This window comes from Leiobunum rupestre, chromosome 3, assembly GCF_980474605.1.
Source record: "Leiobunum rupestre chromosome 3, qqLeiRupe1.1.hap1, whole genome shotgun sequence".
In the NCBI taxonomy this organism is placed as follows: Eukaryota; Metazoa; Arthropoda; class Arachnida; order Opiliones; family Sclerosomatidae; genus Leiobunum; species Leiobunum rupestre.
This window is the reverse complement of record NC_143386.1, coordinates 23,987,917-24,060,005: the sequence shown is the minus strand read 5'-3', so window position 1 is coordinate 24,060,005 and position 72,089 is coordinate 23,987,917. Positions and strand designations below refer to the sequence as shown.

The 72,089-nt window shown below is 35.2% G+C and overlaps 2 protein-coding genes across 2 annotated transcripts; both read right to left on the bottom strand.

The window, feature by feature from the left end:
• Positions 1–16,966: 16,966 nt before the first annotated feature.
• On the bottom strand, positions 16,967–32,446 carry LOC149949851 (ABC transporter G family member 20-like). Its single transcript, XM_090169529.1, has 6 exons — positions 32,327–32,446; positions 29,007–29,184; positions 19,755–19,873; positions 19,128–19,464; positions 18,978–19,064; positions 16,967–17,178 (listed from the first exon to the last, which is right to left on the bottom strand). The coding sequence occupies exons 1-6, from the start codon at positions 32,444–32,446 to the stop codon at positions 16,967–16,969; spliced, it is 1,053 nt and encodes a 350-aa protein (XP_090025655.1).
• Positions 32,447–35,628: 3,182 nt separating this feature from the next.
• On the bottom strand, positions 35,629–51,755 carry LOC149949850 (ABC transporter G family member 23-like). The gene is made up of 6 exons (XM_090169528.1): positions 51,675–51,755; positions 42,437–42,561; positions 39,405–39,555; positions 39,187–39,341; positions 36,639–36,840; positions 35,629–35,838 (listed from the first exon to the last, which is right to left on the bottom strand). The coding sequence occupies exons 1-6, from the start codon at positions 51,753–51,755 to the stop codon at positions 35,629–35,631; spliced, it is 924 nt and encodes a 307-aa protein (XP_090025654.1).
• Between the last annotated feature and the right edge of the window lie 20,334 nt (positions 51,756–72,089).

The following is a 72,089-nucleotide window of genomic DNA, read 5'->3' as shown; positions in this document are numbered from 1 at the left end:
ACCCTTAAAGATATATCTCCGCAATTTAGAGTTATTTGTTAAAAATATTAACCCATTTCTATCCCGCCCGGTATAAAATTTTAATTATAATTAAAATAATTGAGACGAAACGACCAATTTTAATTTATTCAGAATATCATAAGTTAAGTAGTTACAACAGTAAGTTAGACGTACTATAACAATGCACAATTGAATTAAACCCTTTTACAGAACAAGTTTATCAGTTAAATATAATACGAAGCAAATTTTAATGAAAGAAATATCTACAGAGGCTTTTTGGAATTACTCGCTTACGAAATACTTGCCGCATCTTTAACGCTCATTTTATTTCAACACTCGCCCTTGATGAAGATACCGTAGATATCTGGTAGTGGACGACGCGTTCACTTCCTGTTGACGTTGTGACGCATACCACATGAAAAAGACCAATGCCGTCCAATTTCCAATATCATATAATGACTCGCACACCCAAGAAATCATTGACTGCGTTAGAAATCGTAGATATCCAAATATCCACACCAAATGTATTTACAAGAAGCAAAAACCTTACCATCAACAAAGCACAGAGAGCCACTTGACTAACCGCCACCTCTTAAAGCAATTAACGTTAAATTATCTCCTTTGAATTAACAGAACTATATATAGGTCGTTAAGAAAGTGGACCACCCACAGGGTCTACCCTTTAACCCTCTTATCTCGGCTGACTGCGCTAAAACAAGATTTAACCTTTAAAAAAAACCAGATTAGGCCTTCATAAATTCATTAATAAAAAAAGACTTTATTACCTATTATGCTTACGATGCCTGTCTTAATTTCAGTGAATCTAAGCAGCTATCGGTGGTTCTGTGGTAGAGCGCTCGACTGCCAAGCCGAATGGTCTGGGTTCGAAACTTGGGTGGCGCATTTGTTTTTAATCAATAGAGAAACGCTAAATTAGAATTTCTTCGATGCAATAATTTCAATTTCAATTCTATTTCAATTAAACCAAAATTTCGTACTCTATTAAATACGCTTCCGATAAAGCTGAAGGTCTAATTTTCAATAAGGCGTAACAAGTGTCGGTGGTTCTGTGGTAGAACGTCCGCCTGTCAATCAGGAGGTCTCGGGTTCAAATCCCGCCCGATGCGATAGCAAATTGATACTAAGACGAATACCGTGTACAACTGGTAGAAACCCTGCCATTGGACGTTGAGAGGTAGCATTACACTCAGCACTCGGTCCGTCCCAAAGTCATTAAGAAGAAGTTGGAGAGAAAACGCCCATATAAACACAACAGACTCAACATGCACATCCATCAGAACACAAACACAACAAATTCAACACTCACAACCTACGCATAAACATTACAAAAACCGTAATACACCAAACCGTCACGACGGTGAGCGAAAAAATACCATCCAAACCAAACCGCAAATGCATCCGTTAACGCTCACCGTCACACGGTGGTTTTGCCAACCCTTTGAGAAACTGCGTACGCAGTGATTACACTTTGCACCGAAAATGCGAACGCGTTCGCAGTCCTGACAGACAGACACACCCACAGACCCACCCACAGACCCACCCACAGACCCACAGACAGACCCACAGACAGACACGGTCGTTGTATAACCCCTCCTAGGGGACTTTGTCCCCTCGGAGAGGTAAAAACCAGTCACTCTGTTTAAGGGTAATATCCCGCCGTTCCTTTCGTTTTTAGACAATCGCAATGGAGGAGATTTGTGCAGTTATGACACATGCCGTGTAGCTGCTGCCACCGTTCATGACGTAACTCTAACAGCGTTGGGAATTTAGTCAGGATAGAATAGAGTTCAAAAAAGGCTAAATGTTTATTGGGATTTTGGGACCCATGCATCTGGAGGAGCGACACGTAATTTCACCAAAATTTATAATATATCGTTTAAAATATATTTGTACCAACGCACTTATTAAGGGGAACCTAATCTAACCGTTCGCTTAGCATCGCCTGACTTCTTACGATTTGGTTTTATTTTAATTGCTAGTGTTCATTGACTACTCTTATATAATATTGCATTATATATTTTACTGAACCTCCAAGATAATAACACGCGTTCTCTCTTCGTATCTAGCTCGTTGCCGGGCCAAGATTCGCGCGTCACTGATGAGGGTACTAAAGAATGCAATCGTCCCCGATGCAACACTTTCGCGTCACTGATGAGGGTACTAAAGAATGCAATCGTCCCCGATGCAACACTTTCGCGTCACTGATGAGGGTACTAAAGAATGCAATCGGTCCCGATGCAACACTTGCGCGTTTGTGTCGTCTGACCTTACCATCCGTGGTCCTAGGCGTGATTTCACCATCAAGGGGTCTTTCAGCTGCACGACTGCCAATCTAATTTACGCTCTCAGCTGCAAGGTTTGCGATATTTTTTTACATTGGTAAGACCCAGAGGCAGCTCGCTGATCGATTCAGAGAACATCTCAACGACATTAGAAAGTCTGCAACTAAGAACTACATCACTGATCACTTTAACAACACGCATATCATCAAAAACATCTCCATTCGCGTCTTGCGTACAGCTAATTTATCCACCAAGCAGAGGCGTACTGAAGAAAATCGTCCAATTTTTAATATGGGTACTGAGTTTCCCTCCGGTTTAAATGATAAGTTGGTTTTAAGGTAGTTCGTTTTTCCTGTTTGGTGTTTCACGTACGGTCATCCCGGTGGCGGGTTTTTCCCGCTATAGCGTTCGGCATTGTTACGTTTTTGTCTCTTTCGATCGGCAGTGGTTTTTTGGTCGCTGGTTTGGAGTTTTGTTTGCGAGCATTTGATGTTTTTTTTTGCATCCCCCTTTTTCTATTTGCCTTCCCCCTTCAGTTTTACGCCGTTCCCCTTTCTTTTGCTTCCCCCTTTTTGGAATTTGCCTTCCCCTTTTTGGTATTTGCCATTCCCCTTCAGTTTTACGCCGTTCCCCTTTGTTTTGCTTCCCCTTTTTGGAATTTGCCTTCCCCTTTTCGGTATTTTTCATCCCCCTTCAGTTTGACGCCGTTCCCCTTTCTTTTGCTTCCCCCTTTTTGGAATTTGCCTTCCCCTTTTTGGTATTTGCCATCCCCCTTCAGTTTTACGCCGTTCCCCTTTCTTTTGCTTCCCCCTTTTTGCAATTTGCCTTCCCCTTTTCGGTATTTGTCATCTACCTTCAGTTTTACGCCGTTCCCCTTTCTTTTGCTTCCTACTTTTTGGAATTTGTATTCCCCCTATTGGTATTTGCCATCCCCCTTCAGTTTTTCGCCGTTCACCTTTCTTTTGCTTCCCCCTTTTTGGAATTTGCCTTCCCCTTTTTGGTTTTTGCCATTCCCCTTCAGTTTTACCCCGTTCCCCCTTTTTTACATCAAACTTATTATGAACATCCTCCTTTTTGATAGTCCTTTTTAGTAGGTTTATTTTATCGCGTCGCGTGTTTTTATTTTTAAAACATTCCGTTAGTTAGTCTTAACTTGTACCTTCGCCTTGAAGGCCTATCAGCCGAAGTATATCGTATCGCGTTAGCTTAATAAATAAATATATTTTAGTTTCCCCAAACGTTGTTGGTCTTTTTACCTCTTATTTGGCTATTTAGTGAGAAACTAGACAAATAATGTGAAGCACGTTTAAAATTTTCTGAAATATTTACTCAAGGAACAAATCGGTTTTTCTCCCATTTATTGGTTATATTTTACCGGCAGGCGCCCGTTTATTTTAAATAGATCTTAAAAAAAATTATTGAAAATATTTTAACGGATCATTGTACAAATTGTTGCGTGCTGGTTCGGGATGGATAGTCTTATTAACTAAGACAAATGCAGATCAATATTGCTAAGCCCAGGTGATTTGATTTTATGATCAGAATGAAATAATGCGCGATATTACGAAATTCACGCATTTTGAATTTACCGTATTAATTTTCACGTGAATAATTTCTTTTAGCGTCTATTCGTTATGAATATCGTGATTTCTTTTAATAAAACCATAAACGTATATGCAGTCTACTTTCGAAGTATTTTAATTTTTCAAATTGACATCAAACACTAACAATTGTAAGCCGAAGCTACAAAATCAAGTTAGAGTGAGATTTTTGCTTGAAATCATATTAACTAATTTTAGTGTTTCTTGCGATTTCGGTGTGGCAATCTCCATACATTTGAATGAAAATTATATTTTTGTTAGGCCATAGGCTATTTTTCCTAGGTTTAAGCTGTTTCATAAAATTGAAAATTAAATTTAACCCGCGTACGCACTACGCTGATAATTCAATGAATTACCGATTGAGCACGAAAACACAAGCGCCATCTATTTCTACATATTTGAGCTCCGATTTTTAAAGGCACTACACGTCAGTCTGGGTATAATGATTTTGTGTGGTTAATAATGACTCTTTGTTTACTAATGTTAACACCTCTTCTCTGCTGGACAGGGTGATTGAATTATTGTATATAACGGACAGGGTGGTTGATACAACGTTGTAAATAATTTGTTGCGGATAAGTTATTCTTAGAGTATTAAGGTTTAGTGCACTTGGAATAGGGTGTTTGTGATTTTTTTGGACAGGGTGATTGTGATATTTTTTTGGAAAGAGTGATAATGATATTTTGGACACATTGGTGATTATGATATTTTTGGACAGGGTGATTGTGATATTTTTGGACAGGGTGATTGTGATATTTTTTTGGAAAGAGTGATAATGATATTTTGGACACATTGGTGATTATGATATTTTTGGACAGGGTGTTTGTGATTTTTTGGACAGGGTGATTGTGATATTTTTTTGGAAAGAGTGATAATGATATTTTGGACACATTGGTGATTATGCTATTTTTGGACAGGGTGATTGTGATATTTTTGGACAGGGTGATTGTGATATTTTTGGACAGGGTGATTGTGATATTTTTGGACAGGGTGATTGTGATATTTTTGGACCGTGATTGTGATATTTTTGGACCGTGATTATGATATTTTTGGACAGGGTAATTGTGATATTTATGGATAGAGTGATTATGATATTTCTGGACACATTAATTGGAAATTATGATATTTTTGGATAGGGTGATTGTGATATATTTGGACAAAGTGGTTGTGATCATTTTGGAAAGGGTGATTTTTATATTATTGGACCGGGTGATTACGAATTGTTTACATGGTGATTGTGGAATTTGTCAACAGGGTGATTGTGATATTTCTGGGTGAAGGTGGTTTTGACATTGTTGGACAGGGTGATTAAGATAGCATTCTTATGGTTTATCTTTATGGTAAGGGTAACCTTTCGTTGTAGATGATAAAAAATTTCTTTAGTTGAGAAATCGCTCTTATCGGTAAAAATTGTGATAAGATCTACATAGCTCGATCAGTAAATTATTTTCTTTGTGTTTAAGTAACTCTTAGGATGTTAATGCTTAGTGCGTTTATTATGATAAAATACAGGGTGTTTTTCCTCCATTTATTTTTAATTAGTCTCTTCTAAATTATAGTTTTATGTGAAATATATACTTTACTCACCAGGGAGATTGTGTGTACTCAAGTGATTGTGAAATCTTGATAATTTCATTCAAACAGCCAAATTTTATCTCGGAATGTCACATTGAATTTCCCTCTTTTTTTATTTAAATATTCGCGGCTTATCATCGGCTTATCAAATTTGGCAGCCAGTAGCTGGTTCTGACAACTAAATTTGGGTTATATCATGTTCAGAATTGCTAAGTTGTAATTTCAAAGGGATTATATAGTGTTTAGAACTGTTTAGTATGAATGTCAAATCGATAATACAAAGGTCATAATTTATACTGTAGGTATAGGACTGGATAATTGGCCTGAGATCAAGCTCGGTTGATTGGTTTATTTCGACGTCGATCAGCGTTGCTGAACACCCCAAGACTTACAGATTGAGCCCATATTACAGGTGGGGTGGCTGAGTGATTAGCGCTTTCGCCTCGCAGCAAGGGGAGGTGGGTTCGATCCCAGCTTATGGCACTGGGCGGAAACTTGGAACTACTCCTTCTGCGTTGAGTTTGCGAGTTTTTAGGTTTCCCCTTCCATAAAAACTTGTGGAGGTTAACGCCAGCTCCCTACATGAACTATTACCGCGGTAATAGTTCATGTAGGGAGCTGTTGGCTCGCGTGGCATGAAGGGCTTGACACCACCCTCCTACGCATTGTAACCCAGCCACCTGAATTAAAGGCTTTAAAAGTCGCTTGATGACTCGGGCGTAAGGTGGGGCTTTGGGTATTAGCCTAGCTGGTTATTATTATCATCGGAGAAGAATTGAGGACCCCAGTAAAAAAAAGATACTTCGGCTTTCCCAAAGGTTGAAGATGTGTTCACTTAAGACAGTCGCTTTAAAGCTGGTAGTGGCGTGTTGAATAGAAATGGCTGTGGTATAATGATTGTAATAACTAGAAACACATGTTTTATTCCTTTGGAATTTGGAGAAAACGGCCGTTGTAGGGCAAAGTCAACCATTTACATGTTGTTGTGATCGATTTCAAACGGACAAGTGCGGAAAAATTGCTAACGTCGTGTTTCATTTTATACTGAAAGAAATCACGTCGAGTTTTGCGAATACCGAAGTGACCTCAAACTACTGCGAGGCGGGCTGGGAACGACTGCTCAAAAACTTTCAGGAAATTTATGGTCGATAAAGAATCGAGTCTAGAAGAATGATATAATTGTTGACAGCGTTGGGATGACTTTTAGGCTCGAGAAATTCGACTGGCTTTTAATACGACAGGACCATTGCTTGTGCTATTCTAAAAAAAACAATCGACGTCAGCTTCGTTACCCCCAGGCGTGGTCGGCTGGATGGATTTGGCAAGGGTTTCAAAATCTTACAGTGTGATGACGGCAGAGCGAGAAAGTCCATCTGCGATCCCGTTAAGCTGTCATAATTTATGTTAATTCCATTTAGGTTCCATGGCCATCCAAATTTATTAGGCATCTTAGTAGTCACGACATTTTCGACTTCTTAATCAACAGCGACGCACTCGAATTCTGTAACGGTATAAAGTCTCTCTAGAGCTGAAACTTTCCCACCTTAAAAAAAAGCCAACTTGAGGCGAGTCAAATCTATCAACGAATGGAAGACCAAAATCTCAATGTCAAGACTTGATAAGTGCGCATTTCAAGATTTTCGAGGCGTCTTGACAAGCCTTTTACCCCATCCATGTGTCTTGTCAGCCAGTAAAACATAAGAGACTCTTGATATTTGAAACGCGGAGTATTTTTTATATTATATGGAAAATGTATTTCAATTAAGGTTTTTTGAAAGCAAAATTTTCTTAGTTGACCGTAAGAGGAGGTATTGAAGGGTTTGCCAGAGGTCACCTGGATGATTCGACGATTAAAAATTCTACCTTGTTGGTTCTTTTAGTTCCCGAGTGATCGGCTAAATCCAAAAGGGATAACCTTATAAACAACGATTAAGACGTAGTTAGACTTCAACCTTGTTGGTTCTTTTAGATCCCGAGGGATCGGCCAAATCCAAAAGGGATAACCTTAAATTCAAAGATGACAGTCACGTTTGGTCAAGGGAATTTTCCAGATTCCGGTTTTTATGACAAACGTTCAGAAAACAGTGACGCCTTTTAATTTTGAGAACGTAACTCAGGCTTTTCATGAGGAAAACGAATTGCGTCTTGCGTTTTCCTTTTTAGAACGTAGAAGTCGAAGCACTCCAGGAATAATTTGAGGGTCAGCGTCAGACATTTCATTATTTTTTCCCGGAACAACACCGGCACGAATTTTAGAGACTACAAATTGTTGTATTTATATACCCCGTGCACCGCCAAAGCATTACAGGGGTTACTCATCATCTGTCCTGGCCGAGCCGTCGACCTGTATACAAAAATAGGAAACGCTTCCTAAAACACGTACACAAAACAGTATACACCCGTATACCTGTACCACCTACTCACGACTCACTCGTGAGTTCGTCCAAATTCACAACGATATAACGCATTACTCGTTCAAGATCGTTGATCGTTTCGTTATCCAGATTATGAAGCCCATTCTCGTGGATTGGTCTCCTTAACAGATGGTTCGTTTTCGGACAATTACGAACATAGTGCTCTGAGTCTGCTTCCAGAGCACCGCATATGCATTTGGGCGATGCAATATGACCCAAGTTGAACAGGTAAAGTGGGAACTTACCGTTTCCACTTAGAATTTGCGTCAAATGGTAGTTCGTGTTGAAGCTATCATTGACCTTAGGAAAGTACTTCTTAGTTACCTTTCCTTTCTCACTCTCATCCCACGACTCCTGCCACCTTTGAGTCGTCACCTCATTGAGCCACCTTTTTATCACTAACTTAGTTGGTTTCATCTCCTTCTCCTCTGGAAGATCGGTTGCTGATTTTGCAAGAAAGTCAGCTCTTTCATTCCCTGCACACCCAGTGTGCGACTTTTCCAAGTAAAGTTGACTTGAGTCTCCATCCGTTTTAACACCTTACGGATATCATGGCATAAACCATGTTTGTTTTTATGATTGCTTATTGCGTGTATAGCAAAAAGACAATCTGTAAAAACCATTGCACCATCACCAGGACGTTGACCATGCGTCCTTAACCAGCAAATACCCTCATGTATTGCTAAGAGCTCAAGAGAAAACGCATCCACCTTACTATTAATGCGAGTGACCTCGTTGTACACTTCCACACCATCTCTGTACACAGCAAATGCCACTCCGGCACCCCGACCGGACAACGAACCGTCAGTAAACACCTCCATCCCATTGCCATTGGGTAGTTGCTCTGTGATGTTTATACTGCTTCTGACCGCTGGGTGGTCCTCCCATGGGTCCTGACTCACCACCAGGTCCAACGGTTGAATACCAGCAAGGACCCACAGCGCATCACTCGAGACAGTCCGGTAAGCACAAGTAATACGAAGGGCCGCAATTCTCTGAATTGAGCTCAACTTCCTCACAATCACACTATTTTGCGTGCTCTTCCACCAAGCACCGCAAGCGTAAGCCACTACTCTCACAATACACCCATTGTAGATAGTCCTTAACGCTTTATGGTCAAGGCCCCACTCAACCTTTGCAAAACAAGCAATGCTTTGCACCAGCTTCGTCACCCGGACACTTACTTCCTCGAGATGAGGAAGAAAGGAAAGCTTGCTGTCGATGGTGACACCGACAACTTTCAACTTATCAACATTTGCAATGTTGACGGCTCCCATCTTATAGATTGGGAGCCTTTTCATTATGGACTTTGCGGCGAAGGTGATAGCCGCCGACTTTTTAATGGAAAAACTCAGCTTATAGACTTGGCTCCACTTAGTCAATTTATCCACGATCACCTTACCCGTGGTTTCGAGAGCACGCCTGGACGTGCCCCAAAATAATGACTGCAAGTCATCCGCGAAGGCTTGGATTAGAGAATCCTCTGGATACTCAATCCTCAGTGCGCTATCCATAACCACATTGAACAGCAGAGGTCCACTGCATGAACCCTGAGGGCAGCCGCGGGTCAGTACTCTCCGTACACAGGTACTACCTGCCCTCACCACTGCAACTCTATCCTTCAGATAGTTAACATATGTCTCATATATGTTCTTCGGACACTTAAAGTTCCTTAAACCGTGTAGGATTCCTGGAATCCACACATTGTCAAAAGCACCCTCGATATCAAAGATATCAGACTGGTGTGACAATTATTTGCTTTGTTATCCCTGATTTGGTTCACCATATTGGTTAGACAGTGAGTCGTGGATCGACTATGTCTAAACCCAAATTGCTTATCGCTAAGCAATTTGTTGCTGTTAAGAAAGTAATACAACCTTCTTGACAACAGCTTTTAGAGACATAAAGTTATGTATTTGTACCCCGCCGTTCCGCTAGGCACTACGGCGGCCCACAACACTCAACCAGGTCCGGACAAAAATGCGCTTTGCGAAACAAACGTTCGGCCAGTGAGACAGCTTTAAAAACCGGCTCACATATGGCAAACAAACGCCCTCATCACGGCCCAACAAAAGGCGACACCATGGGCCTGCCCGAGAACCCATCCTCGCACAGCTGAGGGCTAGAGAGACTTTCTCATTCAATTACCATCCCCGATAAGGTTATCAAATGACAGGTATGGAGCGAACCATCGCGCGAACCCAAAGTCCGAGCCCAGCAACCACGAACACATCCGTCACCCCTCCGGCTGGCGGCGAAGGGGGCGATGCGAACTTGCGCGCAAGCCCAGAAATCAGGCCCGGCAGCCGCGAACGACACCAGTGACCCCATTAAGGACAATCCGGATAGGGACAGTGATACCTGTGCAAATCAGCCGCAGGTTATTAGCCATACGTTGCCCGGCTCTCGCCACGAGGAGGCTTTGCAATCAGGGTTTTCAAGAGAGCCAGCTTTTAGAGACATGTTGTCAGAATTTATAGCCCGGTGTACCGGTAAGAAAAGAACCACACCACCGGAGGCCTATCATCAGAATGCCCTACGCCAGCGTCCACAAGCCCGGACAGGTGACAAAACCAGCATGGGTAGCAGAACCCCACTACCGATGGTCGCACCCTCGACGCAAGCCGCTCAACCCAGCAGAAGGTGCAACAATGGGACGACCAGCCCGCCACTTCGCACACAGCAGTGGGATAGAGAACGGATGCTCTAGCAACGCCGGCCGACACCCCACCTACAAAGGCAGGGAGCCAAGCCCTTTGGAGAGAGCTCCTAAAGGGGAACGGCGGGCACACAGCGGCCCGCATAACCCGGCACAGCTGGCACCGGAGATCCCGGTGGGAGCCCAAAAGGCCGGGAGATGGGTCCGCCGTGCCCTCATACGGAGGCCCGCAGCACCACAGCAGGCTACTCAATCCGCCGAGGCGGCCAGTTTGCCCAGCCCCTCTCCATTAGCCTGGGCCGAAGCCCAGTATCCAGCCCACACCTGACCGAAGTCGGGTTACAAGAGCCGGACCCCGACTCCCCGGTACAGCCGCCAGTTATTGCACACTCCGACCCCTTGAGGGCCAGCTTTTAGAGACATAAAGTTATGTATTTGTACCCCGCCGTTCCGCTAGGCACAACGGCGACCCACAACACTCAACCAGGTCCAGACAAAAATGCGCTTTGCGAAACAAACGTTCGGCCAGTGAGACAGCTATAAAAACCGGCTCACATATGGCAAACAAACGCCCTCATCACGGCCCAACAAAAGGGCGACACCATGGGCCTGCCCGAGAACCCATCCTCGCACAGCTGAGGGCTAGAGAGACTTTCTCATTCACTGCAATTACCATCCCCGATAAGGTTATCAAATGACAGGTATGGAGCGAACCATCGCGCGAACCCAAAGTCCGAGCCCAGCAACCACGAACACACCCGTCCCCCCTCCGGCTGGCGGCGAAGGGGGCGATGCGAACTGGCGCGCAAGCCCAGAAATCAGGCCCGGCAGCCGCGAACGACACCAGTGACCCCATTAAGGACAATCCGGATAGGGACAGTGATACCTGTGCAAATCAGCCGCAGGTTATTAGCCATACGTTGCCCGGCTCTCGCCACGAGGAGGCTTTGCAATCAGGGTTTTCAAGAGAGCCATCAGGGTTTTCAAGAGAGACAAGCGATATGAGCAGGAGCGTACTTTAATGCGAGTTGTGCGATTGGTGAAAATTCTTAACACGTCTTGATAGTTAAGTAATGCTACGCCAATTTTATCCGCAAGAGGTGTTATTGTTGAGACTAGTGTGACGGTCGATAGTACCGGTAGGAACGTCAATGCCAAAGGTAACACGGTCATAGTAGGAGAACCGAGGTCTAGGGAAGCGTTGGTTCTTTAATTGTAAACCATGAAGAAAAGAAGAGAACGGGCTCACCCGGACGTGGTGAGTCGCGGCTTGTGAGTGTCCGTGCCAGGAGAAATCGCGAACAAATGCCATTGCGTGGAAAGTTTATCGTCAGGAGTGCAGAAATCGAAATTGTTGAAATGGGAAGAAAGAACAATGCGATGTTTACGGATTAAATAAGCACCAAATATAATAGAGACATACAATTTAGGAACAATATACGGAAATACTATTGAAGGGTACGTTTTAGTAAAGTTAATCTTTTATTCGTAATGTGTAAATAATATTATGGTATAAAGGCGTTGTCATTAAAAAAAACACTCTTTTAAAAATATAAAAATTCAGTGCAAATAAAATGTTAATCTGAACTGATTATTGTAATTTTATCTCATTAAGCATGTTAACGCGGATAAAACAAAATATTAAATCTCTTGGTAAACATTAAAAGTTTTATTTTATACTCTTAATCCATCTTTGAATCTAATTATCCTAAACCCAGAGCTATAATTAGTTGGAGGAATCACTGAGAACACACGGGTAAAACAACCCGGTGCACCATTACGAATCCCCGGACCCAAAGAACGAGTCCAAACATGGCCAAAATAATATAGTGGGGCTAGCCAACTGTAATGATTTATGTGTGAAAGCGGGAATGGATATGTCAGGAAGATGCGTTTCCCTCTATGCGCGTGTTATTCCATTCCGTTTTACGAAGTTGTGAAAATTGGAAAGAGATGGGTTGATAGCACCACGGTTAATTGCAATGGAGCGCTTCTACGTGAGCGACCTCAATATTGCTCGTCGATTTCACTGTATGTAGACGGCAACTGCCATACTACTCTTATGTACTAAATGAGCTTCAAAACTGTTGTGTACTATACTACCTTCAAGTAATGTACTTTTGGTGGATATTTGAATTCAAAGCAGGATTCAAGAGCCTAAGGAGATTAATTTGCGAATACTAATTTGTTGGTTATCTGTTTGGGGTTTATTGATATCATTTCTTTTACGATTTTTATGTATTTGCTCTTAAATTTATTTGACATTTTGGTCCATATATGTTTCCATTAAAATTATTTCAATTACCTTTTCTTTATCTATTTTTTTAAGCTTTGAATACTTTCCCGATTGATTAAGAAACTGTATTTCCACCAAGACCACAGCTGGTGAATGAGAATCGATGCGGTTGAGAAATCTTTACAAATTAGTTGGTCAGGAAGACGTAGTTAATTTCCTAAATCGTACGTGTTGTTCGGTTGAAGTTACAAAAGCCCCAGTGCATTAAAGTTGATTTAACCTTTTTGAGATGACTTCGTCAGAAACATGAAATAATTTTAATGATGCAGTTAAGTTGCATATCCTAGTTATCGCTTCTTTCCGAGTGAATAAAATGTTTGGCAATTTATCTCAAATACCAAAACACTGGCAACAAGTTTCCATTTCAACCACCAGCAGCGCATTCCTGCATAGAACCGGTTAGGAAAGTGTAGTAAAATTTAATTCTCCATTTTATCTTAAATGGGGCCATTATAATTTATCTCCTGCTCTTCATCAAATCCCCACCTTTTTAGTTGCATACATTGTTTGGTTGTTTTGAAATTTAGCACTTATCGCTCTCAAGTATGCGTGACCAGTGAGCAGGTGAACAGCTGTAAATTAAGAGTAAAACCAATTGCTTCACAGTATGAAAACCTCCGGAACTTCAAACAATGACGCAGATGTTGCTTTTCACTAAAAGATTTAGCGTAACTGAAGGCGGTTTATGTCGTGTTCCCTGGATTTAATTTATTTGCTGTAAGATTAAGTAAACTAGTAACATAAATTTTGGAAGTGAGAACCCCTGTGCTCATGTAATCGACTTTGTTCAATAATTGATGAGATAAAATATATCAAACCATCGATGGTGGGAAAATAAGAAATAAAACACAAAATAGTTCGAAAGAAAAAACTTTTATTATAACTGAATTAAGATTTCAGAATAAATAATTAAGCCTTAAATGAAATATTTTGTTCATACATATTTTAGTATAAGCAGTACATAGACGTCACGGAGCTTTATAGCCTTCCACCAATATTTCTAAGAATAATCCAAATAATTTCCAAGAATAATCTAAATAATTTCCAAGAATAATCTTAATAATTTCTAAGAATAATCTTAATAATTTCTAAAAATAATCTTAATAATTTCTAAGAATAATCTAAATAATTTCTAAGAATAATCTAAATAATTTCTAAGAATAATCTAAATAATTTCTAAGAATGATCCTAATAATTTCTAAGAATAATCTTAATAATTTCTAAGAATAATCTTTATAATTTCTAAAAATAATCTTAAAAAATTCTAAGAATAATCTTAAAAATTTCTAAAAATAAACCTAATAATTTCTAATAATAATCTTAATAATTTCTAAGAATAATAAAATAATTTTTAAAAATAATCTTTTTAATTTCTAAGAATATTAATCTAAATAATATCTAAGAGGAAACTTAAAAATTTCTAAAAATAATCTATAATTTCTAAGAATAATCTAAATAATTTCTAAGAATAATCTAAATAATTTCTAAGAATAATCTAAATAATTTCTAAGAATAATCTAAATAATTTCTAAGAATAATCTAAATAATTTCTAAGAATAATCTAAATAATTTCTAAGAATAATCTAAATAATTTCTAAGAATAATCTAAATAATTTCTAAGAATAATCTAAATAATTTCTAAGAATAATCTAAATAATTTCTAAGAATAATCTAAATAATTTCTAAGAATAATCTAAATAATTTCTAAGAATAATCTAAATAATTTCTAAGAATAATCTAAATAATTTCTAAGAATAATCTAAATAATTTCTAAGAATAATCTAAATAATTTCTAAGAATAATCTAAATAATTTCTAAGAATAATCTAAATAATTTCTAAGAATAATCTAAATAATTTCTAAGAATAATCTAAATAATTTCTAAGAATAATCTAAATAATTTCTAAGAATAATCTAAATAATTTCTAAGAATAATCTAAATAATTTCTAAGAATAATCTTAAAATTTTTTAAAAAATAATCTTTATAAATTCTAAGAATAATCTAAATAATATCTAAGAGGAAACTTAAATATTTCTAAAAATAATCTAAATAATTTCTAAGAATAATCTAAATAATTTCTAAGAATAATATTAATAATTTCTAATAATAATCTTAATAATTTTTAAGAATAATATTAATAATTTCTAAGAATAATCTAAATAATTTCTAAGAATAATCTAAATAATTTCTAAGAATAATCTAAATAATTTCTAAGAATAATCTTAAAATTTTTTAAAAAATAATCTTTATAAATTCTAAGTATAATCTAAATAATATCTAAGAGGAAACTTAAATATTTCTAAAAATAATCTAAATAATTTCTAAGAATAATCTAAATAATTTCTAAGAATAATCTAAATAATTTCTAAGAATAATCTAAATAATTTCTAAGAATAATATTAATAATTTCTAATAATAATCTTAATAATTTTCAAGAATAATATTAATAATTTCTAAAAATAATCTTAATAATTTTTAAGAATAATATTAATAGTTTCTAAAAATAATCTTAATAATTTCTAAGAATAATCGTAATATTTTCTAAGAATAATCTTAATAATTTCTAAAAATAATCTAAATAATATCTAAGAGGTAACTTAAAAAATTCTAAAAATAATCTAAATAATTTCTAAGAATAATCTAAATAATTTCTAAGAATAATCTTAAACAAATCCTTAAAATTCATCTTAATAATTTCGAAGAATGATTTAAGTTAATTCTTAGAACGGTCTTAGTTAATTCTAAGGAAGATCGAAATTTTTTAAGAACAATATAAATAATGCGTAAACATTATTTTTTAGTCAATATATAGGAGGGCATACAATTGAGCTAGGAACCGGGGCGACAATTGGGAAAAATCTCCTGGCGCCGCCCCTGAAAAAGACCCTAAAGAAATTTTATTAAATGAAAATACACAAATTTTAATTTATAATAGTTTAATTATCTTATTAGAATCAGTACAAAAAATTCTAAAATGACCAAAAACTAGGATTTTCTTATCAATGACCGAAATGGGAGAAGCCATGGAAATGGCAACTCATATATAATCATAATTAACTTTATTTAGTTTCACAAATGCTATACATTTCAGATTAATGGGGAAGTTATCATGTGTAGCGTGGATTTTAATGTTTTAAAGAATCCCCTTTAAAGTTGATTCTATAGGAGCTGTCTAGAGATTTGCCATAGAATTCCTCTAGAATTGCTTTAGAATCTTCTTTAGAGTTGCCATAGAATCCCATTTAGAGTTACGAATTCCTTTTAGAGTTTCTATAGAATCCCCCTTAGAGTTGCTGTAGAATCGTATTTAGATTTTCTATAGAATATCATATAGATTTGCTATAGAATCCCCTTTAGAGTTCCTATAGAATCCACTTCAGAATTCCTATATAATCTCTTTAAATTTGCTGTAGAATTATTTTTAGAGTTGCAGCTAAAGAATCCCTCTTAGATTTGCTATACATTCCCCTTTAGAGTAGCCAAAGAAATTACGTTAGAAAAGATATTACACTAAAATACCTTTTGAATTATCCTCCGAAAATTGACCCACAGTTCTAGAGATAAATAAAAAAAATCTACACGTTTATATAAATTAGATTCGAAGACACTTCGTTACAGCCTTTCTAAAGGTTTTCTATAGAAAAGTTTCGTAAGTGATATTTATGTATACCCGTATACGAACTGTATAATAAGTCCTTATGATGATTTCTACTAGATGGTACCCGACTATGGTTTAGTAATATCTCTTGAATTAACTACTTTTATAATACTGCGAAAATAACAGTAAGAATAACAATTTTTTTAATAGGAATCACTGCAATTAAAAAATAAGAAACAATGGTTGTGAATTTAACAGCCATTACTATATGTCAAATTTACAGCATGTTATTTACAACAAATTTTTTAGGGGTAGTTTAACCCTAGCAAGAACCTTTCAAAACGTTTAAATTTCTTCGAAAGTCTAAATATCATCTCATTCTTTAAATATCCTAAATTACATAGAATGTTTTTGTCACTTTATGGCATAAAAATTAACGCGAACTGATTATTAAAACCCAATTTTTGTTCCGATTTAAAAATGCCAAATAATCCTAGCAATTAAGTTTCGATAGAACGATCATTTTTGATATCGGAAGAAAAGTAGCGCGACTACCAAGAAAAAGGTCGACCAAAGAACGACGCTCAGAAGTCCCATCTGAACTTGGAAATGGCCGAGTCCCCAGCCTCGAAGAAGGACGGAGCGCAGGCCTTCGTTGGTTTGAGTGATCGGTACCAAACGGGCGAACAGCCTCAAGGCCGTCGGCATTCCTTCTATCGGCCACATGAATCCTGAAATATATTAATACCAGAAATAAATGAACCGAAGTTATCGAAATTGCACTCAGAATCGGAGGGCGTTGTCCCTATGAAAATGATGAGAAAATCGAGTTAAATAAAAGCTAATTTCCATCCCCGTCTTTTGACGCGATAAATTGCGTTTGGGAATTAAGGGTATGGCTTTTTCTATGTGTAAAAAACGGTTTCATTAAAACAAAAACTTTTTTTCGGCCTAGGAGCGCGCAAAATTTTAAATTCGAGATTAAAATGTAACTTCATAAGGATAACGCCTCCAACATGGGGAGTATAGCAGTCTGATAGCTTCGGTTCATTTGCTTTTGTTAATACCCAATAGGCGCTTCAATAAATACCTCTAACTCCCCCTCCCGCTACATAAATAAAATGGTCACTTGTTTATGTTAGTTTTATTTTTAAGGCTAAAGTTGATGGCGCACGTATTTTTTTTTCAGGAGACCAGTGCGAAATCGCACGAGCACTTCTATAAATATTAAGCTTTCAAATACATAACGCTTTCACAAGTATGTATCTGTATTACTATTTCTAGGCAAATAGTTGAACAGGTTTATTTAAGCTTCTATTAAACTCACATTAATTGTTATTTGGGTGAAGTATTCCCTCATTTAGATGTAAGCATTCTTTAAATGAAAAACATATTATATCTGGTTATATTCGAAATCTAGCTCAAAATCACTCCACCGACAAATACATTAGAAGTTTCATTTAAACCAAGGAATACCTCTGCGTGTGTTGCCATACCAGAGTGATTGAGAAAAATCATATCACCTCGGGTAGGAATCGAACCTACGACCTTTGGGTTACCGTCCCAACGCCACTACCATTGGACTACGTAATAACAAAAATTAATCTTCATTATACAAATACATCCCTGTGATAAAACAAAAATAACCCCAGCTCAGCCTAGTTTTGTTTTGTTATTTATTTTAAGATCACCATCATCTATTTAGCTCATTAATAAGTGTTATTGATATTATTCTTTTATCATATTAATTCAATTAATTTTAAATTATTGCATTGTTACAATTTCCCGGTGAACATTCCTCGGGTTTGTTGCTTTAAATAGTTTTGGTGATTAAAAAACGAATATTTAATGATTGATAATCCAGTTTCTTTATTTTTGGGATTTGCTTTAATACGTTATAACTAATTAAATATTAAATAAAAGAATAAAAAATATTCTAGATACTTTGCAAAAATAAGAGGCCTCTACTGTAACAATAACTTAAAATGCAATAGTTTTTCTACGACACAAACATAAATATCAAGAATGTTTTTAGTTTAACATAATAAAAGGGGTGAAGTGAAAACGCCACTCTCGTGTATTTCAATCGCGTTAAAAGTAAGCAATGAGATTTGATTGGCGTTTAAAGGAAGGATCAATTGAAAAAAAACCGCCCAAAATCTTCTCAAGAGTTAAAATCAAGTACGCAAAATTTGTTAAGTTTCGACCACTCGATTTGCCCTCATGAAAATAAATCTTATAGTTGTAACTAATAACCCTATAAGATACGCACTGACTTGCAAACCATCTGTTCGCAGAAACCTTCTTAATTTTAAAATAAATCATTGTTTATTTTTATTATACATTATATTATAATATACATTTGTATTTTATGCAACATTTATGAATCGTAAATTAAAGGGTCATTAATTAAACACCACTCTCTCCTCATCCACCTTTAAACATTACATTATATGCATTCTTCGTTAGTGGACGTAACGCGAAATTAAATTGGCTAGTGGAACCCTTAAATACGGCTTTTATCACTCACCACTGAGAATTAAAGTTGGGAGGAACGCCCCTATTCCAGCGAGAATCCCGCCATTCGTAGTTGTAGCAATAGCCGATATGAAAAGCCCTGTAAAACAGATACATCAGCAAATTATACCGCGAATACAAGGCCTTCACCTCGAGTGCTGACCGAACATGATTCCGCAGAAGCCTTGAAGAAACAAATGCGTCACGACTAAGATCAGGCTTCCTTTGAGAACTGTGTCGAATAGGGAAAACTGAGTCCCCAGCATGATGACCACTTGAATGGCGACGACGATCAGGTTGGTCAGCAGTTGAGCTACGAATACTTGAGTCTTGCTAACTTGGCACACTTGGAATCTGTCCAATACCCCGCCGTGTTTCTCCATCAGTAACGTGATCCCTGTTAAGGCCATGGACAAAAAGTGTACAAAAACCAGCAAGACCGAAGAAGTCATGTAATCTATGAATTCACTGTCTTCACTTCCGTAGATCGTCTCCCGAAACTGATTTAAGTGTAAGATTTAAAACAATTCGTTAAGTTTGATATCAGCTCGATAGGATAAGGAACGTAGGATTCTAAATAGAAAGATAAGTAACGAGTCGTAAATGTAGTTTTTGAAAAATATTCCGCAGAACTATGGCGAACCTCTAAAACGGATCTGTTTTGTTTCCAATACCGCCAGCGATGGAATTCGTACTTTACAGAATCAAAATATTATTTGTCTCCCTCGCTACTAATCCTGTTATAAAGGATCCTTGTTTAAGAGATAAATAGTAGTTTATGTTATCGTACCGAAAGAGGCGCAGTAGCGATCAAAGGTGAAGCATCATAATAGTTCTTAATGAACTCCATTTGAAAGTTTTGATATGACTTCAAAGTCATGTAGAACAATTGCAAAGTGATTATCTGATCTGAAAAAAGACAAACACGTCAGAAATATATATTACATTGTAAATAAAACTTCCAATTGAGGCCCGGAAAGAAGTATATTTTTCAGTTTATAATAGTGCAACTGTATTGAAAATTGACAGAAAGGTTTCTAGTACATAGCAAAGTTCATATACAGGCGGTTTTGCTTTGCTCCATAAGTCAATATAATTGCTAGAATATTGAAATTTCTATCGTTTTGATCTATTTCTAAAAATTTAAAAAAAATTATATTTCACCACTCAATTTGCCAAAGACAAAGTTGTAGAGCGTCATCGAGAAACTACTTATAACGTTAGATCGATGAAAGAAAACCAATTTTTAACTGAAAAAATCTTTAATTTCTATGCGGTGGCATACTTTTAATAAGAATTTATCAGAGTAGGGTGTCTTAACCCATATTTTAAACGTTGCCCTGTATTAGGGAGAGGGCAGATGAAATCTAACCAGGGTTTGAGATATTTTTGCAAAACAGCATGCAAATATGAGACCATCAGTAAGTACATTATTGCGACCGGTTAATGATTTCGAGCGTTATAGTATTGCGCAACCTAGGTGTCGTGTTTTTGGGAAAACGTGATTTTGACTTTCAGAACATTGTACTTGCAACTTTTGGTCACCGACGAATTTTCAATTTCAATCATCAAAATAATCATCAGGATAGGAAAACCCTCACTGGGCAATTTCAGACCGTCCCCAAGTGCAGTTTGACTCTTTGGAAATCGCCTTATTCGTACAGTGTTTTTACCTCGAATTCCAGGGCTGTGCGAGTACTGGAACATCATCGATTATTTTTTTGAGGTTGAGTACTTGAACTCGACCACGAATGAGGAATTGGAAAATACTCGTCAATTATCGAGTATCAAAACATTGCATAGTTAGGTACTTGATAACTCGAATAAGTTGATCTAAGTACAAAGAGGAGTTTTTGCATCTATTTGGGGTGGCGACAATAAACGGTACCTACAAGACAAACAACAAATGCTTTGAAGGACCTTGGAGATGGATCACTGTTTTTCTCCAACAAATGTTATTAAGTTTTGATTTTGGTTTGGAGTGTCACTTTGATGTCTCTTCACAACTTTTGATGTCGGGCGGCGTTAGGACTCAGGAGTCTTAACTTCCGTAGCAATATACGGACAGATGTTTATTGTATTGTTATTTTACTATAAATTACTATTTATTTAAAAATATATATATAAAAGGACTGCTACTTCAGGGATTTAAAAAGCATTTTAATATCGTATACTGGCTGACGAAGGCCCACGGTCCGAAAGCTCACAATTTATTTTAAATTTTGATATTAAAATTCCTTGTAAAATCCATGAAGTAGCAGTCCTTTTATATATATTTTTAAATAAATTGTAAATTACCACGGATATAAAGATTAACATTTATAATTAAGGATCTAAAGATTAACATTTATAATTAAGGATCTAAAGATTAACATTTATAATTAAGGATCTAAAGATTAACATTTATAATTAAGGATCTAAAGATTAACATTTATAATTAAGGATCTAAAGATTAACATTTATAATTAAGGATCTAAAGATTAACATTTATAATTAAGGATCTAAAGATTAACATTTATAATTAAGGATCTAAAGATTAACATTTATAATTAAGGATCTAAAGATTAACATTTATAATTAAGGATATAAAGATTAACATTTATAATTAAGGATCTAAAGATTAACATTTATAATTAAGGATCTAAAGATTAACATTTATAATTAAGGATCTAAAGATTAACATTTATAATTAAGGATCTAAAGATTAACATTTATAATTAAGGATCTAAAGATTAACATTTATAATTAAGGATCTAAAGATTAACATTTATAATTAAGGATATAAAGATTAACATTTATAATTAAGGATCTAAAGATTAACATTTATAATTAAGGATCTAAAGATTAACATTTATAATTAAGGATCTAAAGATTAACATTTATAATTAAGGATCTAAAGATTAACATTTATAATTAAGGATCTAAAGATTAACATTTATAATTAAGGATCTAAAGATTAACATTTATAATTAATTACTATAATTAGGTCAGTAGCCTAGTATACAAGTCCTTTATATCCAACTAGCCATTATAAGGATACCAAAGTTGTGGAAACTGTGGTTCATTTAAATTAATGGAATATTTTTCAACATTCAAAGTTAGTTTATACTTATTTTTAATTTAATTTCCTAATTGCTTGATTAAAACCAGCTCCTTATCAAGTACTCGATAACACAACTCGTTAAAAATATTACTCGAGGGTTTTTCTCAATTACTTCACTCGAATAAGAGAAAATGCCCCCTTAATCAAGGATTCAATTACTCGACTCGACTTTAATATTACTCGACTCGAATACTCGATGAAAAAAATTTCGTAATGGATACCTGACTCGATTGCCTAAACCACTACTCGCACAGCCCAAACGAATTCTCAACAGTCAGAACTACTTGCAATTCTTACTGAACAAATTTGTAGAAGAAAGCGATGACGTTCATTTCAACAAGACGGTACCCCGCCTCATTATCAATGAGGCCCGAACAATTCCCTAAATCGCGAGTTGCCTGAGCGTTGATAAATTTATTAACTTCTGATAAATGTAAATGTTGATAAATTTATTAACTTCTGATAAATGTAAATGTTGATAAATTTATTAACTTCTGACAAATGTAAATGTTGATAAATTTATTAACTTCTGATAAATGTAAATGTTGATAAATTTATTAATTTCTGACAAATGTAAATGTTGATAAATTTATTAACTTCTGATAAATGTAAATGTTGATAAATTTATTAACTTCTGACAAATGTAAATGTTGATAAATTTATTAACTTCTGATAAATGTAAATGTTGATAAATTTATTAACTTCTGATAAATGTAAATGTTGATAAATTTATTAACTTCTGATAAATGTAAATGTTGATAAATTTATTAACTTCTGACAAATGTAAATGTTGATAAATTTATTAACTTCTGATAAATGTAAATGTTGATAAATTTATTAACTTCTGATAAATGTAAATGTTGATAATTTATTAACTTCTGATAAATGTAAATGTTGATAATTTATTAACTTCTGATAAATGTAAATGTTGATAATTTATTAACTTCTGATAAATGTAAATGTTGTTGGATCTGCAGAAACGGTGCCGTTCATTGGCAACCAAGGTCCCCAGATCTTACGCCACTGGATTTTTTCCTTCAAGGATTTGTCGAAGAAAGGGCTTACCCAACTCCGCTTCAAAGCCAAGAGGAACTTCGTCAACGAATTATAAATGCTTGTCGTGAACAAGCGCCATAAATGATTGAACGTACGTTTGATAAATTGATTGTTTGAGCTCAAGCCTGTGTGGCAGCCGATGGGCAGATAATTGAAAAAGATTATATAATTAGCGAATAAGTAGATAAGTCCATTATGATAAGGGATAATAAAGCTAAACCCTACAAATTTGAAGACATTTAAAAACTTACTAATAGCTCGTACCGATAGGTCTTCGAGCGAACAAAAAGACGCGAAACTCGGACCAAATAGATCTTCGAGTGAAAAACTGAATTTAACTTAACAGATAATTGAAAGATTGTTGTAACATGAAGTAAAAAATTGTAAATGAACGATTTTCCAATAAACAATCAAATTAAATATTATTGCCAGTTTCTTCAATTATAACATGAATTTACTTTCCAGCACCAATTCTAAAGGAAGATTTGTTTTAAGAAAAATAAAACCACGAAACCAATAAAAATACGAAAATTATTTTTGTAAAAAAAAAACTAAGTGACTACCGAAAAAGGAGATTGAAAGAATGATTTAACCAATCATAGTAAACATGTGAATCGAAGAGAATTTAAAGTGTATTTTGGCTTGCCCACCTTGTCAATTTTTTAAGTCGTGCTTTTCAATGAAACGGTTCTCTTTTTTCAACGAACTAAAGATATTCGTACGTTTTCGATGACGCTCTACAACTTTCTCATTGGCAAAATTTATCTAGCACCTAGTATATTGAAAAATAGTATTTTGAAAATTGTGAAAAATCTTCAGAGATTGACGAGTTTTCAGAAAACCATGTCCCCCAGTATTAGTTACTGACCATAAAAATAAAAATTTTATAGCGATTATATTTGAAAAACACCCTCTATTTCAAAAGTATAATTCGAATATGTTTATTCTATATCTATGTTAATTTATTGTCCGTATTTCAAAATTTTGAGAATAGCTACATGAGACTAAAATTAAAGCAAGTTGAGATAAGTGACTTTTGAATAAAATTCAAAATAAGAATCCTCAACTGTCTTTACATTAAACTAATAACTTAATTTTTACGTTTGAAACTCCTTGTTTTTATTTTTTGTTATTATTTTACCTTAGTAATTAATCGAGAGATTTAAAACAAAATTACATTTTTTCTTAAAAATGGGTTATAAGAATTGCTTGACTTTGGCTCTCAGGTAGCGGAAATAGATGACTGTGATATCTTTAACGATAATAGCTTGTATAGGGAACTGTTTGCTCGCGTGGCATGAAGGGCTTGCCACCACCCTCCTACGCATTGTAACCCGGCCACTTGTTTAAAGGCATTATAAGTCGCTAGATGACTTGGGCCTAGTGCTCGGAATTCGTGTAATTTTTACCCATTAGATAAGGTCTATTTTAATATTCATGGGTTTATCCATTTTGAAGAAAATAGACATTCTTATTATCTACCAATTCAGATAAAACGAAAACGATATCGAAACGTGTAATTTTATACGTTTAACCTTTGGCCCCTCTTATCTATAAAACGTTCAAATAATATAAATAAAGTGTGGAGTATGTTCACAGTTCCGTTATCCATGGATAAATCTAAATGAACATCGACTAAGCTTATCTGATTAGGAGGTCTATCTTAAAAAAAATATTACTCGTTGGATAAATTATCCAATAAATAAAGTAGACATATCCTTTCAGTTTCAAACAAAAAAACTTTATCTAATTCGTTTCGTAATGTGTACTTTGTTTTTTCAAATGAATCAGTTAATCTATTGGTTTTATCCGATTATTTGTTACGGAGGCGGTCACGTAGTTTGGAAGAATTCACTCGTAAACTCAACTCCGAAACGGACGGTTTGGTTTCTTCTCGCAAACGGAACCATGGCAGGCATTTCTAGACTGCGAAGAGACGTGTGGAAACATAAAGTGTCGCTTAGATCGTCCGAAGAAGGTAGTTCAAAATACAAAGTGGCTCAATGCCTCTACTGCGCGGATTAAGTAAAAGTAAAATTATACAATTCATATGAGAATGGTATACATCGCTCTGTACTGAGACCATGGACTTATTAAAGTGCTTCGTACAGGGACAACCAGCTACAATGATATCGCAATGGCCGATATCCATGTTGAACTCTCAAAGATGGTTATTAAATACAACAGTGGCGTAGCAAAAGGGTGGCCTGGGCGGAAAATGTCGCGGTCTATTGGGTCGTATCTACGTATATGGGCCCAAAAGAAATATTTGCCACGGGCAAATCTAATCAGTGCTACGCCACTGAAATAGAACCTCTTTTTGAGCCCTTCCTTCAAAAATTTTATTTGTTTCAAACGCCACAAAAGGAAACGTGCCTAGTTTCACTTTCGCTATTTTTTATATTCACCGCCAGAACTTGCATTTTAACAATCAGCCGACGAAAGTGTTTGGAAACGGTGTCACTGTTCCTGTGCGAAATAATATATTTTTAAACGCTGACGTTTAGTAATCACAACATATACGCTCGGGTCCCCCATCGCTAGTTATTCATGATTTTCCGAAATGAGTTTCGGAATATTAGTTAGTGCGGGTTGATAGTACGTGCGCGGGTATCGGCTTAGGTCTTCAATTTTTACCAAAACAGTGGGTGCGGATAGGTTCCTTACAAACATAAATGGACATGTTCCGGTGTCCGGTACTAGGCCCACGGGCTGTTTTCAATGCGGGCCGGAACCCTACAAACTCAGACTGGCATGCCAAGGGAATGGATGGGATCCCGACTACGGCTTGGGCTCTATTTCGGGCCGCTTATATCGGGCGCAAAGCTGTAAAATGACCTTAGACATTACGGTGGGGAAATATTGTATTAACCTTGCTTAAAATATTTTTTAGTTATTAAATAGAAGCTGATGCCTCAATCCAGTGGCGTTGCGAATGTTTCTGGCGTCCGGGACAAATAGCTTGAATGGCGCCATTTTGGCGTTAAAAATTCCTAAAATGCAACTTTGTTCGTTGAGAAAAAGGTCAAACAGTTTTTGGTGCCATAACTTGGGCACTGGCTGTCTCGCGTACCTTTTGAATAAAAGGAAAATTGGGCATCAACCGACATAAATTCCTTGCTAAACAGACCAAACACTTCACAAATAGAGCATAGCTCTACTTCAAGTAGGACTTGCGAACTTAAAATGCATTTCTTCTCTGGTTTTAAAATTTCTGCTTATGCTCAGTCTTATTGGCTTGATATTTTCTAAAGCAACACTCGTAAAGTCAATTTTCAAAGTTTAGCTGAGGTAGCCCACGTGAAGATTGTGTTTCGAAATATAGCCAGTTCTAACTGATCTTTTCATATAATCAAAGATATATAGTTCATGCACTATTGACAATGGTTTGTAAAAAACCCTGAAATGAGTTGGATTTGAATCTAAAATTAACCAATTATAGCTAAAGAACTAGGTTAGAAGATTTGCCAGATAAACCTTTTTGAGCCTCCCTGACTCGTGTAAAATCCGTCCAAACCTTTTGCTTCTATATACACAAAAGTAAATAATCACATAATTAGTATTTTATAGCAGTGTCTATAGTAGCAGCTACGCAGTAACTTTATTATTCTTATTATACTTAAAATGGCATTCTCGCTCAAAGCCCACGGCTCACGAATAAACCCCAAAGAATACAGGCAAAACGTTTTAAACTGTGAAGTGTCACGGTGTATGTTTCCAAAGTGTTGGTGGTCACGTGTGGGCTTAGGCCCATTGAAATCTGCCTCGAGACGAGAGTCGAGCGGTGTAAATTAATTTCTTCAATAAGAAGAGTGACAAATATAATTAACTTTTGATAAGACTTTCCTAAGTGGTAATATATTGAGAAAACCTAAATACCTTTTTTTAACTAAGCAAAGCACGTCATATTATATAGCGAGGGAGCAAAATCGGGCTTTAGCACTGGGAATTTCAAATATCACATTCGAAAGAAGCATCTGGAACACTTCAATGATCCTAAATCAACAGAAGTAAGTATTTACTTGATAGTGGTCAACGACAAGTGGCGAGGGAAAGAATTGTACAATGATTTAATCACTTAAAAAACCTGACTTCACGATTGCCTACATGTAGTGGCGTAGCTACGGTATAGAGACGAGTCGGGCCCCCAATTGAATCGGTCTTTTTATACCCGACCCGGCCCTCCCTGAGTCCGCTTTGGAATCCTACCCTTAAGAAGTCATTTTTAAGACTCATTTCCCCTCCGTCAAAACGTGTTCCGTTCCGTCCTCAACCATTAACATAAGTTAATGATACCTCTAAGTAGACAAATAAGCCTTTCCAAGGTGGAATATTTGTCCAGAAAATGTGATGTCAAATGTTGTCTCTCCGATTCCCGCGAAAATGAAAGATTTGAAAAATATCTCGGACCCAGCGCCGCTGTGCGGTCGAGAATGAAACTATATTGGGCTGAGATAAATAAACCAATTGCAAAAAACGTTCTTTTGCCTCTGTGGGGGGAACGAATTTTCTAAGGGAATACCGAAATTTATCTCTTTTGGGGAAGTTTAAGCTAGCCTTGCACCAAACGGGATTAAAGAAACGTCAGCTTCGGAAGTTCCAAGTGCATGTTAAGGCTACTTTGATACGCAGTACGGAGAGACATAGGTCGATTTGGACAAGCATATCCGCCATAGGCAGCATAGCCATTTGTCTACTTAGAGGTATCATTAACTTATGACATTAACCATAGATGAGTGCGGGTGAGACGACGGGTCACGGACCAGACTACGTTTTTACGTAGGGGTAGTAAATCTTCGCTTCACATGAGAAATAAAACTCACCCAATGACTCTCGTAATTAACTTATTGAAAAAGTTTAAGAGCAATTAAATTTCAAAAGTTACAATTCCCCATACCCCAAAATTAGGTCTCGTATCCAAGGACCTACAATTTATTTTTCGCGTCATACTTTTAAATTAGCCAAATCTGGCGGGAACATTTTGCAACTGGCAACTTGAATCGAAAAATGTAAGAATGAGAGACCTTTGTTCTTTATCCGTGGATAATCTTGCAATGAAGTAAACATAATTTAATAGATAGTAACTTAAAAAAGGTACAAAACTGTATGTTCAATAGATAAAAAAATATGAATAAATAATAAAATAGACTTATCTGATAGATAAGTTATTTTGCAGTTTGGAATTGGTTTTGGTTAAAAAAAATATTTATACGCCACGTTCTTTATACGTAAATACGTATCTGTGGATAACCCCCCGTAGTCATTTTATCCATTCCTAAAATGTTATAAGCTCTCATCTAAACGAATAAATTGGATACTATCTGTTTCGACAATGGATAAAGCGTTTATCCGTTATTCATTTGTTTGATAATCCAAAGTTAAAGGTAGGTGCACTTTATTCATGGATGCTTATCCAATAAACAAATTATCGAAATTTATACGGTTTATCTATATTCATCTTGTTCGTAATTCCGAGCACTAATTGGGCCTATTGTGGTGCCTTGGGTATTAGCTTAGCTTATGATTATTTTTCAACGACATTTAATATTAAATAATATTCTGACAAACATTAATATGGTTGTCGTTTTGTATCTCTTAATTGCTTTCAATCTGAAAACAAAACGGACATTTAAAGATAATACTATCTTGCCTATAAAGCCATAAGAAGGAGACCGTTAAATTTATTAGAATAAAAACGAGGTTCTTCATCTGAATATGCCTTCGAGGTGGCCGGGTACAAAATTAAATATAAATTTAAAAGCGATTAATACACACGCGTGTTATATCAAACGACCGTGACCAGAATTACGTGACCCGCCATTCGCTAGTTTCCCGGTACGTATTTTTAATTATGGAAAGTGTTTTCTTTTTGATAATACTTACTAGTGGTATCGGCGTGTAGATAAATGTTGGAGCACTTTATGATAGCATCATTGACGAAGGATCCCAGTTCAACACGATTACGAAAGCAAATGGTGAAGTCTTCGGGAATATGCAGCACCATCTTACTGTGGCCTGTTTTTACGGAATCGACGGCACTTGACATATTTGGGTAATTATACTGAAACGAAATATCGAAGAATTAATTTGTATTGAACACTAATAAAACATCTTTTTTAAATAACCTTTCCATAATCTTAATTTTCCACACGTGTATAACTGTCATCAATTTAAAACTTTATAATATTAGCTGCGTTCAACAACCTTCTGATTAATTTCCGATTATTTATCAGAAACACAGTAACAGTTGTTGGACGATTTTTGCTTCTTCCGGTTCGGAAAGCTATCAAATTAACCTGTTCTACGAGTAGGTTTTTCTGATATGTATCATAAAGGTCACACGAACGTAGAAAATATCTGTTTGCCGCCATTTTGTTTGATTTAATTTAAACAGGTTTTGAGCGTTTTTGCGTTCAAAAATTATTTACGCCCCGATAGGCCTAACCAATCGGACCCAACGGTAAAGCAATCAGAAGTATCAGATTATTTTACGATTTTAGTTGTTGAACAGAGCCATGTTTGATATTTATGTTTCTGAAAATCAAAACAATATTGAAGCAAAAAATGGCGGCTCCAGCATAGAACCTCGACGACTTCAAGTGCATTGAAGTGATAAGATCAAATTTAGCAATTCAACGATTAATAAAATAAAATGTTCGTTTATTAAAAACAGACGATTCAATAAAACTATCTTCAGAGCCAAGTCGGGATCACCGAATCAATGAAACTATTTCGTTTGTTTGTTTACCAGATTCTGGCTCGGGAAATAATCAAATGCAATCGATACTCGAATCATACCAAGTAAATTGTGTTCGACTTTAGAAATTTTTAAAAGTGCCAAAAACAACTCGATGGCGAAAAGAAATCTCCGTCAGGCCTAATACAAGATTTTCCCGTCGACGCAAAAAAATTATATTTAGGCCTATAGTGGGGTTTCCACTAGCCCGCGTCATAGTGCCTTTTATTAACGCTCGTCATAATGTTTGTACGCCCGAAAATTGAGTTATGCGCTGCTGCGGACGCTAGTGGAAACCAACGCACATCGTCGCAGAATTTTGGTCCTGTGAAAAACCAGCCTTACACAAGACCATCTAGAAATCCACTTGAGGTTATATGTATTAATAAATAATAACCATTTAAAAATAAAGCAAAGATAGCTAACTCTAATAATGTTTGTCAACGTATTTTGTATTCAATGTATAGTATTATTCAACGAAATATAACCACTAACTAGTTTTTTGTGTATATTATAACATATCATTTACGAGAAAAGTATACATATAATTAATTAAAATGAATCAGAAACCTTCGCAAGGCTGGAGGTGAAATTACCACCAAGTCGAGATATGTAGACCACATCACGGCTCCACAACTAACTTTAAAAAACACTTTTGGGATGTAAGAGTTTTAAAAAGTGTATGATAAATTTATAGAAATTAGTTTAATAAGCTTCATTTGTTCAGAAGCAGCGGCATCAAGGCACATGTCTCGTTGAAGTTTTGATCTATTTCTATTGAAGTCCGTTCCGTAGAAATACATAACGAAATCTTCCGAAACTACAATTTGTTACCTATAAAGAACTTTTCAAATCTCTCTTGATCGATCGAATCTTTCTTCCAAACAACAAATTAATTGGTCAATTGCTTCAAAATATTATGTTCTGTGAAATTTTTTCGGTTTTAAGGTTAAGTCTTCTTCCCCAGTGTTAAATGGTTTTGATAACTTCCTGCGGCATGAGCCCGCTTGATGCGTTTTGTTTTATAGAAGTTCATGTCGGTTATATTTCCCAAAAAGTATTTTAGAATAATATCGATCTTCGATTGTGTCTTTATAGTTAAAATTAAATTTTTGTAATTCTGCATTTAAATTTTGACATGTTTCAAAATTGTTCGGATGGTTTTAGAACAAAACATAAATTTAAACTTTTTAATTTGTTAAATAACTGGAAGCCTTAATACTAGCATTTCTACTTTGCTTTAGAAATGTTTTAAGGAATTGTACAAGAATTGAGTAGCCTTATACCCTGTTCTTTCAAAGACGCGACTCTGACGCACCATAAAAACTTGTTGAGGTTAACGGTAATAGTTAGTGTAGGGAGCTGTTGGCTCGATCGCGTGGCATGCAGGGCTTGCCACCACCCTCCTACGCATTGTAACCGGGCCACCTGAATTAGAGGTCGGGGATGGTTAACTTTTATTCAATAGATAAAGCTCTCAAAATTATTCGAAAAATGTTTTGATCAAGTAATTAATTAATTTTTTGATAAATTTGCAAAATTAATCGGAAAAACGACGTTTTTTTCGATAAAAAGCTCAAATTTTCCGAATAATACATGTTTTTTAATCATTTTCCGAAATATTAACCGGTAATTTTCTTTGTTTACATTTTATCATGGATAATGATTAACCGTCCCCGACCTCTAACCTGAATTAAAGGCTTCAAAAGTCGCTTGATGACTTAGGCCTAAGGTGGTGCCTTGGGTATTAGCCTGGCTGATTATTATTAGCCTAGCTGACTATCTTGTTGGACTAAAGGAGCGCAATTTCCTTTTCGGATCGAGAATATTCTAAAACACCGAAATTCGTTTCGAAGATTCTTTTACAAAATTAATCAAATCTTTGGCAACACCAGGAAATTAAATAAATGTGTGTTTTTTCAAGAGTGTCTTTTAACACTAACTCTTGATTAAGATTAGGCACGTAAGAAAGGATGTATAAAGCTCCTGTTTAATGGCCACTGAAATTGTTTGCGCCATCATAGCACTGGCCACGACCGTTTGTAATGGAGATTCCACACTAATTAATACATACTTAAGTATCGAAAAAATTCAGAATGGCGTGTTGTACTCGTTAATGTTGAAATCGTGAACAAAACACAAACACAAAAAGCCAATTGATTTCTACTGATAAATTAATAAATAACTTAAATGGAGAATACTAACCTAAGGCTAAGGATTGTAATCTTCTGACGATTACGTCGTCTAAAAATCCCTGTTTTATCCAAAATAAGTGAAGTCCTGTTTTTATCTTAAAGGTATTTCTATACAGAGACGTGGTTTTGTGAACGTGTGCTAGAGTCGCAGTGAATGTATTTTTAAAAACGCATTTGAAAAACGAACTACCCTCGAAAAGCTCTGCCCTGTGACGTCAGATCAACAAAATATATTTCCGTTTTATTTGACCGAAATATCTTTGACCACTGACCTGAATGATTTTTTTGGATCGTAGATGCCTGAGAAACTCTAGACTGAGATCGTGCGGGTCTTCATCATTGACCACCGCCACCGGCAGATCGAAGACGTTTCTCCCGATGCATTGTCCCATCAACAATATGATCAAGAACGGAAGCAGAAATAAAAGCAATAACAAGAAAACATTCCTCCGCAGCACTTTGAGGTTTTTCGATATTAAGGACGGAATTACTGTTGTCACGATTAATTTCATATTTGTCGTTGAATTCATATTGGCACTGTGTACGTTAGGCTCCAACGTACTCTGCGAAACGTTTATTTCCTCATTGAGTGTTTTATCCTCACGGCCAACCTGCATTTAAAGAAACACTGTAAACTAAATTTTTTTGATATTTTCAGGAGTTAATCAAAGCTTTAGGAGTGTTTAACAGACGTTTCGTCATGCCAACGCGATATGCCAGTCGTATAAAATATTGTCAGATCAATTTATGCAATTTACAAGAAATACAATTATAATCTAAACATTGCATCAGTGACATTAAAATTTTACCCACTAACCAACCGGATAGAAACGAAAATTAAAAATAAATAAAAATAATCATCTGGGTAAAACCAAAAACACCCAAGCAATCTAGCGACTTTTGAAGCTTTATCCCAGGTGGCCAAGTTCAATTGAGTGGTGGCAATTCCGTTGCAGCTAGGAGCAACAAACACAAGGAGAACGCAGCTAGCCTTTAAACACGCTAACGAAGGGTTGTGTACGAATTTCATTGGACGAGAGTCACAAGCCTTTACGCTGAACGTTTTACGGAAAGGGGGAAGACAATTTCGGAATTTTCCCCTTCTGACGGCAGCAGGCGCTAAAGCGTCTAACCAATGAAAAATTTACACAAGAAAATCCACGACTTTTGACGGGTTGCGTTCTCTTTGTGTGGGGTGTTGTGTTTGTTGCTCCTAGGTTGCAGCTACGAGTCTTTTGATTCATCACCCCATTAAGTACCTTTTAAATTTGGCCACTGATGTATCTCGTTCCCATCGACGCCGTTAATAGGCCTTACCATAAAGTATTTCTACGTGCCTTAACTGTTTTTTCTACGTCACACCAATTTCGCTAAAACTAAACAATAAGTTAGCTGTACTTTTTGCATTTTACGGTAATATTTCCCCAAACATTATACACGGAGCTCGGGTTAGGCTTAGTGACATTGGAGTTCAAACTGATTTTAATTTATTTTCGATACTAATTAAATGAATTATTATTGCAATACTCATATCAACTCTGTGAAAGTATTGTTAATACATAAATATTTTTAGCTAGTATTTTATGATATACAACAATCTTTACCTGATACACTTCTGTGACTGTCAATGAAATAATAAGTCTTAGTTAACAAGGCTATAAACTGTTAAATATCATCGAAACCGTACTCAATTTTCGTTATTTAAAATATTTAAATTCTCTCCTTTGGTGACTAGTGAAGTAAAGGAAATACTTTTATACTTTAAACATTGGATATAACGAATTTAACAGAACAGTATCACTTGGATTAATTTTAATCCACCGTGTTTTGTAAATACTTAAATTCGGTAGCAGACGACATACCAAGATCAAGAGTCGAGCGAGGGTAAAAATAAGGAGTTAGATATATAACGTTGATCTTAATCATCCTTGCAAAAACAGTTTTCCTTCCCCCTCTTACCGTAACGAACATTTTATGGAAAGGTCTGTTGTTGAATGCTTAGTTTTTTATGAACTACCGCTAATGTACAGTACATGTACATTCAAAATACGTTTTCGAAAAACAAGAGCACTAGAGGAAATACAGGGTATACTAACTTTCTAAAGCTTGTAAATTGTACAAGTTTTCTATATTTAATAATTATTATCGTCTGATATGTATACATAAATATCCCTGTTCAGCGTCATATTTACATTTTACATTAATAGGCGACACATGATTAGTTTTTGATTTCGCAATTTGGATGGAAATTCGCATCCATTGGAAATCACGTCGGGTTTCATTTCAATAGTATAGATGGATTGTTCATTTTATAGATATTTACGATTTATTGCTTGGATTCTTATTCTGATAACTCATCGGAAGAGATATTACGATAAAATCGTAATTGTTTTACCTTTTTGTGGGATTGAATTTCAAAACATTTAAATGCAATAAACATAATTATTAAAGATCGGCTTGTGAAATATAGAAAACACATTAAGAATCCGCTCTCGTTTATCTACACATTGAAATAAACCTCCTGTCTTTTCGTCAATTCCTTCGAGAGATAGTCTAGAGGTCAATATAGAAGTCAAGATCAAATTTCGTAGACTACATCTATCCTCAAATTAATTTTTTTTATCCTGAAAATAAAATTAGCCCTAGAAACCAGTTTTGAGAAAATTCCAAGGGCGGGCGGAAGAGGTGATACAATCTGTTGGAAAATTCACTTTTATTCGAATGTGGTTGAGGATACCATAAAAAAGCTCAACGGTTGCATTAGAAGCTGCTTCTTATGACCAGATTCTCTTGATTTCATAGACCAGTACTAGGAAGACTTTAAATTGAGTAAAAGGCTTCGAAAGAGTTATATATTATATACTGAAATAGTGCAAAAGAAACGTATTTTAGGATATTTAAATTATCTACAGAATTAGAAAAGTCTTCCATAAGATCAATTGTAGAAAGTTAGGTTTTTAAATTACGTCTATTACCAATAAAAATTATTTCGTTTCATTTTTTATTTTATTTTATTTTATGTGTAAAACTCTACATGACCTGAAATCAAAAATGTTACCTAACGTGTGTTTGCCAAGAATTTATATATTGATACTTGCAGAGAATGACGGTGTTGAAATGATTAGAGTCAAATTGCCCTTCCCTATGAGTAGGGGGAGGAAGATCGGCACTAGCGTGCGTTTCAATCGCGTAAGTGTTTGAGAACCAATGAGGCACCGGGCTAATTGGTTTCATTTCGAAAAGGATCTTATCTTTTGAGGTAATCGGAGATTTGGAGAAAAGCTAAAAATCGTGTCAAAAAATTATTTCTGCCAAAGAATAAATAAATACACTATTGGTTTTGCGATAATAGTCATTTAAATTCCATGATAAACGTTAAAACCAGTTTCCAAGCACAGTTTCTTACTTTTACTCTTTCGAATTCTTAAATCAATATTTTTGAAAATGGACGGCTAAACGTTACGTTGATTTTTCTTTCAGACATCGCGTCGTTGTGTTTTTCAAATTATTTAAATTTTCTTTAAATTTACCGCATGTGGCATCCGAAATTAAAAATACTATTCTTATAGCAACATCATTTATAAACGGCCCTTCGTGTAATCATTACCAAAAACGAGTGCGTTTCTAGATCATCCTTCTCACATATATTTTTCTCATGTTTTTCAGATTCTCCTCGTACGCAAATACGATAAAAACATTGTTCCAATGTGGTCTCCTTGAATCGTGTTAAAATTTCGGAAGGGGTAGCTTCCAACAACATTTGACCTTCTCGCATCAGACCAGCCTACGATAAGAAAAAAAATAAAATTATCGAAATTCTAACGAAAATGTTAAGGATCGGATAAATGCTTTCAAAAGTGGAAAGCGGGATTGGTTTTAACAAAAATGAACAAAAACCATTTATTTCAAGACAAATTATACTTTTCTGATCAAAGAACTGATATTTGTGTTTTATTTTCTAGGAAGTACTTGGTATGTTTCATATAAAAATAGCGCTTATTAAAGAAAAAAGATTAAGATATGAAAAAGATCTAAACGAACGGATTTAAACCCCGTATTAACAAATAGATGAATGCGTTTTAACAAATATTTTAAGAAAAAATCGAGGGAAATTTACAAATCTAAATACCAGGCTTTACAACCAGATTTCAACACGAAAATCGCGCTCTGAAGTCTCAAAAACAGTTTCTTATTTCTAAAATCACCAAAAATTTTAAATGTCGGACAACTCGTGAAAAATACCCTTTTAGTCGAGATAGAGAGCAGTCTGATCAACTGTGCATATTAGATGTCGCTATAAACTTTGTTTATAAATATAAATATAAAAAATTAATTTTTAGTCGAAGAGATATTTCTATGCTATCTTCGATCAACCTACATCTTAAGGTGGTGTCCCAAAATTATTGGTTTTTTTTTAATATTGGTAATTCTTAAGATCAAACGTGGATACGATATTTTTTTTTAATTTCCTTTTATAACTACAAATGCCTACATGTCTTTTCGCTGATACTAGTCTTAATTTGTTTCTGTTAAAGGTGCCTGGTTACGTTTATTTATCCTAAAACTAATAATAAATGTAATCACCATGTGCGCATCTTTGGCTTCGTCGATATAGTGAGTAGTTAACAGAAAAGTAGTTTCTTTCGTTTTCGCCATGTCCTGCATGATGTCCCAGATTGTCTTTCTGAGAATTGGGTCCAAGCCCACCGTAGGTTCATCCAAAATCAAAAGAGGGGCGTCGTGTAGAAATGCGCATATTAGCGAGACCCTCTGCTTTTGACCTCCGCTGGAATTGACCAAGAGTTCTAAATTAAATAACACTTTGTTTCGGTGTAAATGAGATATGAAAAAACACGTTATAATTCATTGAAATATATCCTTTGTGACGAGGATGACTGTAGCCATAGCTTCACGTAGATTAAAATAAAAAAGCTCTTTAATTTATCTACTGAATGTCTAAATTATAATTTTACTGCATAGAGTACACTTGACTCTAGTGTTCAAAATAATTTGGACAATTTTAAATTAAGTATAATTATATCGTGTATATTTATATCTCAAGGTCGATTCGCTAGCTAATCAACTAAAAAAAATCTTATTTATTTTAAGCACTAGATAAATGTTTGTTTTATACGGGATATAAATATTTTGGTATATACAGGGTGTTACGGTTAAGAGTACCGAAACTTTCTATATGCATTCTATGGGTCTCTATGAGTAAAAAATGTCTAATAAACATGGGTCCTAAAGTGCTTAGTTTCAGAGATATGGGCTCCCAAAAAACTACACCAAAAACCGGACACAGCCTTAAATCTGGCAAACAATATTCTTCCTTGAACCCAATTGTTTTCAATAAACTATCAATTGATTTTTATCCGTGAGGCGAGAAACTTTAATTTAAGTTTGAAGAAACCACCTATGGACTGTGAGAAGGATGATAAAATACGTGAAAAGGTAGATTTGTCCATAATTAAAAGGGATAATACAGCTAAATCCTAAACAAATTTGAAGAAATTAAAAAACTTACTAATAACTCGGATCAAATAGATCTTCGAGCAAAAAACGCGAAACTCGGATCAAATAGATCTTCGAGTAATAAAAATAGCCAGAAATTCCAACGGTCTTCAAACTCATTTTACTTCTAAAAGGACATTAATGAACTTTTGCCACTTGTTATTAAAGTTTCTCGCCTCACGGATAAAAAACAATTGATAGTTTAATGAAAACAATTTGGTTCAAGGAAAAATATTGTTTGCCAGATTTAAGGCTGTGTCCGGTTTTTTGGGGTAGTTTTTTGGGAGCCAATATCTCTGAAACGAAGCACCCATAGCATGCATGTAGAAAGTTTCGGTACTCTTATCCGTAACACCCTGTATGTTAAATTATTCTCGATTTACTTAACCGAGAAAGCCATTGTTACAGTGATTTTTTAAGGAAGTGAGTAACTGAAAGTTTGCACCCTGTATGATAAACGCGGTGAAAAATAACCCCACACTGCCTTAAAAATACCAAGATTTAAAAAAAGTAACGGGTCCATTTAGAAAATCCAAATAACAATTTTTGGAATATATGGTATGTAGTATCTCAAGTGGGTAATTGTGAGAAACTACTTAATCTAGTTCACTCTATTCAACGAATTATATGAGGGTAAGATTATCGACTAATGCCTTCTTTAAAAAAGTTACCTTTTTTAAAGGGTCTTATTTCAGAGCAGCTTACTAATTTTTGCAAAACTTTCAGATTTAACCATAATTTTTCGGGAACTGACTTTGTTAAAATTTTATTAATATGGTTGTATGAATTCTCAAGCTGACCCGAATACAAATTTTGTTGAACGTATTTAGCGTCGGTTACCCCTAGCGTTTGATGAACCTTGACTATAGGTATGTGAAATTAGTTGATGCACCATTAATATAGAAATCTACACAACACGAACCAATCTTGGCACGATCAGATTCTTTTGGACAGAAGAATAAAATACCCCTGAAAAGGTTCTACTCCCAAGATAAAATGAAAAGATGGGGATCGCTAAATAACGGACTTTTTAAATAGAGAATCACTCTGAGTAATGATTTAAGAAAATCCAAATTAGATGGATTAAAATACTTTAAGCTTAATAACTTGAAACATGTTTAAAAGATCTCAACGGCGATTAAATTCAAGATGCGTCAGGTCAATAGACGAAGTTATATGTAAGTACTGCCTATCGTTATAATTGTAAACAAGCAGAAATTCTTTACTCAGATTCTAATTTAGGAAAAGCTTGGCTTTCCAAAGGAAAACCGAGCTATAGACTGGGTTTGAGTTTGTTTTACCGTTGCGCAGCCTAGCTCATCTAAACAAATAAGCCAATCACACCCTTGAAAAATACTAGGCATTTAAATCTACCATTAATTCTTATCATTGCGGATGAGATATTTCAAATACCCCACCATATCTAGATTTGTTTCTAAACCATTAATTAGCAGACTAAGGTCTCGAGATATTAATTATTTAATAGTTCAGTTTGGAGACAATGAAACATTTGCACCCCCTACCGATTTGTTCTTTTGTTTTTTCTAAGTGGTCCTTTTCACGCGCGTCACAGAAGTCATAATATGAGATACAAAACCATAGTTTACGCAAAACTTACCTAAGATTACCAACTAGCCTATGACTCTGTGGCAATTCAAGTTTTTGGCTCCATCTTTCAATTCTTTTCTTTAGCTCTGCACATCTCACACCATTAATTCGACCAAACAGCCATAGCGTTTCTTGAATGGTCAAATCAGGAAACAAGGAAAAATCCTTAAAAATGTGATCATTTTGTGAAACAAATTACATTTCTTAATAATGTAAAGGCGTACTCACTTGAGGCATATATCCTATACCATTACCCGGGATATTGAGCCCGCAGGATTTGATTGGAAGTTTGATACATCCTACGTTCGGAGTAAGAATTCCAGTGATACACTTTAATACAGTCGTTTTCCCGCAGCTACTAGGTCCCAACAAAGCGTAACTGCGTCCAAGAAGTTCGATTAAGAAAGAGCAAATACACATTGAAAAATCTATATTTTATCTTTTTTTGTTATTAGAAGTTTATAAAATTAATATTCTGTCTTTTGAGATGTATATAATAAAGGGACTCCAAACGGTGTACATTTTCTATTGTTTCCCGCCTTTATCGGTATATTATCTGCGCAAAATAATCTAATTCCATCTAGACTGGAAACGTCTTTGTAATAATCAGTTGTGTAGCGAAGCAAGGTTGATTGTCTAATTTACTTCATTTTTTAAAAATTCTACTTCTAAATCTCCAGCTTGGATTAATGAAACACAGGGATATCCACAGAAGCAAAAATGCGGAAACGATTGCTATGAAACCTCTATTGGTGAAATCGGCAACAAAATCGGAAATTACTAAAGCGCATGCGCGAAAAGTGGATCAAGGGAAGAGAGAAAGGTAAACGTAGGCTTGGCGATTTTCCATCATAGCAATTAAAACTAAATTTTTTTAGCGAGCACACATTTGAGTTGCAACAATATAAGGAACCGAGTCAATGGTAAGAACTTAGTTACTGAAATTTGTAGTCTGAGATACTATTAATTTAGATTTTACCAAATTATTTAGGTGAAAAGAAAGGGGTGTCACTAAGCCTTGGCTCAAAATGTGAAGATTAGAACGTTTGACACACATTTCGTGCAGGCGCAATGGGGACTTACGTTTAGTCGCCGATTTCCTCTGAAAGAGGATTTATAACAATCTTTTCTGCTACATAAGGGAGTTTTAAGCTGAAAATTAAGTAGAAATAAACGACACGGAAACATACATTTTAGGTAAAATTAAGTGCAAGTCATCCGAATTTGAACAGGGCATTTATTAACGAGACCATCTTGCGCAGTACACCACAACATAATTCGATGATGGCACTCTTCTGACCAGATTTTCCCATTTTATTAAACGACGAGCTGCGTTTAACTAAAAACACTTATGTGCATCGTAAAATGGCAAGTCAAGTTTCGGCGTTACTGACCAAAGTTGCACAGATTTACAAGCTGCTTACCAAAACTACGCACAAATTTTGCTTTTCAGACGGTACTTCCATAAATTAAACAATTTTAATTTCATAAATGTTTCTTTTAAAAATAAATTCATAAATATTTCTTTTAAAAATAATTTCAGAAATATGTTTCTTTTAGAAATAATTTCAAAAATATTTTTCTTTTAAAAATAATTTCATAAATATGTTTCTTTTAGAAATAATTTCATAAATATTTTTCTTTTAAAAATAATTTTATAACGTTCTATACCATTTGTGATCACCAATTGGTCACATTTTTTCACTGTTACTGCCATTCGGTTCAATATTGTGAAACACTAACTTAACGGCAGCCAGTTCAATATAAGGTGAACCAAGAATATCAAACTTTATTATAGAAAAAGAACATCGATAGAAAACTACAAACGTGCTCTTAATTAGTTTTTGCAAAAGTGACATTTTTACCAAAAGTGTGTCAATCGGACCTATTTCTTACTGAATGTTACGAGCGAAATACAAGTTGGGAGGGGAGAAGGGAAAGTATGCCTTGGGGAGGGAAGGGAGTTAAAACCTACAAATAACGCCTCCTAGTGAGGAACGGAGGAACTACGTTGGACTGGTCAAAGTTAGTGCACTTTTTGATTTTTCGTCGTTCTGTGGAGATGCTATCGCCATCTACCTACGATATAATACCATAGACTAAAAAAAGATCCAGAAAGGCGTCAATAAATAGTCTTTTATGTGGTCGATCTCGAGTCGAGCATTCATTAAACCTTTAGCATACGAAAGTACAGGGATTGCCACACTTTTGGTAACTATGTCACTTTTGGTTTGTGTTATAACTACATTATTGATATCTGTGGGTTCAGAGAAAGCTAAAATGTCTACAAAGCTAATTTGAAATCCAACTATGGGAATATTTCGATGCGATCCTGTCTTTGGATGCAATTTTGTAATGAATTTCTTTCATTACAGTTTGGTCGAGTTTGTCAAAATTCGGCTGATTTTCTTCTCAATAGCAGTATGATTTTCCCATAGAAACTACAAGAGGAATAGAAAGAGTCGATTAAAAGTGTTACGGGCAAAAGGTTCTCCGTTCATTTCCGCTTGAATCTAATTGGCCGTCATTTCCAAAGTCTTTTTTAATTGGACCAGAGATAACCGTAAATGAAGGGAGAACCTTTTGCCCGTGTCATCTTAGTAAAGCACGTACAAAGGCAAGGCCTTCTATTCCTGTAGTAGTTTCTATGATTTTCCTAAGAAAAATGTGCGGTTGCGGTTCATACTTGGCTAATTTTCGGTTCAATAATTCGATGGTCTGTCCAATAATGGCCTATTTAATGCTTCAATCTAATTGGTTAAAATTTTGAAATTTAGTATATTTATGTTCAAATTTGGTAGGTGCTGTATTAGCATCATCGCTTGGCTCACGATTTTGCTCAAAATGTTTAATTGTTTTCAAAGTGATTTTAAGATAATAAAATAAATCTAAAGCCACGTAAAAGAGTACGCATTTTTGGTACATTTTGTTAAGATAAAATTAAGTTTTACTAAACCACAAAGTGGTCTAACATATTGAAAATTCTTTAAAAATAAGAAATAAGAGACAGTTAGCCAGCTTATTATGAGGGCTTAATAAACACGGAGACCTTTATCTGAAAAATATTAAAATTTGGACCATTTTAAGGGCGCGCCCATGATACACTGACAATGTGACCAAATCTTCCTAACCTGGCCCGGACCTTGACTTAAAATAAATTCAAATAAAATGTGTGCTATTTATCTAATAAAACCGCCAAATTATTATCTAAATTAACTTTAGATAAATAGCACTATTTTAGAGATATTCAATCAACTTACATTTGTCCTTTTAACACAGTAATATTTAGTCCTTTCAGAACGAAATTTTTCTTTGAAAGGCGATGGTAAGAATACGATACGTTGGCTATCTCAATTGCTGTTCCAGATGATTGTGTATAATTACCCTGTAATTTAGAATTGAACTTAGTATTATCTAAATACAATGAAAGCAGTTGCATCGTTAAATAAATCTTTTTTCACATGACGTGACTTAACTGATATTCAAAGTTAAGTACTTCAATAACTAGTTAGAAGAAACCACCTATGGACTGTGAGAAGGATGATAAAATACGCGAAAAAGTAGATTAGTCCATAATTAAAAGGGATAATATAGCTAAATCCTAAACAAATTTGAAGAAATTAAAAAACTTACTAATAACTCGTATCAATAGGTCTTCGAGCAAACAAAAAACGCGAAACTCGGATCAAATAGATCTTCGAGTAATAAACTAAATTAAAAATAAATAAAATAGCCAGAAATTCCAACGGTAGACCGGTTTCGTTCTATTTGGAACTCATCAGTACCGTGCGGGAAATCTGGCTGGCGACTGTCAAATCTAAAAGAGAAACTAAGCCTAAACATTAAAAATTTCAAAACACGTTGCATATAGCAACGGAAAGCCGAAAGGAGGGGGGGGGGTATGGTGGAGAATAGTATATACGATAAGTTAAGTTAGAAGAAACCACCTATGAACTGTGAGAAGGATGATAAAATACGCGAAAAAGTATATTAGTCCATAATTAAAAGGGATAATATAGCTAAATCGTAAACAAAATTGAAGAAATTTAAAAACTTAGGATTTAGCTATATTATCCCTTTTAATTATGGACTAATCTACTTTTTCGCGTATTTTATCATACTTCAATAACTGCCGGTTAACTTGGGTATATAGGTTTTTATGTTATTGACGGGGTTCAAGCTGTCTAACTATAAATTTTTATGCGATATATTTATATTCAATGGCCTATACCGAAGGAGTTCCCGAGTTCTGATTGTACTTCGTTTTTACCTCCATTGAAATTTTACAAAGACTCACCCACTCAAAGAAAGTCTGGCCACGCGACTGTTTATTTTAAGTTCCTATGCACACTTTAGTTCACTAATTTATGTAAAGGTATTTTCCCACAAAAATACAACAGTTATCATAGGAAAAATCAATAGTATGCAAAATCATTTATTGTATTATAATTTTAAAGGATATCTTTTATGAACTAATGACTACTTTTGACACACTTATGTATTAAGTACTAATTCGGCACGGTTGCAATTTATTTCTTAAATCCCTTAGTTGAAGAATTTAAATAACCACATCTTTTTTGTCAGTAGTGTACCCTAGTAAATTACTCTATAAAGAATTCAAAATTATGTCGATCCCTCAACTATTTGTATACAATGTTTTAGTGGATGGTTACTGTAAACGATTTAATAAGCCTAATGTAAATTATAGTAGATTAACGCGTTTTATAAATCAGGGTAATTTGACTATCCCTAGAATGTATACATCCTTTGGACAAAGACACGCGTCTTATGTTGGTATTAAGTATTATAACAAGCTCATAGATATGTAAAAAATTAATAGTTACTATCAGTTTAAAAGTAAAACAAAAAAATGGTTTTTTAAAACTAACATAGATGAACTTATGACCTACTAAATACATAACCTTGTTCGTATGTGAAAATCTAACTCTATAATTTATTAGGTGTACCGTCGCCTGCGCACAAGCTTTGCTTATGCAGGTGATGTGGCTCCAAAATAATTTATAACCAAATGTAAACTGTTGATTTGGGAGTACAAATAAATAAATAAATAAATAAATAAATAAAAATAAAATAAAATAAAATAAAATAAAATAAAATAAAATAAAATAAGTATTTCTTCTAACATAGCAATAGTTAGAGATGTAATACAATATTTTGAAAAACATAACTCTCTTCTGGCTATAGTTTCCCTGGATCAGGTGAAAGCGTTCGATAGAGTAAACCATAATTACCTGTATAAAATATTAGATCACACTGGGCTCGGCTTATTAATCTCTAACTTCGTAAAAAAAACCTATTCAACTGCCGAAGCAAGAGTAAAATTAAACAATGTCATAACCTCAAAATTTAAAATTTCAAAAGGTATAAGACAAGGCGACCCCCTGTCATCCTATCTCTTTAATTTATCGTTGGAGCCTTTTTTATGTCATCTCCGAGACAAATTACAAAAAGAATCAGTAAATTTACCGTTCCTGTCAAAACCGCTAGTTCTTCAATCTTTCGCTGACGACTCTAGTAATTTCGTGACAGCAGAAAATGGATTTAGTATTATTAAAACGGAATGTCTAAGATACGGAAGAGCTAGCAATGCTAGTTTCAATCTAGAAAAGAGCAGCGGCCTCTGGCTTGGTAAATGGAAGGGCAGAACCGACTCTCCTCTGGGGATCTCATGGAGCAGCAAGAAAATTAAAATTCTCGGCTTAGTTTTTTCAATAGGTAAAGATTTCTGGTGCGAATCTTTAAAAAAAATTTCCAGTGACATCTATATATCGTTAGAAAACGCTAAACGCATCGTAAAAAACTTATCGTACAAAGCAAGAGCTCAATTATGTAACATTATTCAAAGTAAAATTAATTATTTGCTACCTCACATGGAAATACCTAATGATTTATCAGAGTCGGTTCAAAAAAATGCTTAGAAGTTATCTGGCAAAATGAAAATAAGCACTGGTGTAAGGCCAAGTTCACAACTCTAAGAACATTCGAAGGAGGTTTCGGTCTACTGAACTTAAACATTCAATGGAAGAAATTTGCCTTTACCAAAATAAAAAAATTATTAGAATCTAGAGGTCATACTATTGAACTCGAGTTCCTAATACATTTGAAATCAACAAATAACATGAATATTGACTTTTCAATTCTTAGTCTTAAGGATTATATCCCATTACTGGACAACTTACCGAGCTACTATCAAAGTCTTTTTACCTTTTGGAAATCACTACCAATTGTTCTGACTAAGCCCTCTAATCTTTCAAGTTTACTAAATTTACCGATCTGGAAGTGCCCCTTCTTAAGCCTCCCATTATACCACCCTAAATGGAAATCAGATGGTTTCCTATTTTTTCGTAACATTTTCAACACCGAGGAAAACTCTTTTGAATTTTCAAACAATGGACAAAATCTCAGTGCCGCAACAACACGAGCGTTGACGCGTCAAACCACTATGATCAAAACGGATCTTTTTCGTGAATTCCCGCCAGAGTTTTTCGATAAAGAAAATCTGGGAGAGCCAATATCTCTAAACTTTCTTTTAGAACTAAATATTGATGATTGTGAAAATGAACTTATAGTGAACTGTGAAAACTCCAAATTACAATCCTTTTTAAATCCAGTGCCGACCTTTTACAAACAAAAACCACTCGAGATAGTAAATGAGTATCTTGAAAATCCAGACTTGTGCAATATAAACTGTAAAATTATTTGGAGTAGTTCATTCACTTATCATGAAAGCAATATTCTTTGGCGTCTGTTGTACAGTTTTGTAATAACCCCCCAGTTAGCTTCAAAATTATACGGATTAAAACCAGAGTGCCCGTTCTGTAATTATACTGTAGGCGATACTAAACATATGTTTTTTAAATGTCCAATAATTTTAACCTTTTTAAACAAAATATAAATTTTAATCAGAAACTACGATAAGGATTTTAAATTAAATTAAGTAAATTACTGGATTTATAGACCAAGTGTTAAACCATTTACTAGCATTACTAAAATAATTTTCGGTATATGTAAGCTTTCTATTTATTTTAGTTATCACAAAAAAATGAATAATTGTACAGATGACTGTTTAAGCCTTATTGAAAATCACTTTGTATCGCGTTTATTGAAATTCTCAGAAATGGAAAAGGAATGTTTCAAAAAATATAACATATCGCTCTACCCAGATTTTATATCCAGTGGTTTAGTTAAAGAAGAAAATGGCGTCACCTTCTTAAACTGTAAACTTTAGAGTTAGGAAAAAATTGTTGAAAATGTTGTTTGTTGCTTTTTGTTAATTGTTTTTATTTTATGCTTTGTAAATTTTAAAATGGTTTTTTTTTTAAATAAACGCTTACTCCAAAGTGAGTAAGCTTAAACTAAAAAAATAAAAAAAAATAAAAATAAAATAATAATAATAATAGTAAGAACTAGCTAGGCTAATACCCAAGGCACCACCATAGGCCCTATAGTCAGCTAGCGACTTCTTATTGCCTTTAATAGTGGTGACCGGTTAAATTGCGTAGGTAGATGGTGGAAAGAACATTATAACCGTTAACTATATTCTCATAGAAGGGGTATTACAATCACCGTGTCTGTCGGTGGGTGTGTGTCTGTCTGTCTGGGCTGCGAACGCGTTCGCATTTTCGGAGCAAAGTGTAACCGCTGCGTACGCAGTTTCTTAGAATTAGGGAAAAGGTTTTTCCAAAGTAACCCTCTTTTTATCATTGGGTGTATTATAATTTTCTTTTGTGAATTGCGATTGTGCGTGAAGAATCTTCAACGTTTGGGACGGACCGAGTGCTGAGGGTTACGGTAAACGTCTTAACGTCTAAATGGCATGGTTTCCACCAAATGTTCACGGCATACGTCATGGCATCATTTTTTTGCGATCGCATCGGGTGGGTTTCGAACCTTAGCCCTCCTGCATGACAGACGAGTGTTCTACCACAGAACCACCGATACACGTTACGGTTTATTGAAAATTATAAGCTCAGATTAAGCGGAAGAGTATATTAATAGTTTTTAAAGTCTAAATTTTTTAAGTATGAAATTTTAAAGGTCAAATCTTATTTTAGCGCAGTCAGCAGAAATAAGAGGGTTAAAGGGTAGAACCCGTGGGCGTTCACTTACTTAGTTTTTTTTGTCTATCGGTACTTTTGAACCGTTAAGGGTCATTTATGAATACAATTTCAAGTGGTATACAACGCGCTTTTTTCGTTTTGCTTACTTTACTCGTAACTTCGTAATTTATTTTACGTGTTTTCTTATCGGCTTTAAATGTGTTATACATTTTCATTAATTTGGTTACGTTGGTCTTATATTTTGAGATATGCGCTGTTGTTTAGCCTTCACTATTCAGTTAAAGTTTTTTTGTGCATTATAATCTGGGAATTGTTAACGGGTAGGTGTTTTTGGTTGTTTATATTACAATTTTTAATACCGTGGGTATATGGATTGACATTTTCTGAATTTCTAAGTAATTGAATTACCTTGTTGTTTGATTGGGTTATTATTATATATTTTTATTGCATATTTCTGTTAATACAATGTTTATTACTGTGGGTATTTTGATTGACTTTTCTTGATTCGTAAGTATTTTAATTAACTTGTTACTTAGTTGGGTTATTAATATATATTTTTATATTGCTTATTTTTCTGGTTTGTTGATAATGTGGCGGATAATTCATGTCTACGATTTTTTATTTACATTTATTATTATCGGCTTCGTTGGGTTGTCGTCATGAGCCCACGCAGTATTTATTAGTGTTTTCACTTATAGTTTTGTTTTTCACTTGAACTTTTGTTTTTCTATATAAATTTGATTGTTTAAGTCCCATAATACAATGGGTTGGTTTTTCTCTGTGAAATAGTTTCTTGCGCGTATTTTTTACGTTCCGTGAGCGTTCTAACAATTTTAAATTTTGTATTTTCAATTTCTCATTTTGTTGCTTTGGTTATTTAATAACCTTTTGGGTCTAAAGTTGGTTTTTTGTTCTATTGATATTGGAAATTTGTTTAATACAATAACATTTGTAATATTATAATAAAAATAAAAATAATCTACTGGTTGGGATAGCACCGGGATACCATTTTTTGGAGGACGCTTTTGATGGCGAAATATCATTGAGTACCGTGTCCAGTACTTAATACACCCAAGGGCAAATTCTTCCGAGGAGAGGTATATTTTGGCAAGCTTGCCAACTTGTTATTATATTATATGCGCAAGAAAATTTTAGCTAATTTGAAACCATTAAAATTCCAGCTGTTACACAAAATTCGTTTCGTATCCGAGATATCAAATCAAAACGTAAATAATTTACAAAAGTCTTTTTATTAATGTGTTTATTATTTACGAATAAGAAAAGCGACATCGGACTTTTTAGTTGTTATAGAAGCTGTTTAGTGACTTATAAACTGAGATAAGGCAAACAGATTTTATATGATTATAAAAAATAAACGGGATGAACAGGTTTCCTGTATAAATCCAGAATATGAAAATCAAATAAAAATATTCCTTAACAGATAAAAATAGGAAGCACTAGTCGATACACATCCATTATAATAATTTCGTATATATAAAAACGTAGTTGAAGGTTCCAATAGACTCACGTGTTATAATTCAATAAAAAATTTATTTTTATCTTAGGGATATGCTGAGACGTACTGTCGGCGCAGTTGTCTAGTTTCACCAGTCAATCCCGTCTAAGACGTACGTTTTAGGGAGCCAATGAAAAACCAAGCACTTTAAATTTTAAAGAGAGAAGCATAATAAGAAATCGTGATTTGAAGTGGGAGCAACACTTTAATTCGTCTGTAAATAGCTATTATCCCTGTGTATAAATAAATAAATGTCTAAATTTTATTCTTAAAGGTTTCAGAACACGAATGGAAATTAAATATTGAAACCAAGTTATGACACCGTTTCTCGGTGGATTTGTTCACATCCAAAAATAATTTAAATTGGTTGTCGTTTACTATGTATACAACGATGGCCAAATTTCGCCTTTTGAATCCATAAGGAAACTTCCATTTAATCATAAGATATTTTAATTTTATTTCCTCTTTCAAGAGTCTTACGCGTGTAAAGACAAACAACAACCCATTTTTTCCACGTGCCAAAAATTAGTGGGGACGATGCTAAACGTCCTTTTTCCTTACGTCTGACTCAATTGCCTCCAAGCCTAATGAAGGACGTTGAAGCATAAACTAAACTTAATCATTTTTCACTTGTTATTATTATTATTGAAGGCTATTTGCGTAAAGCCATAATTTTACTTATTTCCTTGATTTTTGTTATTAAAGGTTTAAACGGAATTTTTCAACAAAGGATAAATTGTTTCGTAAAAAACCGTAATTTTTTTCTAAAATTTTAATGCATTTAGTTGCTAACCAAAATCATCTTTCAATGGATGATCTTCTTCTATGCGGGGGGAAACAACCAATTTTGCATAAGGTGATAGATATAAAGACTACCACAGACCTTTCACCCTAATGATCAATCAATGGTAAAATCGGGTTTTTAATACCGTATTAGGTAAAATGAGCTAACTCTTTCGGGATCATAATAAAACAAATTCATTTGTATTACGTTTCAACCATATTAATACATATCTAGAAAACCAATCGGAAAAAAAGCAGAATTAACTATTGAAAATTACAATATTTCTATTGCAAGTAATTATTTAATCCTACTTAGAAATAATCCTGATATATATGTTCCTACTTTTATTTTTGAGAAACGTCTAAGTTTGTTAAAGTAACGGTGGAGGTACCCAATAATCGATGTTTGGCATAAACTTGAGCAAATACAGTTTAAAAGGACAAATTTCTAATTTAATTATAATTAAAAAACAATTTAATCTTTAAAAAACGGTTTAAAATGATAAGTTATTTATTTAATTATGACTGAAAATCATGATTTAATCCTTTAAACAGGGTTGCAAATGATGAATCACTTACTTAATTAAGATTGATAATCATTAGTTTATCTTTAAAAAATGTTTTAAAATGACGAAACACGTATTTAATTATGATTGATAATAATGGTTTTATCTTTTAAATACCATTTCTTCTTATAAATACGATTTCTTATTATAAATAAGATTTCTTATTATAAATACGATTTCTTATTACAAATACGATTTCGACTTTTAAATACGATTTCGTCTTTTAAATAGGATTTCGTCTTTTAAATACGATTTCGTCTTTTAAATACGATTTCTTCTTATAAATATGATTTAATTTATTAGAAATTAATTCTTCTTGTAAATACGATTTCATCTTTTGATACGATTTCATCTTTTAAATACGATTTCATCTTTTTAATAAGATTTCCTCTGGTAAAAACGATTTCATCTTTTTAATACGATTTCATCTTTTTAATAAGATATCCTCATGTAAAAACGATTTCATCTTTCCAATACGATCATCTTTTAAATACGATTTCATCTTTTAAATACGGATAAATATTTTAAATACGGATTAATATTTTAAATGTGGATAATTATTTTAAATACGGTATAATATTTTAAATACGGATAAATATTTTAAATACGGATTAATATTTTAAATGCGGATGAATAATTTAAATTCGGATTAATATTTTAAATACGGATTAATATTTTAAAAACGGATTAATATTTTAAATATGGATTAATATTTTAAATACGGATTAATATTTTAAATATGGATTAACATTTTAAATATGGATTTAAATTTTAAACAAGGATTAATATTTTAAATAAATTTAATCTTTTTAAAGCTATTAAATCTTTTAAATGATATATAATCTTTTTATAGCTATTAAATCTTCTATATTCTATTTAATCTTTCAAATGCTATATCATCTTTTAAATGATATTTAATCTTTTAAATGATATTTAATCTTTTAAATGATATTTAATCTTTTAAATGCTATTTAATCTCTTAAATGCTTTTTAATCTTTTAAATGATATTTAACCTTTCAAATGCTATTTTTATCTTTCAAATGCTATTTTTATCTTTCAAATGCTATTTTTATCTTTCAAATGCTATTTTTATCTTTCAAATGCTATTTCATCTTTTAAATATGACTTCATATTTTAAATATCATTTCATCTTTTAAATATCATTTCATCTTTTAAATATCATTTCATCTTTCAAATATGATTTCATCTTCTAAATAGAATTTCAATTTATAACTACGATTTCATCTTTTAACTACGATTCGATCTTTTAACTATGATTTCCTCTCATAACTAGATATGATCTTTTATATACGATATAATATTTTAACTACGATTTTAAATGTTAAAAACTATTTAATTTTTGATATACGATGTAGATTTTAAATGAAAATTTAATAATCAATTAAACGTAACCACCGTATCATCATTTAATTCAATTTATGCACTTTTGATAATGTATCTTCATAAATAAATTGGATTATATGATTTCACTAATTATCAAAAAGCGTGTTGGTGACTTCCTTTTGTGTAAAAATTTGAAACATTACTTACGGTGTGTGTACGATTTTTATTCATTGGTATAATAACCGGATGAGCTTTCTTGGTTTTAATCATTCTGTCTTCTTTAAACATTTCGAAGCAAGCACGATACGGGAACACTACAAACGTGACATATATTTCACACTTTTAACGCGGTGTTTTAATAATGAAATTAGACGCGCAGTAATATCCCAACCATAAATAAATACGTCGTATCTTTATTAAGAGAGACGCGCACCGCTGAGCATTCACTTGGTGACATACATGGAAAGAAAGAGTTTATACGGATTTCGCTATTTTAAAATCGTTTGGACGATAAGTAGATTTTATTACCTTGAAAACTTACGTCCGGGAATAAAATAACTCTTGTAAATGTGTATAATAATAACATTCCAGAAGTTATTATTTTTATCGTGTATCATTAATAAATTTATGCGGAAGATGGCGTTGTTCGTCTCATAATTTAATTTGCACTAATATCACTAACTCGTATCCGAACAGCAACAACAATATTGGAATAAACAAACTGTGTTTTCACGTTAAATATAGTTAACAAAATTTATTTTATATTTAAGAAAGTAAAATAAAGAGTTTTCTTTCAGGTGTACCAAGTAAAATGACTTCACTTAGCTTAATACTAAAGACGTGATTTTTGAATGGAATGTATTTTGATTCCACAGTATAGAAAATTTGTATTTCCCTTTTGTTGCTGGGTAAGGTTTTGCCTTAAAATTCCCTTGATCTTGTCTGTTAATTATACTTTTCAACACGAGATGGCCAATTTACATACAAACGTAATTGAAACAAAATGCAATCGAATAATTGGAACTTTATCATAATATTTTATTTGGATTTACTTTTCAATTCAAAAGGCCATAAAGCAAATCTTACCCGCCACATAGTAGGAAGACCTTTTATTTAACACCCTTCAACTATGTAAGACGCTGGTAACGGTAGCCCCACCAGATTAATTGTAATAAAAGCAAAACACCAAAATCGAACGTAGTAGATTCACCGTTGTGGGCTAGGCGTAAGGCTTGTTGTGTTTCAAAAGGTGTAATTAAGAAAGAGGTCGTACCATAACAAGATATATAACTTTTTTAAAAAACTATTTAACATTCTCAAATACGTAATTTCATCAATTTCATTTTAAGCTATATTTTTCTTAAAGTTCAAGAAACAAAATATGTAGTTTGGAAAATGAAATTTCATTTACATTTGGAAGTGAACACAAATGCTTTAAAGAATTAAAAATTGAAAAATGATTTACAGTATCTAATTACTTTTAAGTTAAATAATAACTATATATTGCTAGCTAAAATTGAAAGTTAGAAAAACCTAATAACATAACGGCAAAAATCCCTGAAAATCTCAGTAATACTTTAAAACATCTCAAGAACCTGATTCAAGCAAATTTTTCACTTTCTAGAGATCAAATAATCAAGGATATTAAATGGTAAATTTCAAATATTTAATTGTGGAAAACGGACTGTATTTTCTCGATTTTCCTTTTGAAGGTAAGTTGAAAAACCTACTGCAACCAAGTTTCGCAAATCGGTCTTAAACTTGTATACGTCGGTGCATATCCAAAAATTACATATCAATGCAAACCCTTGTCTAAAGGCTCAAACACACATACGGTTCGCTAGCGATTTCGCCTGCGAATTTTCGCGCACGCGCCCATGCGCCATAACTTCCATTCTATTTAAGTCACGCGACGCGACGCGATTTGCCAGCGAAATCGCTTGCGAAACGTATGTGTGTTTGGGCCTTAACGAATATTCAAATCAGAGCTGACTTTAACGAAAATGACTTAATCCAATGTCCAAATCTCAATGTTTCTGTAAAAGTCCAAATATGTTTTTTTTTAAATAAATATCATGGGTGTCATTTGCGGAAATTAAGAATAACTGACAAAACCAATTCGTGTTTAAAATAAAAAAAGAAGCATAAAATATTTTTATCTGCATCACGAATGCAAGTTACTTAAGTGTTTTACTTGCACGCGAGGTTTGCACGCGGGTTTCAGATTCCGAAAGGGCTCGCCCGTATTTCATAGAAACACCTATTGGAAATCAAAGACTCTTATTATTTAGTACTATCCATGTTTATGACAACAATTGGAAAATAGTTTCGATGCGATACTCTTCTCCACTCAATAAGCCAGAGCAATGGTTGTTGAATACTCGGCTGATTCCTTCAATGTGGAGTGTAAATGCAGGGAGTACAGAACGGGATTCATTTTTCCAGAGCTTTGAGCGCTCTCAACCAAGAAGTCAGAATATCGAGGTGGGTTGGGTTGAAAGGGGGTGGAGAGGTTAGAAAAATACGGCTTTTTGAGCCATATATCTAATTTTCAATCGATTTTCATTAGATAATGTGGCAATTATCTTACGATTTACTGTGAAGTTACAACGGTCATGCTGGTTTTTGCCACGTGCGTGTAAAATTAGAAATCCACAACTAAAACCGAATAGCCACTGCCAACAGATGGCGTTAAATAGTCAAGGTCGCCGGTATTTTGCAGAGGTGCCTACTGGAGTGTCGCAGAACTAATATAAACCCTATTTTCTTATCCCGTTCTGTACTCCGGGTTACTCCCTGGTAAATGATACAGTTTTTACGAAGAAATATAAAACATCTGAAAAATATTTTTCGGTCAAAATAACAATTTAATTGAATTATTATTTCATGGTTGTTTATAAGTTGGCACTATTATAAAAGGTATACAAGTCAAGTTACTTTAAAAATGATATAGAAAATTTACACGGAAAACTTAAAAATTGTTAGCCGAGGTTGAATAAAAATTCCTCGAGAGAGGAGCCTGGCGGGAAAGTGTTCAAGACGGCGGCCGCGTTGCCCCACTGCACGAACTATATTTTATCAACTTCTGTTTTTCAATGAAATGAACTACAAAAAATATTGCACAGAGAGTTAATCTCAGTATACATAATGTTTCGGAAATCTCCTGTTAGTAAAGCAAAGCTTTTGGCTCTACTATCACACTTTCGGTATGATTACCTCGAGTTGCTTTCGTTTTCTCTCGTCCGCTAGCTGATTTAAATGGATATTTCATATTAAATTTCTCAACGTGCTTAACTTTCCTATGCCGTCCATTATTTTATCAAATCGTTATCAATAGTTTTTGGTCTATACTAAACAAATATTTTAACATCATTGGGTCAAATTAGAAATGGTGGATTCATTACATTTGCGGAGTTATTCCAGGTGATTAAGTATTGAGAGATTGGGATTTACTTTCCTTTAAATCAACAAGAGCGAATAGTGTAGTGATGTGCCAACTAGAAAAAGAGTTAATTTTCCATTGAGCACAGAGGTTTACTAGCACAGAAAACCTTCCCAAAGCTAATGTAACTGTATAGGCTTAATGCCAGAAGTACCTGAACCGAAGTTATCGAAATATTCTCAGAACCGTAGGGCGTTTTCCTTATAGATATCTAGATTATTAGTTTAAATTATTTAAATCTAGATCATTTAAATGAAATTACTGTTTATTTTTCCATACACTTTCTTCAAAAGACATTATAGAAAATAAATACTTCAGGTAGAAGTAAAAACTTACAACTCTTTATTTATTTTTGAATTGAAGTGAAACCACACATGCATACTATAGAACCCACACGAAACCCTTCTTCAGAGATTTCACCCGGCGTTTAGATGGCGCTTCCATCAGAGTAATTCAAAAAGAACGACTCGAACCCGTTTATTTCCCCGCGTCCTTTTTGGTCATTCTCTACTTCCCTCTCTGACTTGCACCTGCGAGGCATTCAGAGTTCCTTTTCCGAAGTTCGGCCGCTTTTCGGAATATTAACGTAATTTGTCTCTAGTTATTTACAGTGCCGTCTTTCCCATTGGGCAAAAAGGGCACTGCCCTGGGGCCCCGAGATTCTGGAGGGCCCCATTTTTCAAATTGTGAAATGCAAAAGAAATTTTAATCACAAAAAATGTTATTAACATTGCTCGAAAGTCCTAAACTTCGTATTTAGTCGCGTGTATAGACAGGGTAAATCTAAAACGAATAAAGACTTTTGGATGTTGGTATTTTTAAATTAAAAATTAGCTTCTTCTTCAGTAACCATTAGTAGGACAAGTGAAACTATAGGAACCTATAGTTGTAGATTAGAGCGACGATGGACTTTGCACTGGAGGTTAGAAACTTGGGTGGGGTTACGGGGGATCGCCCATAGCTTTGCCCAGGGGCCTCCAATTAGGTAAAGACGGCCCTGGTTATTTAGAATTTAAAATTTATCGGATTTAACAATAAATAGAATGCATTAAAAAGCCTGAAATCTCAGGAATCCGATGGTGGTTTTGGATTTATTCTACGACGAGTAGTTGTTTCGCTAGATGGCGCGAAACGAACGAGTGTAAAGCCGTAGAGCCGCTTACATTGACGCGCGTAGACCTGAAACACGAAAACTCCCTGCCTTCGGACGCTCGCAGACTGACAAAACGCGAAAACTCCCCGCCTTTGGCCGTTCGCACACCCACCCCCACCCACACACACGGAGAGAACGGGACTATAATGAACAGCTCCGCTTGCGCTACACTGTAATATAATTTGGCATATTCAGCGTAACAAAATTGTAAAACAAATGTATATGATAAACAAAATTGTAGAGAAAGAATAAAGCGCGCGTAAACGGAGCGGGTTGCGAGAGCGAGGAGAGTTTTGAAAACGGAGGCGCGTGAAGAAGTCAGTTGAAGATTGAATTTAAAAGAGTGTAGATGTGTAAAAAGATTTGGAAGAATATATTAACAAAGAGTTACGTTTAAAGCCTAGAGTCGTTTAATTTTACCACACTTATTCTACATTGGTGGCAGAAGTGGGATATTCACCATTTACCGTCGAAAATGCCACGAAATCGGCAAGAAATTCCACCCGTTATTTTCCGTTCGAACATAGACGCTACACCGGATAAGTACGACGGAGAAGGTGACTTTGGACTATGGATGAGATATTTCGAAGTTTGCGCAATTGCGAATGAATGGGACGATGAGAAGAAGCGCAGACTTCTTCCTACGTTTCTAGTCGGCCGAGCTTTCAATACTTACGATAATTTACCACAGCAACAAAAAGACAGGTATGATAACCTGGTACAATCATTAACTGACGCTTTTATTCAACCCGAACGTCAAAGAATCCACGTATTGGGATTTCGCACAAGACTCCAGCAACCAAATGAACATTTGGATGATTTCTGCCAAGACCTTCGGAGACTTGTCGAACGAGCAATGCCAGGATTAGATGTCGATGCGTACGAAATTCTGGTATTCGAGCAGTTTCTATACGGATTACACGCCAGCCTTCAAGACGGGGTACATCAAGCTAACCTTAATAGCCTCTCTGAAGCCTTGTCAGTGGCGAAACGTTTACAGGCTCTTCAAGAAATGAGACGAAACGATCCTCGTTACTGTCGACCAGAAACCCTTCAAGGTGTAGCTAAAACTCCGCTACCTACGCACTCAACAAACTTGACAGACAAAGAAGAATTAAATTCTTTGAGAACCACCATGTCTCAACTAGCCACGGAGGTAGCCGCTTTACGTCTTCAAAGACACCAACAAGATACGACCACGATTCAAGATACGTACCATTCGTCGGAATCGCCTCAGCGCCAATCGGCAAGTTACTACGCTAATCCATACTACCCTTCGCCTCAAAATAACCCACCTCGTTTCGCGGCTCCTGGTTATTATTATTCACGGTATGGCTCGCCACGTAACAGGAGTTCCCGGTCATATCGACAACGTTACGCCGTCCCAGATTATGGATGGGCTCAACCGGAGTATTTTGATTCCAGGCCAACGTGTTTCTATTGTCAAGAAAAGGGTCATTTTCAGAGGGATTGCCATCATCGTTTCAAAATGGAAGAAAATTTAAGGGAAAACCGTCATGGAAATACGCATGCCACGCGTAAATATCGCCAAGAAGCTTCAGGGTTTTCCGCTCCAAGAGACGACAACTCCGCAACAAACCGCCCGAACCACGCGATGCAAGTAAAGGGTCACTCTGGAGTTACCTACTATTCACCGGTTGAAATCAATAATCGGCAAGTTTCTAGCCTCATAGACAGTGGATCTTCGATTAGCATTCTTCGAGCGTCATTGGCTCGGGATTTCGGATTATCGTTTGAGCCCCACAACGAGGAAAGTCAAACTAAATTATTCTCAATAACTGGAGAAGCTATTAAAGTTTTAGGAACCACGGAAATCGAATATGGTTTTGGATCAATTAAACAAAAATGGGTCGTTTACATGGCCGAGGGTCTGGTGAACAATTGCGTAATTGGTTGCGATCTCCTGGATTTTATGGAAGTACAACTTGACTTTGGGAAGAAAGTATTGCGTATAAAAGACATAACGCTTCCGTTGCTCAAGTCCCTTCACTCTTCCGATTCAGTGTTGTGTAGAATAGCCCTAGCCGTAGAAGTTGAAATTCCGGCTAATCACGAAATGATTGTCAAAGGGGCAATAACTCAAGACACTCGCCATTTTGAATTAAACCGTCTCAAAAATTGGTATGGTTTGATTGAACCAGTCGAAAGTTTCCGTCAATCGAGTACTCTGGATCTGGGTAGGAGTCTAGTAAATTTGACAAGTGGCTCGTTATTTATTAGATTGATTAATACTGGCACTACTCCAAGCGTAATCTATAAAGACTCTATAATTGGTACGTTGCACGAGGTCAATGAAGTTGAAGATGTCTCGAAGAAACACACCGCAAAAAATGGAACCAACCACAGACTCGCTAGCGGGTTTGACCTTGAATGCACTTCGATAGAGCCCCAAGAGAAGACCAAACTGGCAGAGTTACTCCAGCGCTACGACCACATATTTTCGAAGAATGGATATGATTTGGGACTTGTAAAGAACGTTCGACATACGATCAATACGGGCGAAGCCCAGCCAATCAGGAAAAGACCATATCGTGTGCCTTATTCGCAGAAAGATATTATTGTCACTCAAATAGACTCTATGTTGAAACACAACATAATAGCTCCCAGCCTTAGTCTCTGGGCTGCGCCCATACTACTTGTGAAAAAAAAGACAACTGCTGGCGTTTTTGCGTTGACTACAGATCTCTAAATGACGTTACCAAAAAAGATGCCTATCCTTTACCGCGAATTAGTGAAACGCTTGACTCTCTATCGGGAGCGACGCTCTTTACCACGTTAGATCTGGCTTCTGGGTATTGGCAAATAGACATGGATGATCGCGATAAAGAAAAAACAGCTTTCATTACCAATAAAGGATTATTTGAATTCAATAAAATGCCATTTGGGCTCTCAAACAGCCCTAGCACCTTTCAGAGGCTGATGGAATGTGTTCTGCGCGGACTTCAATGGGAAATTTGTTTAATATATTTGGACGATGTTATAGTGTTTTCATCTACATTTGCCGAACATTTGAACCGACTGGAAAAGGTCTTCATCCGATTCGAGGCCAGCGGTATTAAACTGAAGCCGAGCAAATGTTTTTTCTGCAGGGACGAAGTAGAATACTTGGGACATTTGGTGTCTGGCGCGGGCATTCAGACTAACCCGAAGAATACGTCGAAAGTGGTGAATTGGCCAACCACCCACTTCTGCTAAGGACGTGCAGTCATTTCTCGGACTCGTATCGTACTATCGTAAATTTGTCAGGGGATTTGCTCGTATCGCAGCGCCACTCCACGCTCTTCTCAAACCAAAAACTGTCTTCAGTTGGACGACGACATGCCAGGAGGCTTTTGAAACACTAAAGCGTCGATTAACCAATCCACCGATCTTGGCATACCCTAACTTCAAAGAAGAATTTCGCGTTGAAACCGATGCGTCGGGCTATGGCATCAGTGGAATACTATCGCAAATTCAGCAGGACAAAGAAAGGGTTATAGCGTTTGAAAGTCGCTCTCTCAAGAAGAGCGAGAAGAATTATTCAACCGTTGAAAGAGAAATGCTGGCTGTTATTTACGCCATTGAAAAATTTCGCCCCTATCTTTTCGGACGCCATTTCGTCATAATCAGCGACCATAACCCATTGGTTTGGCTTCGGAATATGAAAGAACCGCGCGGGAAATTCGCAAGATGGATATTGAAATTGGAGGAATACGACAACGAAATACGATACCGGAGTGGGAAAAAACACGCTAACGTGGATGCCTTGTCGCGAATGCCTGACGGTACGAGTAACGGGGGACGACTCGCATCAAACGGTTAACGCCACGTTTTACCGCGAATCAAAAATAACCAAAGAACAACTCGAAAAACTACAATCGGAAGATTGCAATATTAATAAAATGACTCTAATATTGCAAACCGGCGAGAAGCCAAATGCGGAAGATTTGAAAGGGGACGACAATCGTCGTTTCCTATATCTTTGGAGAAACTCTAATGATTTGTACTTAGAAAATAGGTTGCTCTGGAGGAAGAAACGAAAAAGCACTTATCCTCAAATCGTCGTACCAGAGAGTTTCATTCCAGAACTTATTCACGAGTTTCACAACGCTCCGTATTCTGGACATCGCGGGAGGGAAAACACTTTCACAGCAATTCAACGTCGCTATTGGTGGCCCTTGATGGCTGACGATGTTAGCGCGTGGTGTAACGAATGTATCCCGTGCGCTCAAACAAAACCTCCGCATCATTATCAAGTAGCGCCGATGATTAATATCGAAGTAGGACGCGCCTTTGATAAAATTGGAGTTGACGTCGTTGGACCGCTTCGCGAAACCAAGAGAGGCAATATGTACGTTCTCACTGTCACCGATTATTTTACGAAATGGCCCAAGGCCTACGCGTTACCAGATCAAAAAACAGAAACCATAATAGCGGCTCTTCTACAATACGTTGCTTCTTGGGGTTTACCATTGGTAATTATCACCGATCAGGGCCGAAACTTTGATTCTGGAACCTTTCAGGACTTTTGTAAAAAACTTAGGATAGAACGAAATCGAACATCACCGTATCATCCTCAGTCGGATGGGCTCTCTGAGAGACAAAACCGAACCTTGGAAGAGAAATTAACAATGTACATTGCTAAAGAACAAGACGATTGGGATGACTGGCTACCCTACATGCTTATGTCAATGAGAGGGAGCATCCATAGCTCGACAGGAGTCACTCCGTACAAATTAGCTACTGGGAGAGAAGCAAGGTTGCCATCAGATACGTTCTTAGAAATGGATAACGCGCCTATCCAAACCGTAGAAACGTACTTACGCGCTACAGATAATGAAATGGCTAACGTCAACCGCGCCGCCCTCAACCAAATCCGCAAAAAACAAATATACCAAAAGAAACAGTATGACAACCGCGTTAAATACACTCCCTTCCAAGTCAACGAAAGAGTTTGGCTTCACAATCCGTATTGTCCGCCAGGGCAAAGTGAAAAATTTCTCAGGCCGTGGACCGGACCGTTTACTATAAAGGAAAACGTCGGACCGGTGAACTACAAAATAAGGCGAGATAGTGATGGCAAAGATTTGTTCGTCCACCACAACAGACTAAAGAGATGCTATTCTAGCGCGACAACATCAAGAAACGTCTCCATTGTCGATCCGGAACCCTCGAAAAACAAGAACGGTAACACTCCTCAAACTAAATTACGTCATCACATTGAAGCGACTACAGATGAAAACGAAGACGGCGTTGCAACGGCCTTTTAAGTTTCGGACTGTTTGTAAACACGAGGACGTGTTTTTTTGTAGGGGGGGGGGGTGTGTAATATAATTTGGCATATTCAGCGTAACAAAATTGTAAAACAAATGTATATGATAAACAAAATTGTAGAGAAAGAATAAAGCGCGTGTAAACGGAGCGGGTTGCGAGAGCGAGGAGAGTTTTGAAAACGGAGGCGCGTGAAGAAGTCAGTTGAAGATTGAATTTAAAAGAGTGTAGATGTGTAAAAAGATTTGGAAGAATATATTAACAAAGAGTTACGTTTAAAGCCTAGAGTCGTTTAATTTTACCACACTTAAAACTCCCCGCCTTTGGCCGTTCGCACACCCACCCCCACCCACACACACGGAGAGAACGGGACTATAATGAACAGCTCCGCTTGCGCTACACTATTCAAAACAAGGAAACAAAAATAAATTTTTGTAATATGAATCGTGTACCCGTGTGTAGGTGCTGGTTTGATCAGATTGTTAGTAGTTAATTTAGTTTAAAGAGTGTAATTTAATATTTTTTGCAATATTTTTGGAAATACTACTGAAATTAAATACTATTTTAAATAATTATAAGTTAAAAATACAGCAAAATTCCAAAATTCTTAGTAATTTTTATGTAACGAGATGGCGTTGGGAGCCCAAAATGAATAAAATGACAAGATAGTGAATTCGAGGAATTTAAGTAATATAAATTATTTGATATAAAAAGCAGAGAAAATGTTCAAACTGAAAGTAAATTAAAATGAAAAAATCTAATAAAAAATATATGAGGAGACGAATTTCGAAATCACGCCCGATAGCTTCAGACGTGCGTTCTTAACCATTACACCAGGAGAAAAAGCATCCAAGTCTTAAGAATTAATTGAGAATGAAATAGCCAGAAATAGCAAAATTACAATTACATACAGGTCAAATCGCTAATTATTTTATTGCACAAACTCAATTTGAAACTAGATTTTGTATTATTTATGAATTATCTTTAAATTTGACTAGAAATTAAACCCGTTTTGCCCGAATGCTCGTATTTTCTCGACGTCGTTCGGCCATATTTTTTTATTTCATTTCTAGCCGGGAAGCCGAAACGAATATACTTCAACCTGTGTTGCCACGTCAATTGGCCGTTGCATAGCGCTCTTGATGATCTACACAACGCAAACTAAGAGGAATTTCCCTCGCTTGACTAAGTTTTTTCGCCTTCCCAATCATACCCGATCACACACACACAGACACACACCCACACATGGACGACACCAGCCTATAATGACTCGTTTACTAAAGTACACGATTCATAAAAACTGAAACTCACTTCATCTTAGATATATCATAAGCCCATTAACTTATACAAGTATTGTACATCTAAAGAGGATTTTCGCTTCGTGTCGTAGTATTTTAAATGTGAAAATTATTTTAAGGTAGTTCTAGAAATTATCAAAAAGATTGTTGGTCTTAAATTTAGGAGAGTAATGCAATTTTTTTTTAATAATTGACATATCAACTTAATAAATTAGGGATATTTACGAACAAAGTTTTAATTTGGTTCATTGTGGTTGAACATGAAATATTAGTGGCATGTTCAAAGAATGTTGTCGACGGGGTCACGTTTATTCTGTTTTTATTTTATCTAATTCTTGTGAAAGATTACATCCTTAATTAATAGTTCTAAATGCTCTGTTGATGGTAATTTTTTTATTTCACAAAAATAGTATAAAAATTTGGTACTAAATTAGTTTTTAAATAAGGAAATACAGTGAACATATACTTTTAATACTTGATCTTTCAGTATTTCAAAAAATAAAATAAATTTTAATAAATTTGATTTCTAAATGAGGCTTCTGTGGTTATATGGTTGGCAATAAATTAAAATATTTAAAGAAATTGTTTTGTTAAAAACGCCATTGAAATTCATTATAAATGTACAAATAATTTTATGAATCTTTATTAAAAACAGATTGGCCATACTCAATGTGATTTATTCAAAATAAACTTTATTCAATAACAACAAATACTCCACGAATAATCGGAACAACCTCAAGATGTTTTAGATGTTCTATTTGAAATAACTTATATTTAGACCAACTTAAACCTTTTCCGATTGGTGTGTTAAATTTACTTTTTCCTGGCCCTTAAAGCACTTCTTAAGTATTGAATCTAACCCTACTATTATCTTTCCCAATGGGACAAATGCTTTAAAAAGAAAACCCCTTCGGGTCTTTGTCCAACAAGGAAGAAGAGAACACTATTGCATATTTGTTGGTAATTATTCCTGAAATAAAAAAAATTTAATTTGAATTTTATTTAAATATTCTCTTTCTTTTGGCTGCTTTAAATTCAACGCGAGCCTCGAGCACATTAAGAAAGTCTAATGTTTACTTTCGGCAACGACGTGACCTTGATCGCAGTTCCCGCGACACTGTACTTTCTTCAATAATGGAACAAATTAGGGCATTCACTCTTTCAAAAACATTTCCTTTAAGTTCAGTAATCGAAATTTTGACCTTATGGTTTTTAGTGTATTTTGTTGGCTTCCTATTTTTTAAACTTATATCGGTTCAGAATCACTTGGACATAAAAAGCGATGGCGCTCACCTTTCTAATTGAAGATAGTTTTTAAATGACATTGAGGACGTGGTTCAAGGTCATTAAGTTTTGTATCATCTAATGACCCTTTGCACGTGCTATAAGATCTGAAAATATGAAACTCCTAGGAAAAATAACTTTTCGATTATTAGCTCTGGATCGTTTATTAGTGGACAGCCTGTATAAAATATAATTTATATTTAATTCATTAGAATGTATGCGCTATGATATTATTAAAACGTTTATATTTTTTATGACATGCATTGTCTGAGATTTTTGGTAACAATTCTTCAATTATTTAAATTAAATCATCTTTACATTTACATTGAATAACCTAATTTGTTTTATTAAATGAAACTTTTAATGCATTTGTAAAAAATTTAATAATTCTTCACTAAGCACTCTATCTAGTCAAATTAGTCAGATGACCACAAATCACCTACAACTTATTGATAATGACACTCATTGAATCAGGGAAAACATACTTTAGAATCCGGTTTGTTTTTATTTTTATTTGAAATTTCAATAGCTTACTTCAGCTTTTCCTTAAAAAATGGTTTATTCTCTTCTGTCATTAGATAATCTCTCGACTCTAAAAGGTCCAACAATCCACTTTCTTACCTGGTGATAGTTCACAATAAATGTTTTAAAACTATTGTGCGGAATACCAAGGTGGCCTTTTGTAGTATTTATTTTTCCATATTGAGAAGAAATATCTACTGGTGTTGTATATTGGTTCGGTTTCTTATTAAATATTTCTGTAGCATCTATAATCGACCTCGTAGCTGGGTTTAATGCTTTAAACGACTACGGCATAATAATAAATAATAAGCAGCTAGGCTAATACCAAAAAGTCATCTAGCGACTTTTAAAGCCATTAATTCAGGTGAATGCGTAGGAGGGTGGTGGCAACTACTTTACGAGATGCCCAAATAGGAATGCAACTTACAAGGAGACAACCCGAGGTGTTACACACCGATTTTGTTCAAACTCGGGGGATTAGTAGACCATCATGTACCTTGAATGGAAATTTTCCCATTGAAAATAACATGGGATTTTGACCGATTCCAAGGGTCCCCCGGAGTCTCCCCCTGTGAAACATTTTACAAAATTTAAAAAAAAATGAAAACACCAAAATTATTTTAAAAAAAATGATAAAAAATGACGAAAAAAATCAAAATTGGTCACATTTTGATCAATATTTTAAATTTTTTTCACAGGTAAATCGGTCAAAATACCATGTTATTTTATGTTGTCAAAAACATTTTCCGTTGCCATGGCAAAACCGTTGCCCATTGAATAAAATTCCTTTAGGATTTTTCAAGGTACATGAAGGTCTACCAATCCCCCGAGTTTGAACAAAATCGGTGTGTAACACCTCGGGTAGTCTCCTTGTTAGTCTTTGGTAGAGGGAGTCTACCCACGTTATCCAAATATTGCTTACTGTTTGGGTGTTTATCACCCGAATCTTGCAATCCCACTCTGATACGACATAAAACTAGGAATAATTTTAAAAAATTCCGAAAATGCATATTTAAAAATTAAAATGAGGTACAAGTCATTGAACTTTTAATACCTTCGTGTTGGAAGTGTAACCCCCAAACGACATGGCCTTGAGCTGGAGTCCAGTTGATGGGATCATTGATAGGTGATAGTCTTTTCTATTAAGGCTTTGATTTATGGGAATTTTTTCTTAACACGAAGTGAATTCTTGGAATCCATTAATTTTGTTTAAATTTATCGTAGATTAAATCTAATTCCTTTTGCAGAACGGTATGCAACAAGTGTTTTCTCTTAACCAGGTAGTTTTTTTTTACATAATAAGGCTTAGAAAAAGCACGACGTTATGTTTACAGGTGAAAAGTGTCCAGTTTTTAACCAGCACTAAATAAATAGTAACTTGCGGGTCCTGGATTTCGGAAGTATTACTTCTTGAAGATTTCCTTGAAGATGTTTTATATAAGGCCTTTTTTTTAAAAAAAAACTCGCAATATGCCGAATTTCGGTAACGTTGAAAGCATCTCGAAAAATCAGCAAGCGCCGGCGAATAATTACTTTTGTCATAAAATGAATCTTATACACTTTTCTTAATATTTTGCGGGCACGTTCAGAACACAAATAAATATATTTAACTCTTATATGGTGTATTCAATAATTGGAGCACTTGATAACGGGTAAGTAATTATGTCTACCACTAGAAGAGGTATTAACTATCGCCACTCAGACCCGAGTTATTAATAGTAAAAAAAAAATTATCTTAAGGTTCTGGAGGCGAAAATCAACCTAGACAAAATTGGCACATTAAATAAATAAAAGTATTGAAAGAGGTAAAAGTGTAATATATTAATCCTGTTAAGCCACACTTGAAAAGGTATAGGGATGACTTGCAGGAATGGAAAATTAATATAATATAGCTTAGTCTACCTTAAGCGGGTGATTGGCTTTTTTATTATATTATATCGTTAGAGCATCGACAAATAATTGCAGGACTGGCAATACAAGCTTATAAAACTTCGTTTCCAAACGGTCGCGCCAAAAATTCGCGCGACGAACAGCGCCACAACGTGCGGTTCATTGTAGTTAAAAATCAGTACAAGATGGCAGCCTCCGTAGAGGGCGAGATTAGGCTTTTAAAAGGTAAATATTACGTGCAATTTTACATATTAATTGGTAATTAATGATTAATTAGGTAATAATATGATATTTTGTTTTGTTATAGATATTATTGAAAATAGATTTCAATCAATTCTTTGTGAATCTATTGAGAAACTGGAAGATACATTAAATACTCCACGTAATGATGAATCGAAGAGTCTGCTTACATTTTTAATTTCAACCGGCTATACATTAGAGTACTTGAAACTAAAAGATACTGTAAAAGAAGTTATATTGACTGTGATAATTGCCGGAAAAAAATACGTTTTCCCTTAAAACAGGCTTAATCTTACAAAACCACTCTCTTAAAAAAACCCAAGACATTATAAGAATAATAAGTAAGAAATCCAGATTAAGTTTCGATGTAATGTTTTTAATTAAAAAATAAATATTAATAACACAGTATAATATTGTTTCAGATTTCACTGAATTTGTCCGATGGTACAATCAACGTTGTCGCGGCTGCTTATCTAAGAAGGTTGCTGATAGTAATGAATCACTACCTTGTATCTGAAAGAAACAAAGGTGTTCTAGCAGCTGAAAATTCAACGGGGTATAAAGAAAATCTATCCGAAGAAGGCATTCATTATGTGGGTGGATTCGTACTACAGTCTGTGAAGAAAAAGATGCAAAAAATACGAAGCTACGCAACAAGCGATGTGCAACAATTAATTAACAACATGACCACTAGTTTTGAAAAAGAAAGTCGCGATTACGCTGATTTGAGCTGCTCATTGAACCGCGGAGGATTGTTTAACCTAAACGAGCAGGCATTTCAAATGTTTAAAATAATAGCAAAAATATCATCAAAACACTACGATTCAACGAGTTCTGAGCTGGTATTAAATAGGAAAATTAAGGCAGAAGAAGAGATAAGAAAAGATAAAACAGTGCAGGAAAGCTGGGAAATAATGTGCAATAATTACCTAACAATTTCAAGGTCAAAGGACTAAACATTGACATTGCAACTTATTTAAATACCCACGGCAAAGCATTCACCAACTTTTTAACAGAGAAATAGCAACGCGATAGCTTTAAAAGTATTAAGTCAGTTCCTAGCCTACGAAGAGTTCTAAGCTCTTGCGAAAGCAATAACATGAAGTACTAGTCGGAGTCTATTCTGTGATGGAAATAAAGATGTTTTACCTCTGAAGATGTGTTTCCTCCCTCCGCGTTTGGGACAATTCCTTTTAATAAACGTAATTTTCCAACATTTTTCTCATATTGGCTAACAGTTGGATTGGTGTTAGATTCGCAAAGGCTCCGGTGTTTGCCAAACTCCTGTTCTAAAGGATCTTGGTTTAATTTTCTTGTCGAAACATATTTCGCTCCTTTCGATAACATGTATCGAATAACTTTTATCACCGACAAAGCTGTAAAGAGAGTTAATTTCAATAAGTTGAGTTTAATGACCTATTATTAATACTATAGTTTTACGTACTCGTAATTTTTAGCCCTTCTGATGTTTCGGTGCTTAACAACATACTATTTTTCTGGGCATTGGTAAATTCTTCGGCACTTGCAACTTCGATTTCCCATTCTTGAAAATAGCCCAGAAAGTCTGTCTCAAGCCACTAAAACAACTCGTTTCATAAATTTATATATTTTTAGGGTATTCTTGGACCAATTTGGCATTGGGTTATATATTTTCCCGTTAAACGGATGTCATCGGGAGACTGGAATGGTTCCAAATTTGGATTTCTTTTACTACTTGATTTTGAGAAACTCGACGCATTCATTATGTCAAAATATTGGTTCATCAAGGAACAAAACTTTGCGGTTTCCCTGCCCTCTTCTCCAACCTCCTTTCTAACTCCTACGGCAACTTTCACAGACAATACCTGAACCGCATATTTAACCCTCATTTTAGCTCGTGATTTTAAATTGATGTGAGACAGTTTCAATTTTGGATACAATCTTGGAATTCGTTGCGCGTCTTTGTAGTACACGGTCTTGATATGGTCCCAAAGAATATGTTGTTTATTTTTCATTAGAAGTCTCGTAGCTATTTCTTCTTTGGGTTTCATTGATGACGTTTTCGTTATTTTATTACTTTTCCTTTTAACTTTCGGTTTTTTATTCCAAGTGCCGCTTTCCACGTTATTTCTTCTAGTTTTCATAAGATGCGGATTGTCAAATAAGATAAACAACGGTCTTGTGTTTTCTTCTGCAGCGAAGTACTTAAGGGAGTAATATAAAAATATAATGTAACTTATGTAACTGCACATTAAATTGCTTCGGATTTGGATTTAATTTCGACGGCCCATTCTCGACAAAATGTGTTGAACAAATGTAGCGGGGAGTTTTGGAATAAGAAAATTTTTCTGATGAAGCCAAGTCCCACCCACTAGCTTTTAACCATTGCTCAAATTTAATAGGTTGTTTTTGATTGTTTGGATAACGATAGAATTTAATTTCCAAAGAATTATTACCGTTTAGTTTTCTAATGTTGTTTTTACAATCACTGTAATAGCACCTTTTCGGTCCCAGGATCAAAAAACAGTTGATAAGAACTCTAAACCCACGAACGTCGCGATAATATCCGCCATTTTATTTTACCCAGGTTTTGAACTCCAGTGAATACGCGTGGTGGCGTTTCAATCGAATAGCGCGACAGTTAAAAGATAGATCTCCTATGGGGACTTAGCATAATATTGCCAGTCCTGTAGTTATTTGTCGATGGTCAGAGGAACTTCCAGCGATTTATGAACTTATTGCGTTAGCCGCTATACGTTCCTGTATGGAAACTGAAATTTCTGGTTAAAATAAAGCTATGGTAAGATGACATCCCCCTCGTAACAGGGAGTAAGAATTGTCTAGACCACTAACGCTAAATAAATTCAGGAATACCCAAACCCCCGTGAATACCAATAGTATTTCAAAATAAAGTGTTTTATTTTAAGCTCTAGAAAACTATTGAAACTATTATTAATATAACTATGATATGTTACGTTTAACTTGAGTATTCACCCATGCTTTCCCCACCTGTAGTAACGCTCTTACAATCTTACTTTTATCGTTTGTCGTCTTTCCTCCTGTTTATTTGTTTTCGTATTTCAATTCGTTCATTCTTCGATTTTGGTAAATTATTTGGATGTTGTTTAAAGTTTTTATTAAAATTAGAATGTTTTCCGTTCTAGCTGATAATCTATAATGCACAGAATTATAATTATTAGTGTGATGTTTCAATAAACGTTTATCAAAGCAACCGGAATAAATCTCATTATAGTCTAGGTTTGAAACCGCAACCTTCAAAAGACCAAAAAAGTACGCTACGAATAGACCACCACGCAATATAAAAATGGGTAAAAAATCAGTACTCTACTGCCATAGTTGCATAATACCACGGTGGAAATGAGTTGGTACTCAATTTGATTATGTTAAAAACTCCCCTCTTAGAGGGTTATTATAGAGTTCTGGTTACGCTGAATGTTACTAGACAGTATAGCTGTAAAGTGCCATTTCAATTTTAGTTTGTTTTACGGAGTTTCAAAATCGGGCAAAATTTAACGAATATAAAAATCGTGTCATATTAAGAGTTATACATATTTGCTTTTAAATGTTCCATGTGTTTAATTTGATGTCAGGATGTACTTGTCCCTGCCAGCTAGCGTGCCGTCCTGTGTGCAAAGTTTTAGTCAGTTAAGAACGACCGAAAATCTTGCAAAACTCTTAATCGAACAAACTAGACAATTCAGTTTAAAACAATGTCATGATACAGTTTCATCATCTCTTTTTAGTTCGAAAGTAGGGCTACCATATATTGTCGATGTCAAAGCAATAATTTTGCACGGAAATCCATGTTAAATAACGTTTGCTTTACCATTGCCCATTTAAAAACTTCGATAACGTGGTTTGTTTTCACCTGTTCTCAGATTCAAAAGCGTACTCATTTTACTCGCCCTTTCTGGGAATGAGATTTACTATGCCACATAAAAGTGTTCGCTTGATCTGCAGAATAAGAGCTATTCTATCGAAAGTGGCGTAGTGAGGTTATTTGGCGCTCAGGGCCAAACTCCTAAATTTGCGCCCCCCCCCCTCCACCCCCCAACTACGCCAGCCCCAATTTCCACCATAAAATTCCTTGTTTTTAAACGAAACCTAATCATTATCAATAACAAATTTCATATTAATCTATTACAATTAAATTGATATATTAAAAAAATTTCAAGTTTCCAATATCCGCTTTAATACTTTAGGCGACTCTTTGGCACCCCCCTGGCCGTCGGCGCCCGGGGCGTATTCCCCCCTGCCCCCCCCTCACTACGCCTCTGTCTATCTATACCACTCTAAGAAATTACCGTAACCGAACGGTAATTTAACCCTAAAATTTACAGTCATATGAACGTATCAAATTTTGCCGTAAAATTAACGATCGAATTAGTGTTATGTTACTTAACGGTAATCTGATATTTAAAATTACGGTGAAATGGAACTTGAAAATTTTGACCGTTAAATAAACATTGATGTTTAAATAGTTGAGTAAATTGGGGTTTAGAAAACGGAAACAACATGCATTTTACTTAAAATATGCAAATTAAATTATTTTTAAATAGTATATAGTATTTTTTTTTAAATTGTAAACGTTTAATAGTGGAAAATATCATATCTTGTAATATTAACATATATTTGTTTTCTTTGATTAATGTAAGATGTAATTATGATAAAGCGTTTTGGTACACAATATTTGTAGTTTCTTCGTACGGAGTAAGTATGTACAGGTTATTTTCAGCTCCAACTCTTGAGCACGCCACATAAAGCTGATCATGGGAAAAGCATGGGTTATCTAAATTCATTCCCGCATCTTGCACTTTTTTAATTGTCATTGCGAAGCTAAGATTGATTGGAAATTGCAGGCGTTTAAAATCAAATGGCATATCGGTTGGTATTATGGGTATGCGTGAAATGAATACGGCCCTGGCAAAGGTGCCTCCGTGACACAGATAGAGAGGGAGGGGGAGGCTGTGAAAAGAGAACGAACGCTAGCGAAAAGGGTCCAAGCATGGATAGTGTCCATGGTCGGAGGTCGTGCCATGCAGCAGCTAAGTGAAGCAATTAGAGCCAGAGAGAACAAGTCGGCCCAGGCCGTAATATTAGTTCCACATCAGTGTATTTGAGTGGGCAAACCCATACACCCTTAGTAGACACAGGTAGGCAAACTAATACAAAAGCAGTTGAGGCTACGTGATTTCTTATCGTTTGATATATTAATTGCCATCCTAAGTTAAAGAGTGGATGCCGCCCACCCTCAGGAAACGTGGGAGGGCAAACCAATACAAAAGCGGTTGAGGCCATGTGATTACCTATCGTTAGATATATATAAAATACCATTCTAAGTAGAAGGATTAAACTTGGGCGCCACCCACTCTCGGGGTACGCGGATGGGCAAAGCAATACCAACTGTTGAGGCCATGTGATTTCCTATCGTTTGATATATAATTTACCATCCTATGGTCGCATACTTTGCAGCTTAAGGGCCTGTTGCAAAAGCCCTAGCCAAAGTGCTAGCCCATTGAATT

Coding starts and splice junctions, on each gene's coding strand:
- LOC149949851 (XM_090169529.1), bottom strand. CDS start 32,446: ATGGGACAATGCATCGGGAGAAACGTCTTCGATCTGCCGGTGGCGGTG. Junction 19,874..29,006: donor TCTACACGCCGATACCACTA/GTAAGTATTATC, acceptor GTCTTTTTTCAG/ATCAGATAATCACTTTGCAA. Junction 19,065..19,127: donor CTTCTGCGGAATCATGTTCG/GTCAGCACTCGA, acceptor TCTGTTTTACAG/GGCTTTTCATATCGGCTATT.
- LOC149949850 (XM_090169528.1), bottom strand. CDS start 51,755: ATGTTTAAAGAAGACAGAATGATTAAAACCAAGAAAGCTCATCCGGTT. Junction 39,556..42,436: donor ACTGTGTTAAAAGGACAAAT/GTAAGTTGATTG, acceptor TCTTGGACGCAG/TTACGCTTTGTTGGGACCTA. Junction 36,841..39,186: donor AGGCTAGTTGGTAATCTTAG/GTAAGTTTTGCG, acceptor GGTCAATTCCAG/CGGAGGTCAAAAGCAGAGGG.